The sequence below is a fragment of the Pecten maximus genome, chromosome 16, assembly GCF_902652985.1.
Source record: "Pecten maximus chromosome 16, xPecMax1.1, whole genome shotgun sequence".
Classification (NCBI taxonomy): domain Eukaryota; kingdom Metazoa; phylum Mollusca; class Bivalvia; order Pectinida; family Pectinidae; genus Pecten; species Pecten maximus.
In genome coordinates this window covers 21208211-21280299 of record NC_047030.1, presented here as the reverse complement: position 1 = coordinate 21280299, position 72089 = coordinate 21208211, and the positions used below count along the sequence as shown (strand labels likewise).

General features: G+C 36.1%; 1 long non-coding RNA gene across 1 annotated transcript; it reads right to left on the bottom strand.

The window, feature by feature from the left end:
- Positions 1–38362: 38362 nt before the first annotated feature.
- LOC117345188 lies at positions 38363–59479 on the bottom strand. Its single transcript, XR_004536373.1, has 2 exons — positions 59057–59479; positions 38363–38761 (listed from the first exon to the last, which is right to left on the bottom strand). It is a non-coding gene; the product is annotated as an uncharacterized LOC117345188 (long non-coding RNA).
- Positions 59480–72089: the final 12610 nt, after the last annotated feature.

The window sequence follows — 72089 nt, the reverse complement described above, 5'->3', positions numbered from 1 at the left end:
TCTTATTCAATATTATACAATGAGAACCTCTCACAGGCCACTGACCTGTGAGGTTTGTATAGAAAGTTGTAAGGCTTGGGCAATATGAAAGCGATGGTGGTGATAAAGTCAACCGGCCGGAGGAAATTTGACTTTTTGTGACCTTTGTGTCAATGTCCTTACAATGATCCAATTGAAAGGTTACCTTGTTACTTTGTTTACGTTTTCGAGCGAAACTGGCGCTCACTGTATAAAAATATTTAGAACATTACATGAATGCGGCGGACTAAATATGTATGAAGCTTAACGACTGAAAATGGATAACAAAACTTTGTATGGCATACTAAATTTGGTGCAGTATCTGTCACTATTGAATTATAGAAACATTAAATGAAAAATTACAATGTCTATAAAAAGATTTCTGAATGAGCATACTTTCTTTTAGCTGGCATCGTATAGATTAATATCGGTAATCAATTATGTAATGGCCCTCAAACTAGAAAAACATGATATCTCAAAAATGGTATTGACATTTCGAAAGTTTAAAACATTAACCATAAACATCTTCTTACAGTTTGCCTTCAAATAGATAACATTATGTAAATCAAATCTACCTACAAAGTAATTTAGATTTATATCAAACTATGTATTCAACATCGGGATATTGCTGTCAGCGATTGTCTCTTTATTTTTATCAAACGACTACTATGTTATCAATGTAACGCTAACGCGCTATATAAAATATATCTGTATCTCATTGCGTTCATACCACCGTAAACACAATAAAACACCGTTCAATCCCTATAACAACCTTAACTTGCATTCTGGTTATTGCACATGGCCCACCTTAAAGCATGCTTATTGTTATACTGATATTTTCGTCCCTGAACAACACTCCAAATACAGGAAAGCAATTGCCTTCTAACATAGCCTTAATTGTTTATGGACTATTAAAAATTGTTTTATGACTATGGCTAAATCTCAAATGGTCAAAACCGCCGTCCGTACTTATACACATGATAGTGACTACCCATACGCTAGAAAACCTCGCAATAAGTTGTGTGTTATCAAGAGGTGTTTATAAATCTTTTTGAAGTTCAATATGAAGAAATATTGATTGTGAAATTATTGAAATTTGTGCCTTTTTCGAGTTTCCTTCGTGTCCTTGCCTTCTTGGTACCAGCACTTTAGATCTATAGACAATAAGGGGGTCTGTTATCGCCTATTGATGTTTCCTTGGTCGTAAACATTTAAAGGTGGGGTCAACGCTTATGGAGATTTAACATTAGCGCCAGCCCCCACTTCAATTTCTTTGAGTTTTTGATATAGATGCATCAAAATGAACCATAATCGCATAAATTATTAGTCATCATATCACCGATATTCGTTCTGGACCTCATTACATAACATCAATTTGACGAAGGAGGTACTCTTGCAAAATTGTTAATAATTTTCACAGACTAATGTAGATTTTAAAATTAATAATAACAGTTTACAGTGTATACATTTACTGTTATTTTGATACCAATTATGTCATATTGGCATATTATATATTTTCTATTTTTGCTTTTATTGGGCTTCCAGCAATGTTAATTTCCCATAGGAATCGGCCAAAAAATTGTTTTTGAAGTTAGAGACCACTCACCGATATATTGCTTTGTGACATCAAAGTTGGTTCCCTTGGCTATACATTTAACCAAAAATAATAATTGATGATGTACTTGCCTGATTAACTAACTACACAACTAAATACCTAAACTAATAAAATAAATTGTCTCAAAACAGATAAAAAGATTTTTATTCATTATATGAAATATGAAAGTTTGAACCATAAACTAAATACCAAAATACTGAAACAGTAAGCATATTGCCGATGATATCTGTTTTATGGCATTCTGAGAATGTCAATATGGTCTTCCATATTCAGACCATTCAAACTTATTTAGCGTATTGAGATATTTATCACTTTCCCGAATTCTGCCCAAATATCAATACTTTGCCATTTGTGCACAGAGTTGAGTTTTGGCTTTGATGTGTGTCACACCGATGACTTGTTGAACAATATTGGACATAACAGACAACCCTGTCACACTCCAATCTTTAATATACACATATGCATAATGCATAACAACCTGTAGCATGCATACAAGTAATTCCGAAATGTGTAGGCCGCATACTTAAATGACCATAGTTGCTATTTATAATAAGGACTTTAGATAAGATTTATCACATGACCGATAGTCCCTAAACAAATCTTGCAACATTGCACCTCATATACCCAAACTCATTGTTCTTTTGACGATACGTTTTACAATTTTTTCAAATAAATATCTGCTATGTCCATGATTTGAAATATAAAATTAAAGCGCTTCCATCATAATTACAAAATTTGATCTGACGGAGACTTTAAACACCTAACACAGTGCCTTTCTCACAATGAGAGATAGATGTGTGTGTGTGGGTTGTGAGGTTATCTTTAGAGGAAACATTTAAACCGAGAATTCAGCTCATTAACTTCCTAAGCACAACTGGTTTCTTGATGTTTAAGAAACAGATGGCGATAATAATTATATTGATGATCAAGAGATTGACATGTGTGCGAACTGTTTCAAGAATTATAAGAAACAAAAGTCGTAACCTGAAGTCAAATCTTTGGTGTTGATAATGATGCGTTGGGAGAATCCCATTATTATCCATAGAAGATGTATGTTATGGCTAGTCTTCCCATGCAAAAAGCACACGATGTGTGGATACCTTCAATCAAAACTCGATGATTTTGCCCAAGCGCGCAAAACAACAATTCATCTTTCATCACAAAATGTGGCGTCCTTGGTCCTAATGTATCTGTTCACATTATCTCATAGGGAAATATCATAACGTTGAAATTCGCACTGTTGAAGAAGAATGTTTACTTCTCGGATACTTTCCAGAAAATCATCAATGATCTTTTGGAGATATCGCATACCCCTGCGTGTCCTTGTGGATGTTGCAGATTGTAAAGTCTGGATAGGCTGGACAAGAACATAGTTTCTAGAAATTCGTTCACATTATCCGTCCTCTATTGACACTGGTATTTACACTCCAAGGATTCGCCGATGTAGTTCTGGTTAAAAAAGGAAGACGAACATATCCTGGAAACAGTGATCACTCATTTGAATATCGCTGGCAGCTGGCTACATCAGTGATGATGATGAATACGAGATCTGGATCTATCGAGACTCACTGGACATTGTACGATGTCAGACCACCAACGGCATATGAACAATGCAAAGTATACGGTTTGGATCCAGCATGGCAGCTCCGACACCATTAATCTCATAATGGATCATTTGGATATATTTGATGATTTAATGTTTAAACCAACACAGATCTATCATGTAGCGTTCTTGTCAGAAAATTGATCCAGCCATTTAAAAAGTCCCTCTATACTAATGAAACTAGTATTATAAAGAAAACAAACAAACAAACAAAAAACAGTTCACTTTTTAATATTTCATTGCAAAACGTATTATACCGTATTAATGTTTTTTTTTTAATCTTACAATTATTATGATATACTATTTTTAGCAATTTACTTTATACTGTTTGGAGATTGGAGATTTTCTTAGCACATAATTACGAATGGACTGCAACAGAAAGTTGTTCTAAATAAATAGGGATTAATATTCTGGCATTTTCCCAAAAAAAACATATTTTTTCATTCTTGGTACAATAAGGGCGCTATATTCTTGCGTATGGACATGTTTGAACTTAAATGCCTATCGGTAAACGTAGGAATACAGAGGCTAGCAAAAGCATATATAAGCTATAGTATTTGCTTCTTCGACCATTTTGACACACTACCTTTCCTTTTTATTAACTGCAATTGTGAAATTTGAGAGTATAGGTTCACTTGACTATCTTAGACTATCGGGAATTTCCCATTAGCCTCGTGGAAGGGTGTTTGTTTTGAGAGCGAGAGGTATTTTTCTGCACTTCTTTCTATAACATAACAATGATAAAATTTACTGCAGTGGAAATTTTAGTCAGCTATAATATACTAAAAACAATGCATGGTAAGTTGACTTTTTATAAATATTGTTATAACTCAGCCAGGTCAAGATACTGTCTCATACATATGTACACTATATTAACAAAACAAAAATATAACACCTGTCCTATCACGGTAAAACGTATCACCTGTTGTGCCTGGATGCCCCTGTAATTAGTTTATATATAATAGAAATCTTAAAAAAGAGACCACCATCAACGGAATAGGCTACATATTTGCACATGTATATATTGAAATATTGGTATTTGCATTTCGTATTTTAAACATCACATGTTGATAATTTACATATTTCGTAATAGTATCAGAACATTTATTTTATTGCTTTTTTTCCTCTCAAACTACAACAGGTATTGTAATCGATACTAGAAAAAGATCGTTTGCTGCATATAGCATGTCAAGGGAAGATTTATCTGACATAAGCGCATTTGGAAATATGTTTTTTAGGGTTCAACGTCATTGTAACAACTAGAGTCATATAAGGACTGGTGTCAAGGACAGCCTTCTACGATCATCACGCAGTTGGGTACATATAACCTTATTCTAGGGCCTTCCAATGCCCCCTGAACAGAGGACATTGGAGAAACAACCCACAACCCAGCAGGGCGCCCTCACAGTTAGTCGTCTCTTACGACACGCAGCGAGATACAGTATAGACATTCTTTCCCCGCTCCTACACGGGTAAGGGGTGATGTGAAGCGCATGTAAATGATATTGCTGAATCAAGACTTTGCATATTATGTTACCTTTAATAAGACACAATTTAAAAAAATGCAATCATATGTCATCACAATAAAGGAACTAAAGGGGTTTTACAAGGGTAGCTAAATATAGAGACTATTTGATCATAAGCCATCAAAGAGGAATAACTCAAAAATGAGATATTGACAGGTTACAACGTCACTGACCAAATAATTGATAATCTACAACACAAAGTGTAATGATCAGTAAAGGTAAATTGAACGCATCATATTGCTATGAAAAGAAAAAAAGGCTATCGAAAAATATATTACACTATATTTTACACTATACTTTTTTTTTAAATTCACATGTGAACGATGATTTCATTTCAATACGTACGAAGGATTTGTTATACAAAAAAATATATTGATGTTATCTAGATCGTGTCTAATTATGAAATAAAGGCTATTTATAGCAGGCATTAAAAAGTGATCTACCTACCTAATGATGACAAATGAGAGATATCGAACATATCGCCTTAAGTTAATTAAAGCACAGGACATGACTATATATTTAAGCATTAATTTCCATTTTACAATTTGAAAAATGAGGAGAACAAATGACATCCAGAAAAAAAACCCACTAGTTACTAGTTTTCATTCCACTTAACTAGAAGTAAATAAAATCACATCACGAAACGTGGATTATTACCTTTAGCGGATAATATCTGGGTTCACTTGTTAAACAGATTAGGTTAATCGCAGTTTAACAATTAATTTCTGGTATCAAAACTAACTAGACAGAATTTTAAAATCTCAGGTTTTAGGTAAAGGAGGATTGAGGTTTTCACTAATTAAGAGATTAAGCTAGCCACTTTTTTTGACCACATTGGCACTAGTGTCTCGTGAAATGACGGAGTACAGAAAGGAATGATGCAATTATCAAGACCTAAATGTTGATTGTGTCCCGAGATAGAAAACCCTAGCTAGGCAATGGACTTTACATTATACATACTATAGGTGAATAGCACCTTAAATTAAATATTAATCTAACAATTTATCAAAGTACGTGTTTATAAATAATTTAATGTTTAATGCCGGCGATCTTATAACACATGGTACAACCCTCCTAGCTCGTGTCAAACGGGCCAGTCTGTGCTGTCGTGGTTTTGCCCTTGTGCAAAACATTTTACCTAAGTGCTTTGGATGGCATGCGATGGGCCTCCCGCATGTTGTTTAGCGAGGTAGTCAACAACTACTACAGCCCCCCCCCCCCCCCCCCCCTTCAAAATTACTACGACTGATCTAATAAACACTCATATCACGAAACGTCTGTGGAATGTTTACCATATTTCCGATCAGTGGTACACTAAGCAATAATAATTTAAAACATTAAGCATTAAATTTTGACCCGAAGTCTTACAATAACAATAATTAAATTTAATATCGAAACTCAAGAAATATATTGAATATCGGGCTATTGATTAAATCTTTTATATTGCTATTGTTTCCCCCATTGACTTCCTAAATACACACTTCAGACCCTCACTATCATCACTAATGAGCCTTTGAAGGACGAACCAGCTTGATGATCAAGTTTGATTTGGCTCTACTGTATCTATTATCGTATGTGAGTTCCATATTCGGAAATTCCATTGATAGTGTAATGAGCGAGCGTGATGCTTGATATCTTTTTTTTTCGAACAAGGCAATACGATAGGGTTAAATGTTGGATTATTCACACACAAAAATGAAACAAGACCTTTACTTCAACAGCGCTACTTTTGGTAAATAAATAAGTGCAATTCAGCGTGATTAAGACAGGAAATTAGTAAGCTAACATATAGGTAGTGATGTCAAAATGTGATGCGATAGAAACTAAATTGATTACTACCCGCTGTCTAGTAGTAAATCGTGCATAATTTAAATATCTTTGAAAAGTCTTCTTCTAGACTACATTCTGTCCTGATTGTGAATGCACCATAGAAGGTACAGACTGTTTACTTGTTGAGGATTTATCCGCCTCTCAGACTTTTTCCGGATATTCTGTTAATTTTCTGTTTGAAGGGGGTCACTTTACCAGAAAATTAAGTTCATATACAGTCGAATCTGTATCAAGTGAACACTAAAGGGAAGTTGCAAAACACTTTCTTAATGATGATTGGTCTCTTAATAAAGATGGCCTCTTAGATTTGTATACGGATCATCATAGAGTTTTCATTTACATTAAAAGATACAAACAATAATGAATAAAATTTGTATCTATGAAGGATATTTTAATCATTATTGTATTTGAATGATGGTTTCATATTATAATGTTGTTAGAATATTTAATAGAAAAAAAATATTAAGATCGTGTTTAATCACGATTGTGATATTTATAGAGTGGCCTACCTGCCTGATGATGACGGATGAGGGGCAATATATATCGAACATTTCTAGGTCATCAGTAGAGCGTTAATGAAAGGAAATGACTGAATAATTAAACGATCATCAGGTCAATTTCTTAATTTAAAAATGACAATAGTACACATTTAGTAGCGTTATAAAAATCAGTTCACAACTTGAAGTTATCATCTGAAATTCAAACAAGAACTACCAGATCATCATCACAGAATGAATTCTACATTCCATCTTTTAAAACAAATATGTTTAAAAGGTCTTTTACATATCAGGGTCCTAAGACATGGAATAAATGGCTTTCTTAGGTATAAAACTGTAAAAGTCTTTTATCTTTCAAGAAATGTGCCAAACAGACATTTATGGTGTAGCAATGTAACATGTTTTTATTTGTTTTAGAAATGTAATTTTGCACATGGCTAATATAATACCATTCAATAGCCTCTCGTCTTTTTCAATTGTTGTTTCCTTCTAAGCGTATTGCTTTCAAAACATTCAAAGCTGTGATGTGTTATAGTTTGTAATTTGTTTAATCAGTGTAGAGCGTGGTCAATCGTGCCGATAACTCAGTTGGCGTGGCAAGAGTTGATAAGTTGATCTGACCAACACAGAAGCTGAGCTCTTAACACGATTGATCAGGCTAGACGGAAACTGAAATATTTGTACTTGTACAAGTGAAGGATTTGTACATTTGGATGCCAAACCAGTTGATACATTAGGATACTGAAACATTGATACGATGTGTGATGATTAACAATAATGCAATAATATAACAATACTGCTGTGATATTTGTCCGATGTCACCATATTACTGAACTATTTAATAACAATGTGTATTACATGATTATATACTTAAGTTCACAATCATAATGGTGTTGACCATATGTAAGACAAGTCGCTGACTGAATATGTTATCAAGTTTACATAAAAGTTTACATACGAATGTATAATTAACACCAGTTACTAAAGCTAGTGACAAAGTTTGATGTCACATGATATCAATACACTGTTAAGTCATAAACACAACACCGATGATCATTAATCATAACCAATCACTAGAAAGCTAAATAAGTGATCAGGTCATTTTCTCGTACGTCATATGAAGAACAGAAGTTAGAATTCTAGTCATGATGAAGGGTTCACTATTTCCTCAGCGTGGCCTGAGAAGGAAATCTATGACTGGCAAAGAATTGTACAAAGCATGCCAGTGAACGATGCCTTTAGATATAGATTAAGCTATACCATCGTATATATTAAACATGTCATGACGAGAACCTTCGAACCCAAAGCCTGTAAAGAAATGCGCCAGTGGAACTATTTTAAAGTGCGCCTTGGCCGTATAGCGCCGAACCTAATCACGAAACATGAAGCCGAACAAGTTTGATATTTAATGTTTTTCACAATCGTTTCCGTTGACATTATACATGTATTTACCTTAGCTTAGTTGCGTCATAGCATGTTAAGTTCTTTTGAAGTCCAAAGTTTAAAAATGAATTCATTGAGTTATGGAGCTATTTCACGTTATCACAATTTTGACCTTTTCGTTAAGAGTTTCCTCTCCTTCTAGATAGACACTTAAGGTAATTTGTTTCAATAACGAGCGTTTGATGGACACTATAGTTTTAGCTCTACTTTCTGTAAATCCCATTGGACGATGATAGTCGTATGTTCTATATAATCCTTCACTATACGGATATTCCTTGACTACTAGAGTGATAGTGTATGACGCCCGTGATGTAGGTACTTAACTCTCAATATACAAGTGTACGGATATTTCTTAAATGCTACATGTATTATAATTGTGATCGTGTGTGATACTCAAAATAAAAGTACTTAGGTAGGGTAGACAAGAAGCTCAGGACAACTATTGATCTATTGAATCTCTCGAAATGGAAACACATTTTACATCAACACAATTAATAAAGTTCTTCTTTTTGTAAGTGAATAGATGTTATGGAGAGCGATATCATTGAGAGTAAATATTGGAATAAGATGCCGAGAGACAAAAATGAATAAACAAATCATATCATGGTAATGGGCACCAAGAAAGACAACTCTCCCTATCCAGTAAGCAAATAAACCAAATCTCACATTAACACATGAATAATTTGTATTTGATTGCTTTAAATTCTACTTTCCTTGACCATGTGGGTTTTTTCTTTCCTTTTTTTCCGAGTAACTAAAAGATAATCTTTACGAAAAAAAAAAGATTTAAAAAAAAAACAGGGAAAACAAATTGTTTCCTTTTAAAATAAAGGCAGTTTAAAATGATCAATGCATGAGAGCAACATCAAATATTTCAATATTTTGAACCACTGCATTATCTCATCCCCCTTACCCTCTTCTTTAGTATTTTAACACAATGTTTGAATATCTTATCAACAAATCCTGGTATGCATGGCAAGTTGACGACTTTTTGGGGTTGAAGTAAGTTGATTCAAAAGTTTGGATCTACATAGAATTATCAATGTTTAGTTCCAAAAAAGCGAAAAGAAAATCTATACTACTAAAATTATAAGCGTTCGTTGGATTCGTAGGTGTTGTTTTGTTTTTTCCCTGTAGTGAGGTCAAATTCGCTACCCTCCTGATATTGGACATGAGCGTGAACTTCACGACAATAGTTAGCGGATATGGGGACATCCTGGTTACATAGAATAATATGTAATGTATTTCCGTCCTGAATACAGGAATGTCAGATGACTCTCTTGTCACGGAAAAATACCACGGGGGTGAAATAAGATGTATCCGCCCCATACAAATGTGGTATTGATCCTTAAATTCTATCAATTTGCATGAAATATGGGGAAAATCGTTTTATCTCGACATGAGAAACCATAATTATATGTCATAGTCATAGAAATTAGTTAAAATAATATTATCTGGACACGATTACAACAATGAGATGAACGAAGGATATTAAGTCGATCAAAATTGTTGACTCACAATGTCTCTTAGAAACACATAGCAAGAGGATAATCCTCATAATGATGAATTTATAACCACGTTTGTGTATTTATATGTTTATTTGAGTCATTTGTTAGTTTTAATGTGTAGATGGAGTTCGATGGGAGTTATAAAATGTCGGTGTATAAAAAATACAGACACAAAGGGGTAAAATAACATAAAAGTTGCCAATTAATTTAGAGCGGAGTTGATATATATCATTGCAGAAACTAATTCATGAACACATTGTCCGTCTGTTTACCACACAATTCGTATGAATGCGTGTTTGTGTATGGATATTCCCTGTTAATATCGATCATTGTCCGATACAAGAAAGAAAGAGAAACAATAAATTGGAATAAGAGATTGACTTCAAGGACGACAATAATAGCTGTGAGTGTTGGATGTCGTTTTCCACTGACAAACACCAAGATACGTTTGATGTAGTCCAATAGCCAGTGTGTGCCGCTGTCCTCTTCGCTTCCAACCAAGACTAACCTTACCAAAATCAAGTTCAATACCAGTAGGATTTATTAATTGAATGCAAAAGAAAACAGATATAACAAAATAAAATGTATCCTCTCCTTTGTAGCTTGATCCTGTCTTGTTGCAGTTGCCTCTCCCTCCCTATCAATTCTTATCGCATGATAACTGACATACACTGAACTGGAAACTTTACATGGTATCTCAAAGGATTCATATATATTAGAAAAAGCAATTGTTTTACAATATGATATATTTTGTATAAACATTGACAAATGTGGCAAACATCCTTTTAAATTTGGTTGTAAGGTCCCCCACCAACTTAATTGTGAAGCTTGCTGAAGGTATAAAGAGACTCAGAATTCAGTAGGGATTCTCTATTCATAGTCTAGTATTCTAGTAATTTCAAAATTTATTATTTCTAAGCAAGATATGATTGCATGTGAAATTTGAAATTAAGTCATTGTGATTTAGTATTAAGAAGCCTGGTAGTTATGATCACGTGATGACGTTGAAATCTAAATTTGTAGCTATACACATTTGGTTTTACATGTCATCAAAACATCCATCACGGTAATTGGTTACAGATGTTACCATGCTGTACCAAAAGCCTTGGCATTAGAGGCTTTTATTGTACAAGTTTATGGTATGTACATTTGGATGGCAAAACCAGGATACAAATTAACTACGTAGATTTGCAGTGTATAACTGACACCCAAATCATGATATCATTCAATGCGTATGAATACTTTTATTTACACATAACACAGTTGTTAAATTATAAAATTATCAAAAAAAATCGGTCGTATATAATCTGACCGTAAAGCAGAGAGACTTTATATTCCTTGATTTGCATGCGTTAGCAATGTTTCGGCCTGTCCTGATTAATCAGACCGCGTTCCTGGCATATATTGTCTGAAAATCGAGCTGTTGTAACAGCTACCGACTCTTGCGCAAAATTTATTCCTGGTAACAATTCGGAAAAAATGTAGTTATAAATCAACAGCACGTTGTTTAAACACAAGAGAATAAATAACATGATTTTATTGATAATACATAATGATTAAAAACCTCCCATATTTATTTTATTTCTATTATTCCCTTGCAGGTGTTGTTTACCAATCTGCAGAGTGTTTTGAAAAGTGAATAGTGTGAACTTCTGCTATCGGCATCGGAATAGTTTACTTGAATTGTTTATTCATTTGATAATCTATAGTCATAATGATTTTTTTTATCTTCATTTATATTCATTTAACTCTCTCTCTCTCTCTCTCTCTCTCTCTCTCTCTCTCTCTCTCTCTCTCTCTCTCTCTCTCTCTATCTCTCTCAAATATGTAAATATATGTCATCTTGTAAAAATAAATGTACTATATGTATGTAAAATTATATAGGGAAAGGGCTTAATATAAGTTTGATAACTGGTGCCCAATTCCCATGTATATATTAAGATACAATAAAATATGTTTAAATCAAAAACCAATCTGCACGGGACTTCAGACTGTTCCAGTTGTTTGAGCCCAAATGTTGAAACTTGGAACTATCAGTAATGTGGACTTTGGGAGGGAGGGTTAACCATTACTTGAATTCATTCAAAAATCTTTCTTGAAAAATACTGGAACGTAAATATAAACATAAAACTGACTTGATATGGTATCTATGTTCGAATTTAAATGCCAGAGCTCTGCAGACAACCATATCATATTGGAGCTTTGCATAACATGTTTTCGCGTTTTTTGTCTGCAAAGTTCGCAATGTGATATCTTGAAACCATATCATGATATTTGTTTTGCTCTGTTTTCATAGGTAGACTATATTTGGTGAAAAAAATATCAAAGTGAGTTATTTTCGACTCTTTTTCAAATGATGTTTCATTAAATTTAGTTTAATAATGGATTAAAATTCAATGTCGTTTAGTATATGAGATCATAAATCTATTGAAGCGCAAGATAATTTGCGTAAAACGCGAAATGAACTATTAACGGCTTGAATTTATGATCTCTTGAGATACAAAAATAAAATTTTAACATAGTCGGACAAGAATGAACTGGCGAGTTGACCTTATTGTGACATATTCAAAATATGCTATCCTATTTTGTGCATAGGTATATATCAACCTGATATTTCTGTGAATTGAGAGGTGCGTCTGTTCAAAGCGGTATTTGCAAACTATTCACAAAATGCAAGCGATTCGGGACGATCAAGAGCGAACAATAAAAAGTCTTAACAAAAATGAATATAATTAAGCTTACCGAGCCTGGTCAAATGTAAAATTTATTTCATTCATTAATTTCATACATATACAATACACAATCATAAAATTATAGTTTGAATGGGATTCGGAAACAAATATTTTTAATTTATATTAATTCGTCTCTTTTTTATGACACATTAAGTAGACGGCAACACGTGGAAAAAATAGATAAGTGAGCAATGTAATGCTTTTATGGATGAAAAAGGAAAGTGAGAAAAGAGAAGAGATGGAAAGATTAAAAGAAATAAGAGAGGAATTTTGTCTATTCCATGACATAAGATATACAACCTGCTGTAACAGCAGTGTATCGGAAAAAGAAACAATCATCCTAATCTTTTAGAGCTAATTATAAAGTCTTGAACACTGGAAAAAAAATCAGAAGATTTTCATCATTTGTGAGTTAGTCTTTCTTGTCGACGGAGAGTAGTATTTCAGTTGATAAGGGATGATTTAGAGCACTACGACCATGTAAGGAATATTCTGCGAAAAACGGACAACGTTTTAAAAATGTTCATTGGTCTTATTTCTTCATTTCGTATACAAAGAGGACTATCTGTAAGATTTCTATGAAATAGATAAAATTTAAGCGGACTTAACTTCATCCTCAATATTGCATGATGAATGTGATCCAGTCTACTACCGCTAAAGAAATAAGATTAAACTTTGTGACGTGGTTCATTTGAAGGACTTTTCCAAATTTTATTTTGGCGGATCACTTTTATTGCATCTGACAAAGAAGCCCACAAAGTAATTACAGATGACAAAAAAATATTTCATGTAAAGTCTTGTGCGACAAGGAAGAGGGAGAAAGTTATTACCAACAAAAAAGTATTGTGACAATTGATGCTATTATTACGCCATAGAAGAATTTCTTATAGTTACTGAGGAAGGAGACCGCGAACAGTGTTATGGAAATGGATAAGTATGTTGCTTTTACGCCTTTGCTCTAAGGAAAGTCAGCCCATTTCAAGATAAAGTTGTACTCTACTGTTACGCTTAGTTCCGCCAGTAACTATAAGCACTGCTTCTAATTGTAGATTTCCTAACCTATCAGACTGAGGTTTTGTAAGGTTTTCCCAGAACATGTTTCCCTATTCAGAAATAGGTATGATAAGAATAAAAACACATAATTGAAGGGAAGTATGATTTAAGTGAATTTGAATTTGCATAAAATAGTTTCTGATGAAACCTTATATTGGATCAAGTTACTATGGTCGGTACAACCGCCATTATTAGATAAGAAGTGCCTAAGTAAACAAAATATTGTTCATATATAGAGCAGGATAAAATCGTCAATTTGTCTTTTTGATATTAATAGGCTTTTTGCTTTAGTTGACGATGATTGAAGTTTACCAATCAAGTCGCTGACTATTCATGAATTCTACTAAGGTCGAAATTCAAATCGACTGCACTCATTCTAGGTTAGTCAATCATGACATACAAGGACGTGTCATCTGCAAAAACACACACAGCATATTAGCTCGAATGTCTTTCACAAGGTCATTTATAAATCAGAGAAACAAAAGTGGACCCAGTATCGAACCTTGGGGAATCCAACCGACCTATTAGAAAACTGTCCAATGATAACAAATCTTTTACGATTGTAAAGATAATTGTCGAACAATTTTAGAAGTGAACCTCGAATTCCAAAACATAAAAGCTTACTTAAAAGTCCCTTTTGCAAACGCGATCAAAAGCTTTGCTTATAGCACAGAAGTACATTCGTATTTCTTTACCATTGTCTTAAGAAGGGTAAATACCATTGTCTTAAGAAGGGTAAATACCATTGTCTTAAGAAGGGTAAATACCATTGTCTTAAGAAGGGTAAATACCATTGTCTTAAGAAGGGTAAATACCATTGTCTTAAGAAGGGTAAATACCATTGTCTTAAGAAGGGTAAATACCATTGCTGATAGCAAGAAATTGATTAACGGGTGAGTCGCCATGTCTAAATCCAGATTGTTGGAGATGACATGCAAGCAATTGTGAACACATTGAAAATTAATTGTTCAATTAATTTAATTTTCCAACAGGAATGATAAAGAGATCGTTTGTTAATAGCAATAGCCTTACACTTAGTATATCAAGGACGAAGAAAAATCACATAGTTTGCAGACTGTACACAGTTGTTAAAGGCAGCGGTTCGAACATGATACAGCGATAAAATAACAGGCATTATGTTATGCCAAAGCAAACATTGAATAAATAAGGACAATGTGCAGGAACTGGTATATCAGCAAGAGGTGAAGTCAATGACAGAGTAAGCTACAAGGTATAGAGCTGGATAAAGAAAAAAAAGAACAGAAAATACAACAGAAAAATTGATTGAAAGAAGAAAATCAGAGTTGTTATATGGAATCAGAGCTATATAATATTAGATAAAATAGACAGTAATAGATCGGGTGTATTTCACATTGATGAATCATATGTAACGTTATTGAACCATATATATTTCAGTTGATTTTACATGCAAAATTGTACATAGTAAGATCGAATAGTTCCAACTTACTTAGATCATAAATATCCTGGAGTTTATGGTAGAACGATAAATATTCAAATAAATCATGTACATATAGGTCAATTAGATCATATCAAATCAAATAGGTCAAATACGTATGCATCAATTGGACCATACACTGTTGAATTGAATAATAATACTATATCACACTATCAGGACATCCAGTTGATCCTAGGCTTTTATCAATTTCAGAAGTCAAATCACCTTTTCTCAGAAATATGAATGGTCAAAACATTTTATTATACCTCAGACTTGTATCACAGCTTCTGATTAGTGAAAACCATGTCACGTGATTAAAAACATTCGTTATGTCAACCACAAATTTCCAAATAATTCATTATTTACTTGCTGTCGCTTTCGAAACATCATGTCACCCTCTGAATATCATAATGTCACCCTCTCGTGAGCCCTCCAAAATCGTTATGTCACCCTCTCGTGAGCCCCAACTCGGAACTCTCTTCCGTAACGTCTTCAAAAGTAGTCGAATCAGAGGAGTTCCGAGTATTCTGCTCGATAACAACAATGGCTGCCGGCGGACGCTATCGTCTGCCAACAGTGGAGGAAATGGCGAAATTATTGCAAGAAAAGGATTCTAAAAACACCAAAAGGGTCATCAATGGGGCCGTGGATTCCTTTATACATTTCCTATCTGCAACAGGTAGACCAAAGGATTTTGAAAACTTCGACGTCCATACATTGAACGTTCGACTGGGAGAATTTTATGCCGGGGCCCAGAAAGACGATGGGGTACCTCTTAAACGATCTTCGTTGAACAGTCTAAAATATGGTTTGAAGAAACACATATTGAACAAAATGAGTATAGACATCAGTGGTCAGGTTAGAATCCTATGGCTATAGGTTGATTACAATTGAGCATTTGTTGAATAGTTGATGAATTAATGAAATAAATTTTCTTAAAAACTGTTGATAGTCTAGTAATAAATAAACTTATTGATACCAAAATTGATTCACTTATGTTTTTTTCGGTATAATAAAACAATTACTGCCCTTGTTCCGGGTTGACATGAACAATAATTGTATAATGTCAAATAGACATGCTACTTCAAACTCAAGCGTCAAATATGATTTTGGGGAGTCATAAACATACTCTCAATGTCTACTGGATGCCCTGCACTATATGTTGGATCAAAATACAATTTAAGATCACACAACGATCAATTCTATAACGCACTTTGAATCAGATATATAAGCTAATGTTGGCGTCAACAGAAAATGTTACATGTAAAATCAACTTGATCATACATTGATAAATATAGATAAGGATCAAAGAAGTAATATGAACAGTATAATCCAGATAACACTGGATCCTCACATAAATGTATGGAGCATACGAATTACTTGTAATGATTATATGGGGCAAAGAAGTAATTCAAACAGTGTAAACAATAAGGTTTGTTAAATTTTCGAGGCAATCCGCCCCTTTATCAAAACACAAAAAATCACAAATACAATCACATAATATATATAAGAAGTACTGGAAATACAATATAATACAATAAGAATAATGTTTTAGTAACTGGAGAAACCACAATGAACCCTTCGGCAAACGTGGGCCGAAGGCGGATACTAGCGTGACTGCATCATGTTCAAACACTAGAACGCTATGCGACCAACGGCAGAGATATTTTGAATTCCCCGCACGTGAAAGTATTCCGAAGAGTTCAAAGACGATTCGTCCCTAAACACTGCTAGTGGACGACATTGCATTTATATAAAAAAATGTTGCATTATCGTCTCTACAGTGATTGATTAAATATCGTGTACAAAGTCTGAAAAACTTTAGAAAAATATGTGTTAGATCATAAGAATTATAGAGAGTGGTGTGAAAAAACTGCTACAAATATTTATCAAGACTGAAAATATAAGAAATACGAATGCCGAAGTGTCCCTACAGGACGCTACGGGAAACAGACGATTCGGACCAACTCGGACCAAGATGCTGCATGATGGCGGGAGGCGACTAAATGTGAGTCTCAAAGAGCAACAATGAATAGATGCCCCAAAAAGTACAGCAATTATGAAAAATTTAACAAATTGAATAATTAACTACATGAATTGTCAGATATAATGGTCAGATGGAGAGTATATCCAGAAGACGTCTTTAACGTTCGTTCATACCCCGAGGGTAGCAGGTTTGGAGATTGGTGATCCAGTATCTTTCTCTGGAACGACGTTTAGTTTCATTCCAGGTAGGACAGTGATCAATGGCGACCACCTGCATATCCTTCCAACTGTGACTAGGTAAATTGAAATGCCTTGCCACAGGAAAGTCTGGTCTGTTTTGCTTGATGGAGCAACGGTGATTGTTGATTCTGATGTTGAGCTTTGTGCTGGTTTCTCCAACATACTGCATTTTGCATTTTTTGCAGGAGAGGAGATATACAACATTGGCTGATGTGCATGTCAGTGTTTGTAAAATGTGATAAACACGGTTGTTTATTTCACATACGGATAAATATAGATAGATATACATTGTTTGATCAAAGAGGTCAAGTATTTCATACATTGTTAGATCCAAATATATCATACTTTGTTAAGTCAAATAAAATATGGATTATTAAATTAAACAGGTTATGTTATCATTGAATGAAATATAAATCAGACAATGATTAAAATATGTCATACCTAATGAAACATTGATATAGTTTTGTTATTCAATCAAAAAACGCATCCATTGTTTTATTAAATAGATTGTAAATTGTTGGATCAAAATTGAGAATAGACTTTTTATTAGAAAATGACATACATTTTGAATCACAATAGAAAGACATTATTGGATACAATAGATCATAAATTGTTAAATAAAGTATGTCATAGTGTTAGATCAAATCTTACGTTATCAAATTGAGCAAAAAAGAATATCATACATTATGTCATAGTGTTAGATCAAATCTTACGTTATCAAATTGAGCAAAAAAGAATATCATATATTGTTGTAACAAAATAGAGCATACATTGCAGATCGGACGAATTTATTTGTGGGATGACTGGACATTGTAATACAAAACAAACAGAGGGGTGACAAATGAGGGGGTGACAGTCCGGGAATACCCCCGTTGTCATTCATACCACCGGTGTCATTACACAAATGAGGATAAAGAGGATCACGGATGGAGGTCATCGGGAACGTCTATTACATGACCAAAGGGAACTAAATCGCCGTATACTCTTACTCGATACACATTGAACGATTTGTTCTTGACGATGACTTTACTGTTGGTGGTCAAAGTTTGCTGAATGAGTTTATTTTTCACTAGTCTCCTCGCGAATAAAGCCAGTTAGTTACGATAATTAGTGAGATCTTCATTCATGAATATATTACGGTGTGTATGGTTGTTTCGAAATCCACGAACTGGACTTTAAAGGTTTGTATTTAGTATCAGCAGACTTCAGCCTCATGAGGATTTTGTTCGGTTTACTTTTACCAGGTTTACCAACTAGATGTCAGCGTTCAATATCTTCCGAGGTCAGATCTAAACCACATGCTCAAACAGCATCAAGGGATAGGCTGGTCGTTTTTTTTCATTATCACTTTCGCTGAGACCGGAATATCTTACCAAAGATGTCCGACCATAATGTTCAAGGTCGTCGAGTTTGAGTCGCAACTCAAAATTTGCGGCCTCTAGAGTAGTAAGACGATTCACAATGCGCGAAATATGTTTGTTTACAATATCATTTATATCGTCAGACAAAACATTTCTAACAGCACTAGCTATGTATTGTACATCGTTATCTGAGATACCCTTGTGGCCATAGCCTGGGGAAGGCTGTTAAAGTTATGAAATTTTGGAACCATCTGAGAATTGCCTTTGGATAGGATCTGGGGTTGGATTTGGTAGAACGTATGCCATAGGTGTTGATGTCTGGTCTATGCGTCACATGATCAATGTACCAATACATACAAGTATAAAAAAAAACGTTCGTTGATTAGTATTATTACATTTTGTACCTGTGTAATATCGAATATTATTCATTCTATAAGTGATATTTTCTGATTCGACCAATCAAAACACTGCTTACACACGACAATGGTGAAAATTAGAAACTGACCCAGTATATTTTAAAAATGTAATGAACAGAATGTCTAGTATATACTGTATCTTATGTATCTTAATTTATGATAAAAGTTTGAACGGATCTACATCTCCTAAAGGGCACATAGTAACTTGGGATTAAAATATTATCTGAAATTTGAAGCAACTGAGAATGACAGCCCTAACGGTCACTTACTAATAATTGGAATGTGGAATTCAAGACAATAATTGATTGCTGAAATGCCGACATGGTATTACATTTATCTCTTGACGGCGAGGAAGATTCATTAGTATCTCTGTGTCATTCGCGAGAATAAATATATTACCTTGTACAATATTTGGTTTGATTTCTTCGCGGTAAGCAAATCCCTCTGAGTGGTTAAAATCATTGTGATCTTGAACTTTCTTGAAAATTAATATGACAAAAATTGTATTTTTCGATGAAATTGAACACGGTTACCCTTTCTGGAACAAACACATTTTCAGGGACCATAAATATATGTGTAATCCTGTAATCTACACTTTTAGCCTCCTTTAACAGCACTGATTAGTCCGTGAAGGACTAGCTGTATGATTTCCCTAACATTACTGACGAGTCATAGAAGGGGGAAAAAACAGCTGCATGATGTCCCTGATATCACTGACGAATCCACAAAGGACTAAAAAGCTGTATGACGCCCCTAGAATCACTCACGAATCATACAACGACAAACCAACTTTACGATATCCCAAACATCTTTTACGCGTCAAATAAAGAGCCAAACAGCTTCATGCTGTCCCTAACATCACTGACAAGTCCTAGAAGGACAAAAAAAGCTGTATGATGTACATAGCACCAATGACAAGTCCCTAACATCACTGAAGAGTCCTAGAGGGACGAAGCAGCTATTTGGTGTCCCTTATATCCCTGAGGATTCCTGGAAGGACCAAACAGCTGTATAATGTCACTAACATCCCGGACGATTGATTAATGGACAAACAGCTGTATTATGTCCCTAACATCACTGACGATTCCTGGAAGGACCAAACAGCTTTATGGTGTCCCTAACATCACTGACGAGTCCTGGAAGGAAGGACCAAACAGCTTTATGGTGTCCCTAACATCACTGACCATTCCTGGAAGGACCAAACAGCTTTGTGGTGTCCCTAACATCACTGACGATTCCTGGAAGGACCAAACAGCTTTATGGTGTCCCTAACATCACTGACCATTCCTGGAAGGACCAAACAGCTTTATGGTGTCCCTAACATCACTGACGAGTCCTGGAAGGAAGGACCAAACAGCTTTATGGTGTCCCTAACATCACTGACGAGTCCTGGAAGGAAGGACCAAACAGCTTTATGGTGTCCCTAACATCACTGACGATTCCTGGAAGGACCAAACAGCTTTGTGGTGTCCCTAACATCACTGACGATTCCTGGAAGGACCAAACAGCTTTGTGGTGTCCCTAACATCACTGACGATTCCTTAAATGACAAAGCAGCTGTATGATGTTTATTATATCACTGACGAGTCCTAGAAGGACAAAACAACTGTATAATGTTCCTAACATGACTGACGAGTCCTGGAATGATAACACAGCTGTATAATAACCCTAACATCCCCGACGATTGCTAGAAGGACCAAACAGCTGTATAATGTCCCTAACATCACTGACGAGTCTTAGAGGGACGAAACAGACTACGTTGTATCTAACTCTCAATCTACTTTGAAATATATGTCTTCTGTATAACCATTTGTTTATATTGTGTTTGTATTTTTTATGGAGACAGATTTGTTCACACGTGCTTTCCGCTTTTCTTCAGATACGGGGTTATCGGGTACGATGCTCACTGCTGAATTCTAATACTGTGTACAAAAAATATATATTCATAAGTGAGAGCATTAATATTTCAATAAGGCGTTACCTTACTATTACTGTGCAATCCATATCAATTATCAAAGCTGATGTTACTGTTGCGTGTTCAGCTGGAAACATTTACAACATTTATGTATTTTTGTGTATATCATTCACCGATTTAAACCTTCTTGTACCTGTATTCTATGCTACATTTACTCCTCCTCAGTATATATTTCCAAATAAATTAATTAAATCAACATAACTCATTGGTCATGTTGAGGGTTTTTTTCGGAAAATATTCTCTATTCGAATCGTCGTTTTATATGCTCATATATAAACCATGCCGGCACATAGGCGCGGCCTTTTCTGTTTGCGAGGCGATGGAGAGTTCTATTCTATAAAAAAGCATTTTGATTTGTCGTTAAAATATGAATATGTATGTCAAATCGGCGTTTTCAAGTCAGTACTGCTCGACGAGTAAAACGAAGAGAACACTCCATGTAGGCCGACGATACTAATGTCGTACGTAAACCAAATATGGTAGTATACGGGACTATATTTACATTCTGTGTTACATTTGCTTATATGTCGTTAGTAAACCAAATTGTATTCATGAGACTGTATACTACAATTTACAGTGATTCGGTCAGAGTAGGAATACAGCCCCAGGTGTTGCTGGTCAAAACAATGGCCGCCAGCTACTTTCGGCCTGAAGAGATTTCGAATGCTAGCATTTATAATCCACAACACAAAAAATAAAGCAACTTCACAAGTTATGAGAGTAATATTTTATAATTAAAACAAAATGTGGTCAACAAAAAAATAACTATAAGCGCCGTTATTAATCTAAGAATTATCAAATTGTCAATGTCGTCACACTCACAGGGGCTCGTTCCCGAGTTTTAAGAAATGTAAAACACGACAACATTAAAAGTCCAGTATTTATAGAAAAATTAAATAAAAATATTGTGAAAAATCGGGAGCATCGACATTGTTTCCGTTTGTGTATGTATATTGGATTTTAGATTTGTGGTTATTCATTGATGTTAAAGGCCTACTGTACCTTACAAAATCGAGCCCCTGTGAAGTTGAAAATCGTCTGCTAAGATTCGACTGGTTAGACATGAATCTGTTTCAAACGAAATATCTTTGGAATCGTTTTCACCTACTGTCAAGACGACTTTCATTTAGAATCTAAGGACTGATATTCTTCTGAAAATAATGTAAATCCAGTCGATATAAACTTAAATATTTCCGAGGAATCGAGTCTGTCCTTTGCAATACCCGTTCAAAGCTGCATCACTTCTAAATGTTAACCGTATAGCATTGCGCCGAAAAACGGCTTGGATTTTAAACAATCAGAAATTATGCAATTGTGAATAATTTGACGATATCTACAAACGTATATGAAATAGAAAATAAAGCCAAATTTGTGCAAAACCATTGTATGTGTTTGCTATTAATAACGACATGAGGGACTATATTAATCCTTCTGGAAGTTTCGGCTGTTCCGGTTTTTGAACCTGATGACGTCAGTGATAGGGAAAGCGGCAAATTTAAACGCGTCTTAAGCTACAGTAAATAAAAAAAAATATGAATGTAAATATAAGCATTGAACTGTTACCAAATGGCTGTATACAGTCGATATGAATACAATTTGGGTGACAGATAAATATTTCATACGGGCGACATTCTATTTATCTGTCACCCAAATTGTATTCATATCGACTGTATACTACTATTTGGTAAAAGTTCAATACTTAATTATACTACAATTCAAAAATTAATTATAAGTGTTGATGTCAATTATTTTTTAGTTTCATCGGGGTATGAAACAAATTTTGTTTGCAAACTTCTGTAAGAATCCGCTACGCTACGCGGATTCATACAGTTTGCAAACAAAATTTGTTTCATACCCAGATGAAACTAAAAAAATGACATCAATGCTAAAATAAATTGATTGTAAGTAAAAATTTCAAAAAAAAAAATAAATAAAAAATAAAAAATGACACGAGCGCCATTCCAGATACAAAAGTACTAAGTTCGCGATGTTGTCTGTTTGCGATACAGAGCGAATATTCTTCTGACAAAAACAAAACAAAACCAAACAATGCAATGAATAAATAAACCAACAACAACAACAAACAAACAAAATAAAAACAAAGAAGATGGAAACAGCGATTCCGTGGATAATCTCTAGTCTATCCATGTAAAACGTCCAAAGCCGTATCACGTCTAAATCATATATCAATGCGCAATAAACGGGTTTTAATTTCAAACAATAGGACACTAATGTAATTGTTAACGATTTTGCGACAAATACACATTTTTTGTGTAAAACCAAACACATTTTTTGTCCGTGTCGTTAATGATGACATGAGGGACTATATAATATTTTTTTCTAGAAAAGTCAATTACTATGTAATTTGAACTAACATCAGTGATATGGTAAATTAAAAGGCATTTTTGCTTCAATTACAAAAACCAATTTATCTAGATGTAAATCTATGCATTAAAGTGTTATCAGATTCTAGTATACTGTCGATATGATAATAATTCGGGTAACGGATGACATGGATAATCATTTATTTGTCATCCAAACTGTTTTCATATCGACTATATAGTAGCACCTGGTCACAGTTCTATGTTTAAATGTCCATTAAGAACTTCAATCCATTTATGAAATCAGTTCATAAGTTGGCGTCAAGTTACAAAATATACTGTCATATACTTGGAAACAAGGACGTGTCGTGCTGATCGTAAAATTAATTTAGATGTGTTCAAGGCTCCGCGTGGAAAACGTTACTATGGAGTAAGCTTTTATTGATTAACCATAAATACATTCATAATAGCATGCTACTTTAAACAGTCGAAGGAATATCAAATAAACTCCGACTTGATAATTATTCTTGAGGGAATAGAATATTACCTATATACATAATTATCAATTATGAGGAATAATCATGTTTATCATGAAGGCCAATGACATAAGACTCTCAATATAATTAATAAAGAATCCTCGTTAAAACGCTTTTCTTATGATGATTGAAAATTGCAATATTCAGAAAGAGAAGTCGTAATACCAGAAGGGGATGTCTATATTTGTCATGTCGTACGACAGGTAAGGGATGTATATATATGTCATGTCGTACTACAGGTAGGGATGTCTATATTTGGCATGTCGTACGACAGGTAGGGGATGTCTATATTTGTCATATCATACTAAAGGTAGGGGATGTCTATATATGTCATGTTGTACTACAGGTAGGGGATGTCTATATTTGTCATGTCGTACGACAGGTAAGGGATGTATATATATGTCATGTCGTACTACAGGTAGGGGATGTCTATATTTGTCATGTCGTACTACAGGTAGGGGATGTCTATATTTGTCCTATCATACTAAAGGTAGGGGATGTCTATATATGTCATGTTGTACTACAGGTAGGGGATGTCTATATTTGTCATGTCGTACGACAGGTAAGGGATGTATATATATGTCATGTTGTACTACAGGTAGGGGATGTCTATATTTGTCATGTCGTACTACAGGTAAATGATGTCTATATATGTCATGTAGTACTACAGGTAGATGATGTCTATATATGCCATGTCGTACTACAGGTAGAGGGTGCCTACATTTGTCATGTCTTACTACAGGTAGATGATGTCTATATATGCCATGTCGTACTACAGGTAGAGGGTGCCTACATTTGTCATGTCGTACTACAGGTAGGGGGTGTCTATATTTGTCATGCCGTACTACAGGTAGAGGATGTCTATATATGTCATGCCGTACTACAGGTAGGGGATGTCTATATTTGTCATGTCGTACTACAAGTAGGGGGATGTCTATATGTCATGTCGTACTACAGGTAGGGAAGTATATATATGTCATGTCGTACTACAGGTAGGGGATGTCTATATTTGTCATATCGTACTACAGATATGGAATGTCTATATTTGCCATGTCGTACTACAGGTAGAGGATGTCTATATTTGTCATGTCGTACTACAGGTAGGGGATGTCTATATTTGTCATGTCGTACAACAGGTAGATGATGCCTATATATGTCATGTCGTACTACAGGTAAAGGATGTATATATATGTCATGTCGTACTACAGGTAGGGAAAGTCTATATATATCATGTCGTACTACAGGTAAAGGATGTCTATATATGTCATGTCGTACTACAGGTAGGGAAAGTCTATATATGTCATGTCGTACTACAGGTAGGGGATGTCTATATATGTCATGTCGTACTACAGGTAAGGGATGTATATATATGTCATGTCGTACTACAGGTAGGGGAAGTCTATATATGTCATGTCGTACTACAGGTAAGGGATGTCTATATATGTCATGTCGTACTGCAGGTAGGGGATGTCTATATCTGTCATGTCGTACTACAGGTAGGGGATGTCTTTGTTTGTCATTTCGTACGACAGGTATCGGATGTCTATATATGTCATGTCGTACTACAGGTATGGATGTCTATATTTGTCATGTCGTACTACAGGTAAATGATGTCTATATATGTCATATAGTACTACAAGTAGGGGATGTATATATGTCATGTCATACTACAGGTATGGATGTCTATATTTGTCATGTCTTACTACAGGTAGATGATGTCTATATATGCCATGTCGTACTACAGGTAGAGGGTGCCTACATTTGTCATGTCGTACTACAGGTAGGGGGTGTCTATATTTGTCATGCCGTACTACAGGTAGAGGATGTCTATATATGTCATACCGTACTACAGGTAGGGGATGTCTATATTTGTCATGTCGTACTACAAGTAGGGGGATGTCTATATATGTCATGTCGTACTACAGGTAGAGGATGTCTATATATGTCATGCCGTACTACAGGTAGGGGATGTCTATATTTGTCATGTCGTACTACAGATATGGAATGTCTATATTTGCCATGTCGTACTAAATGTAGAGGATGTCTATATTTGTCATGTCGTACTACAGGTAGGGGATGTCTATATTTGTCATGTCGTACAACAGGTAGATGATGCCTATATATGTCATGTCGTACTACAGGTAAAGGATGTATATATATGTCATGTCGTACTACAGGTAGGGAAAGTCTATATATATGATGTCGTACTACAGGTAAAGGATGTCTATATATGTCATGTCGTACTACAGGTAGGGCAAGTCTATATATGTCATGTCGTACTACAGGTAGGGGATGTCTATATATGTCATGTCGTACTACAGGTAAGGGATGTATATATATGTCATGTCGTACTACAGGTAGGGGAAGTCTATATATGTCATGTCGTACTACAGGTATCGGATGTCTATATATGTCATGTCGTACTACAGGTATGGATGTCTATATTTGTCATGTCGTACTACAGGTAAATGATGTCTATATATGTCATGTAGTACTACAAGTAGGGGATGTATATATGTTATGTCATACTACAGGTATGGATGTCTATATTTGTCATGTCTTACTACAGGTAGATGATGTCTATATATGCCATGTCGTACTACAGGTTGAGGGTGCCTACATTTGTCATGTCGTACTACAGGTAGGGGGTGTCTTTATTTGTCATGCCGTACTACAGGTAGAGGATGTCTATATATGTCATGCCGTACTACAGGTAGGGGATGTCTATATTTGTCATGTCGTACTACAAGTAGGGGGATGTCTATATATGTCATGTCGTACTACAGGTAGGGAAGTATATATATGTCATGTCGTACTACAGGTAGGGGATGTCTATATTTGTCATATCGTACTACAGATATGGAATGTCTATATTTGCCATGTCGTACTACAGGTAGGGGATGTCTATATATGTCATGTCGTACTACAGGTAGGGGATGTCTATATTTGTCATGTCGTACTACAGATATGGAATGTCTATATTTGCCATGTCGTACTACAGGTAGGGGATGTCTATATATGTCATGTCGAACTACAGGTAGGGGATGTCTATATTTGTCATGTCGTACTACAAGTAAGGGATGTCTATATTTGTCATACCGTACTACAAGTAAGGGATGTCTATATATGTCATGTTGTACTACAGATATGGAATGTCTATATTTGTCATGTCGTACTACAGGTAGGGGATGTCTATATATGTCATGTCGTACTACAGGTAGGGGATGTCTATATATGCCATGTCGTACTACAGGTAGAGGGTGTCGACATTTGTCATACCGTACTACAAGTAAGGGATGTCTACATTTGCCATGTCGTACGACAGGTAGGGGATGTCTATATTTGTCATGTCGTACGATAGGTAGGGGATGTCTATATATGTCATGTCGTACTACAAGAAAGGGATGTCTATATTTGTCATACCGTACTACAAGTAAGGGATGTCTATATATGTCATGTTGTACTACAGGTAGATGATGTCTATATTTGTCATGTTGTACTACGTGTAGGGGATGTCTATATTTGTGATATCGTACTACAGGTAGATGATGTCTATATTTGTCATATCGTTCTACAGGTAGGGGATGTCTATATATGTCATGTGATACGACAGGTAGGGGATGTCTATATATGTCATGTCGTACTACAGGTAGGGGATGTCTATATTTGTCATGTCGTACTACAGGTAGGGGATGTCTATATATGTCATGTCGTACTACAGGTAGGGGATGTCTATATTTGTCATGTCGTACTACAGGTAGGGGGTGTCTATATATGTCATGTCGTACTACAAGTAAGGGATGTCTATATTTGTCATACCGTACTACAAGTAAAGGATGTCTATATATGTCATGTTGTACTACCGATATGGAATGTCTATATTTGTCATGTCGTACTACAGGTAAGGGATGTCTATATTTGTCAAGTCGTATGACAGGTAGGGGATGTCTGTATTTGTCATGTACTACAGGTAGAGGATGTCTGTATATGTCATGTCGTACTACAGGTAGGGAATGTCTATATATGTCATGTCGTACTACAGGTAAGGGATATATATATATATGTCATGCCGTACTACAGGTAGGGAATGTCTTTATATGTCATGTCGTACTACAGGTAAGGGATATATATATATATATGTCATACCGTACTACAGGTAGGGGATGTCTATATATGTCATGTCGTACTACAGGTAAGGGATGTCTATATTTGTCATGTCGTACGACAGGTATAGGATGCCTATATATGTCATGTCGTACTACAGGTAGAGGATGTCTATATTTGTCATGTCGTACTACAGGTAGGGGATGTCTATATTTGTCATGTCGTACAACAGGTAGATGATGCCTATATATGTCATGTCGTACTACAGGTAGAGGATGTCTATATATATCATGTCGTACTACAGGTAAGGGATGTCTATATATGCCATGTCGTACAACAGGTAGGGAAAATCTATATATGTCATGTCGTACTACAGGTAGGGGATGTCTATATATGTCATGTCGTACTACAGGTAAGGGCTGTATATATATGTCATGTCGTACTACAGGTAGGGGAAGTCTATATATGTCATGTCGTACAACAGGTAAGGGATGTCTATATATGTCATGTCGTACTGCAGGTAGGGGATGTCTATATCTGTCATGTCGTACTACAGGTAGGGAATGTCTATGTTTGTCATTTCGTACGACAGGTAGCGGATGTCTATGTATGTCATGTCGTACTACAGGTATGGATGTCTATATTTGTCATGTCGTACTACAGGTAAATGATGTCTATATATGTCATGTAGTACTACAAGTAGGGGATGTATATATGTCATGTCATACTACAGGTATGGATGTCTATATTTGTCATGTCTTACTACAGGTAGATGATGTCTATATATGCCATGTCGTACTACAGGTAGAGGGTGCCTACATTTGTCATGTCGTACTACAGGTAGGGGGTGTCTATATTTGTCATGCCGTACTACAGGTAGAGGATGTCTATATATGTCATGCCGTACTACAGGTAGGGGATGTCTATATTTGTCATGTCGTACTACAAGTAGGGGGATGTCTATATATGTCATGTCGTACTACAGGTAGGGAAGTATATATATGTCATGTCGTACTACAAGTAGGGGATGTCTATATTTGTCATATCGTACTACAGGTAGAGGATGTATATATTTGTCAGGTTGTACTACAGGTAGATGATGTCTATATTTGTCATATCGTACTACAGGTAGGGGATGTCTATATTTGTCATGTCGTACTACAGGTAGATGATGTCTATATTTGGCATGTCGTACTACAAGTAGGGGGATGTCTATATATGTCATGTCGTACTACAGGTAGGGAAGTATATATATGTCATGTCGTACTACAGGTAGGGGATGTCTATATTTGTCATATCGTACTACAGATATGGAATGTCTATATTTGCCATGTCGTACTACAGGTAGGGGATGTCTATATATGTCATGTCGTACTACAGGTAGGGGATGTCTATATTTGTCATGTCGTACTACAGATATGGAATGTCTATATTTGCCATGTCGTACTACAGGTAGGGGATGTCTATATATGTCATGTCGAACTACAGGTAGGGGATGTCTATATTTGTCATGTCGTACTACAAGTAAGGGATGTCTATATTTGTCATACCGTACTACAAGTAAGGGATGTCTATATATGTCATGTTGTACTACAGATATGGAATGTCTATATTTGTCATGTCGTACTACAGGTAGGGGATGTATATATATGTCATGTCGTACTACAGGTAGGGGATGTCTATATATGCCATGTCGTACTACAGGTAGAGGGTGTCGACATTTGTCATACCGTACTACAAGTAAGGGATGTCTACATTTGCCATGTCGTACGACAGGTAGGGGATGTCTATATTTGTCATGTCGTACGATAGGTAGGGGATGTCTATATATGTCATGTCGTACTACAAGAAAGGGATGTCTATATTTGTCATACCGTACTACAAGTAAGGGATGTCTATATATGTCATGTTGTACTACAGGTAGATGATGTCTATATTTGTCATGTTGTACTACGGGTAGGGGATGTCTATATTTGTGATATCGTACTACAGGTAGATGATGTCTATATTTGTCATATCGTTCTACAGGTAGGGGATGTCTATATATGTCATGTGATACGACAGGTAGGGGATGTCTATATATGTCATGTCGTACTACAGGTAGGGGATGTCTATATTTGTCATGTCGTACTACAGGTAGGGGGTGTCTATATATGTCATGTCGTACTACAAGTAAGGGATGTCTATATTTGTCATACCGTACTACAAATAAGGGATGTCTATATATGTCATGTTGTACTACCGATATGGAATGTCTATATTTGTCATGTCGTACTACAGGTAAGGGATGTCTATATTTGTCAAGTCGTATGACAGGTAGGGGATGTCTGTATTTGTCATGTACTACAGGTAGAGGATGTCTGTATATGTCATGTCGTACTACAGGTAGGGGATGTCTATATATGTCATGTCGTACTACAGGTAAGGGATATATATATATATGTCATGCCGTACTACAGGTAGGGAATGTCTTTATATGTCATGTCGTACTACAGGTAAGGGATATATATATATATATGTCATACCGTACTACAGGTAGGGGATGTCTATATATGTCATGTCGTACTACAGGTAAGGGATGTCTATATTTGTCATGTCGTACGACAGGTATAGGATGCCTATATATGTCATGTCGTACTACAGGTAGAGGATGTCTATATTTGTCATGTCGTACTACAGGTAGGGGATGTCTATATTTGTCATGTCGTACAACAGGTAGATGATGCCTATATATGTCATGTCGTACTACAGGTAGAGGATGTCTATATATATCATATCGTACTACAGGTAAGGGATGTCTATATATGCCATGTCGTACAACAGGTAGGGAAAATCTATATATGTCATGTCGTACTACAGGTAGGGGATGTCTATATATGTCATGTCGTACTACAGGTAAGGGCTGTATATATATGTCATGTCGTACTACAGGTAGGGGAAGTCTATATATGTCATGTCGTACAACAGGTAAGGGATGTCTATATATGTCATGTCGTACTGCAGGTAGGGGATGTCTATATCTGTCATGTCGTACTACAGGTAGGGAATGTCTATGTTTGTCATTTCGTACGACAGGTAGCGGATGTCTATGTATGTCATGTCGTACTACAGGTATGGATGTCTATATTTGTCATGTCGTACTACAGGTAAATGATGTCTATATATGTCATGTAGTACTACAAGTAGGGGATGTATATATGTCATGTCATACTACAGGTATGGATGTCTATATTTGTCATGTCTTACTACAGGTAGATGATGTCTATATATGCCATGTCGTACTACAGGTAGAGGGTGCCTACATTTGTCATGTCGTACTACAGGTAGGGGGTGTCTATATTTGTCATGCCGTACTACAGGTAGAGGATGTCTATATATGTCATGCCGTACTACAGGTAGGGGATGTCTATATTTGTCATGTCGTACTACAAGTAGGGGGATGTCTATATATGTCATGTCGTACTACAGGTAGGGAAGTATATATATGTCATGTCGTACTACAAGTAGGGGATGTCTATATTTGTCATATCGTACTACAGGTAGAGGATGTATATATTTGTCAGGTTGTACTACAGGTAGATGATGTCTATATTTGTCATATCGTACTACAGGTAGGGGATGTCTATATTTGTCATGTCGTACTACAGGTAGATGATGTCTATATTTGGCATGTCGTACTACAGGAAGATGATGACTATATTTGTCATGTCGTACTACAGGTAGATGTCTATAGTTGGCATGTCGTACTACAGGCAGATGATGTCTATATTTGGCATGTCGTACTACATGTCATTCAACGTGTCTTTAAGTTCGTGGATATTTGATGACATTTGCCTGTTAATTATCTTGTTAGCGTGTTGTTTAACCAGTGAACTGGCTACCAGGTGAATGACCATTGTTCTGTAAAAAAAAAAAATTGATATGCATATAAGTAAAAACGTAGATAATTTTACACGGTATTTGGCACTTTCATCGTAGTTCATTTAGGAACCCCAAAGTCCAAGCGTGTGCTAGTTTATCACATACTTTTATGGTATACGTTTCGTTTCTGTATAGCGATAGAGAATTTAAAACGGTAAAGGCAGTGGGGTATTTGTATTTGAACAAAAGATTTTTCTTTTTTCTTTTTCTTCTAGTTTTTTTGTATTTGAATCTTTTTTTAGATTGACGCCTTCAAGCAAATTTGTAAGTGTTGTATACGGAACATTCATCGACATATGTTGTAGTATCGGTCAGAAACACTCGAGCTATTATCAAATAAAACATTAATACCTAAGGTATTTAAACGTTAGTCAAGCAACAGTGGGGAATGTTTTAACTTAGTAAACATTCTCCCCAGCCCTTAACGATGACAAACTGTTTTCATAAATATTGAAATGAGATATTCGAGCCGCAGGAATATTAAATTTGGATTTTATGTTTTATAATTGCAGAGGAGCAAATATTGTGGGAAGTTATGACGCTCGGTGACCAACAATTTAATTTGATGATGAATACCCTAAATGACTATGCTGTGATAAATTTATTTCCCCCGGCAGAGATAAATGTTAGCCACTTAATTGCTTTCCGGAATTAGAAAGCTATCCTCTATCGCTGCTTAATGTATTACTACAATCTACGCAATGTCGTAAAAGTCCATCGCCTAATGAATGATACGCCTTCCGGAAATTATCGTATCAAATGCCTGTGTTTGATTTACATAAACATAAATACCAATTTGTATATCTCCCTTATACATGTATGTAATACGATAGGGATTTCAGAGATATAATTGTAATGTGGCTATCCTATACCATCGATATGTTTACTCTAATGAGATGTAGCACTCAAATGTATGAAATATAATTCATATGGAGTAATTATACCATATAGCGCATCCTTGTCCACGGTCCCTTGGTAATCAAACCCTTTGTTTTATTAACCCGGACACCACAGCCTCTCCTCTATGACGTGGATACCGGTAGACCTTTGACCCTTTCACGTTGGTGTAGGATCAGCATGTCAAATATGATTTCAACTGCTGTAATTTTTTTTTTTTAGATATACCTTCAAGAAACATCAGTCAATGATTGACCGGTTTCGTTATATAACATATTAAAACATCTGTGACGGGAATAGACGTCTATTGAAGCTCACCAATGCCATAAAATGATGTTACCGCCGAAGCAAATTACAATTTTCTGATTAAATTGAACAAAGTGCAAATTCAAGATGTGTCTGTATCCCGAATTCAACCTAACGCTGGATTCTAAAAATAATGTGAAATTACTTATACATAAAGACTGATATAAATCGTTGATGAGATATCATGCAAAAGACGTTCCCGTGTAAGATTTAGGCTCACCAATACAAGTATGCAGTACACATAAGCTGATGATGTGCTTAATGTCAATAAATTGACAGAATATGAATTGTATCTTTATCTCATAAAGAGCTTAATGAAAGAAAAGACAATTTTCAGCAAAACACTATTCAAATAATTTATCTCTTATAGAGCCATTGTTGAGATGCAAAACTGGCTTCGACCGGCGTACACATTTCAACAAGAGAAACGTTACATTTCGGTATTAACGTTGCCTCGCTTTCGATACGTATCCATGGTATCACGTCACTCTCTGAAATATAGTTTCAATACCGGGCTATTTATGGGAAAGTGTTTTACTGGTCAAGTTGGACACTTAAAAAAAAAACCAAACAAACAAATAAAAAAACAAAAACAATGAAAGTGGGCATGGACATCTGGAGGCAAAAAGTATTTTTGTGTGAAGTTAAATATTTTCCCGATATCATATTACGTGGGCGATGATCCATTTTTATATCAAAAGCACTACTATAAAGATTATTTTTTAAATGGAAGACTGAAAAAGGACAAGAATTTAAAACATTCTGTATTTATTCAAATGATTTGAAAAAAACTAATGGCCATTTCAATGGTATGAGTCGATGACAAACAGATCAATTGTTCTTTGTGATGTGATACAAATTTTTCTGAGGCGCTCTGTAGCTACGGTTTGGCTTTTGACGAGAAAAAGCGTGTTTTGTTGGAAGGGTTCATACACTATGTAGCGAGGGTTTGGTTTCTGACGAGATAGAGAATGTTTTGATGTATGGTTCATGACGCTATGTAGCGAGGGTTTGGCTTTAGACAAGATAGAGTTTGTTTTAATGTAGAGTCCAGACACACTGTAGCGAGGACTTTTGGTTTCTGAAGAGGTAGAAAGAACTTACTATTCGCTGTGCGGGAAGGTTGTGGTGAATTGGACTCTCTTTCGCGAGATATAGAGAGGTTAAGGATTTGTCTAAGTTTCGTGCGAGATATAGAGGGTTTGTCAATGTATTTGACTCACAAACATTTTATCGTTTCGGAGAGCGAAAAGTTCACTTATTACGATAACCCAGTCTGAGTGATACATAATTACATTTATCTTAAAAATCTCAATATCTAGTAATATCAAGCATTGACGTCTTGCATCAGGGACTTTAATATGAGCGTTGTTTTGTGACATGTTAATGTCTCTGAACAAACAATGCACTAGCATGTTTAGTCAATATTCAATTGAGTTTGGGTATTAGATAGCATGAACAGAACACATTTTACGAGATAACAGAAAATGTTAAAGCGGGTGGCCTATTTGTTTTAGCGCGTGGATGGACACATGTTAACTTCAGCACCCAATGACAAATCAAGCTAAAAGTGTAAATCTAGCTTTGGCTACAGTGTGGCGTATGGCATAGTTTTGACAATTGCCGAAGAAAGAATGTTGAGATGAAGGCAGTCAGTGCTTTTGAATTTGTGACCCAGCTCTCCGCGGTGCAGGGTTTGTGTGTTGTGTATATGATATTTATTATGTTTCGCTTCTTATCATTAAATTAACATCTTCTGATTCTGTTGTCCACAATGACGTTTCAAACACATGTCAAATGAACTTGAAAAGAAAATGTACGTATCCACTTGTCTACATTCGAGATAGGGAAATGGAGGGTTGTTCTCATTAGAATTTCGTGACAGGCGAGAACCTATGTCGGTAAAATGTTCTTAAGTTTATTACATAAGGAAATGATCAATGACAATTCGCTTGATTAAACAACATCAATGGATTTCGTTCGCGGTCTGTTGAGCATCACTTTCTCCATATTCACACTTGATCACTCCAATATCCTTCAGTGTGTTAGAGAGAATACATCGTTGAATGAAACCAGACATGAAACAAAAAAAACTGCAGTAAGATGTTGTTAACTGAGAACGATTGTAATGTAAAATATCAAATCACATCTAATTAGCTCCAACTACAAACACTCAATGTATTTTATCGTTTCGTCAATAGCGCATGGAGCAATCGTGAAGTACACACAGACAATGAACTACACCATTGGTAGACTCTATCGGGTAATGTCAAAACCTCTTATGTTTCTTTCTTTAAATCAATGTTTCATTCAATGAATTGAAAAAAATGCATGCAGAATTACGTAATCACTATATAATCCTATTACATCTGATGTCTTTAATTAAATTGACTGTAGTCAAAATGGAGACATGATGCTGGTGAGTCATTAAAATACTTAGAGTTACTTTGGTAACCATTGCATCTACATTGTATATATGTAGATATTACGTGTGTATGTTTGGTCTATTTACCCTGTTTCATTGTATCTGTACTTACGAAGGGGATAAACTATTAAGAAATTTAAGGACATCCTCATTATTCTAACCAGGCCTAATGTGTTGGTATGGGTGTACTAAAACAGCAGCTTATACTGCAACATTCTAGAATTGCCCCCAAGGACATACTCGCCGTAACGTCATTAAATGGCAATTAAGCTTCAAGTGCCGATATGGAGACTCGTCTAACAAAACACTTAACAGTTTCTTTTAAATCGAGCTGTTTGATAAAATCACAAACGTGCCTACACAAGACTTTGACTTCGAAGTTTCTACACACATGTTATGTGAATATACACTTGTTTCGGTTGAATACACCTTTGCTGTTAAGATGCATAATTGCAAATATCGTCATAACAACTATTTGTGATACTTTTTATGCGATTTCCTGAATATCTGAACTGATAGTTCCATGAGAAAATATTTAATATTTCTAATCGTAAAACATTTCCTTTTAATTTTTTATCAGACGCTGATTGATGAAACATCCGCTAACATGTTAATTCATTTAGCTTCGCATTGCAGTCTATGGCAGTGACTAAACATCGTATTTCACTCTCGTGTGAGTGTACTGTGACGTCGTGAAATATCAGCCAATCAGATTTGTTGGACACATGTCCTCCAGGTTGCGCGAGAGTGCATGTCGCTGTTCTGAATATTATGGAATAAGAAAGAAGAGAAGACAAACGCATATAATACTCTATTACCAACAATGCGACGAGGACTTCTGGGACAAGTCGTCCGCTATACCCATACCGTTGGCAGACGAGGCAGAGTATGCATGTCCATATCATGAATCACAAACCATGCATGTCACATCATATTAGGAATTACAAATCATGCAAGTCCATATTAAGAATTACAAATCATGCTTGTCTATATCAAGAATTACAAACCATGCATGTCAATATAAATAATTAGAAACCGTGCATGTCCATATTAAGAATTACAAATCGTGCATGTCCATATAAAGAATTACAAACCATTCATTTCCATATAAAGAATAACAAACCATTCATGTCCGTATTACGAATTACAAACCATGCATGTCCACATCAAATATTACAAATCATCCATGTCCATATTAAGAATTACAAATCATACATGTCCATATTACGAATTACAAACCATGCAGTCCATATAAAGAATTATAAACCATGCAGTCCATATAAAGAATTACAAACCATGCATGCCCATATCAAGAATTATAAACCATGCATGTCCATATCAAGAATTAAGAATACTTATTTAAAATGTGATTTATAAAACAAATGGATACTGAAATAAATGGACAATGGGAGTTACACAAATTAATCGATATACTCCTGTAATAGATTTATTGGTAAAGCGCTCCAACTTTGTTAATATTTTATAATATACCATTCCAAGCTGGCTAAGGCAGTACATCATTATCAACACCGTGTCGAGAACATACCGAGACTCTCCTTCACTCCGCAAGAGAAATCGTTTTGTCCATTCAGATGGTTAATTGGGTTTGATTCATCATAAATCTTATCCATAATGTCATGGGTTATATTATCAACACCAGTAGAAACCTTTTTTCTTGAAAATCAATTATCATTTAAATACTGATGGACATGAGCGAGGACGATTTTGTTTATGGGCTTCAGTGACAACGTGACGTCATTCACTCTCAAAGTAGTTTAGGTGTCGACAGGACAGTTTTACGATGTAGAGGTATTTGTAGTACAAAAGCATGATGTGAACTGTAAGTATTGGTGCTGCGGGTAAGGCTGGTCAATAAAATACTTGATTATATATATAGATAGATATATAAAGGGAAAGATCAACTCGACAACATGTCTTCAGTACTTTCGTCGCATCGTCGATTATTCAGTTTATATATATATGTAATTAGAACCTCCTACAGGAGTTTGTTTTGTATAATACAGACTTTTTTCACGACATTAAAACTAAGATATTATACTGATATCAATATCACGGAAAGTCACGAGAAGATGAACTTATTTATTTCCCCGAAAAGACTAATTATGATCTAATTCTTGATTATCTTCATCTTTAATTGACCTGCTATATGATTGTGATACAGACGCTGGACGAGTTCTGTTGGACTTAAAACGGAAAATGTGTTGCTCCATTGAGAAGCTTAATTCCTGTACATCAAAGAAATGTTGTTATCAAATACACTGCCTCCCAAATCAAGAACATCAAAGAAATTGGTCGTTATCATGATAATCGTCACGTGCGTGTAGTATGTCAATGTAAACATGAGCGTCCCAATATACATGTGTCCCCATAGTTCTCGCATCTTCGCATTGATGGTTTCTGAGAAGTATCAAAATGAAGCATTTTTCACCGATTTAAAAGCAGGAAATATATTTACACAGAATGTAAATTATCAATTGATATATATATATGGAATATCGGGAGAACGCCCGATTCCCTTGTTGGTTTGAAGTGTTATTTCATGCTTGAGACATTCATGATAAATGACTAAAAATCAAGACGTTTTACGGTTTATTGACACCTTCTCATACACAAAGTAAATCATTCAAAATAAAAATTCAGTGATTAAATGGACACACTGTTTAACATGCGTGTAGATAATTTTATAAATTTCAGAAGTGATTTGAATTTGTCCATCTTTTGTCAAATAACCAACGTCAGTTTTGTTTATATTTACAAAATTAATATGTTACATCACTTTTGTGATTTTGTTTCTTCACTTGTGACGTCATCCATAGCACGTGACCACGGACCAATAACAGCGACGCTGTCGTTTCCCTCTCGTCTGAAATGTTTCATCCCCACTTGGAGCCAATCTCTGAAGTAGCAGTGATAATAGGGTGTTCCTGGACATTGGGGGCTGAGGAACTAGGTTAATATCATCGTATAGCACCTACAACAGACAGAAATATGTTCAAAGGATATTTGCATACTGTTTGATCGAATGGAAAATCTATCTCAATAACAATCATTCCGCGCAATAATTAATTCAATATGGGCATTTGATGGAGATGTAGTTCTTCTATAAGAGAACGCAGCTTGTACGCTCATACGGTCTGACCACCTCCCTAGGTCTGACCGCCCACTCATTTGCTGGGGGAGCTATTGGTGGTGATGGTTGGCGTGGTGGTGGTGATGGTTGGCGTGGTGGTGGTCATGGATGGTGTTGAGAAACATGAATCTGCTGGATGTACACTTCATGCATTATAAAATGATTAATTTTGAATCGATTAAGTCAGTACATTGTATTTGTTCTATTGTTATAAGTTTGTGTGTTAAAATTGTAGAATTTGCTGTCCTTATGTTGACATCTCTGTGATCTTTGAACTTTGATGTCGCGTTAGTATATTGATCATCTATGTGTATAAAATGAGCTTTTATGCATTGTTCTCCCGAGAAGTTTGGATCAATCATGGTAGCTTTTGTGTATGCCATTGATATTTTCCTTTTGTTGTGTGAGCGTTTCCGGGTACATTTTAATTAGTATAGATTTCTATATAGAAACAGAGCCAAAAGAGTTTATCATTAAATTCTGATATGTCGTTGCATTGTGATCCAGAACCAGATTGTGATAAGGAAGATATCTAATATCAGAAAGGTCAAAAACCTTTAGGTGGTGAAAATATTTACGTATTAGTCGCCTGCCGGTGAACCGGCTAAAAGCTTAGCGTGCGTTTGTACGTAACACCAAAGCTTGTTAGTGTACGAACTTTAGCGCCTTTATTCTTCGTTATTTTGACCAAACTTCACACAATGATCACGAACCTTAGTATCATAGACAAGTTTGAGTTGAAGGCTCGTTGGGTCAAGGCAAAAATCAGCGTTACTATTTTTAGAAAATCCAGCATTGCGTGATGAAAGAACCGTTAAATCGTATTAATTACCAATATTGATATTTAATCATAATCTAGCTCAATTTTTCTTGTTTTTATTATTTCTCTTAACCATTTCCAAATTTCTGAGAACGGTAAACTTCAGAAATGGGATCAGTGACGTCACAATAGTAGTCAGGTGATGATTGGATGCTATATTCTCACATTACATGAGGACGAAGTGCTGGAAAAATATGGTTTTAGATTTACTCATTCAGTATATGACACTTGCTTTAAATACGGTTTTCAATGTGCCATTCTATAATGGCTTCAGCATACACACAACTTTTTAAAATACTTTTCCTCTCTAATTCACACCAGGTGGCACGTAATTTTCTGAGTCATTGGTGTTTTATAGCCTTACAATAAATCACATAAATGCTATTTGTGTTGTACACATACAAATAAAACAAACCCCCTAAATAATACACATTGCAATCGATTATGATTAAATGTATTTTTTGGGAGTCCGAGGACATTTTTGTTATCACTTGTATGTACTGGTAATGGAACTAACATAACGTGTATATACACTGAATGGTGTGGGATATTTGACCTAATCATAAGTTATGACGTAAAAGTCACTTAAGACGTAGCAGTAACTATCATTATTTCTACATAATGTTACGGAACATCAAATACAACATCTATATATTATTCAACACTGTATTCACTGTCGGATTCTGTGGATTTTTTTATTACTTATGTAGGTGTACTATTTTTTATCTCCAGACCAACTATTTAAATACAGGTCGCACAACGAGTGGTTGTTGCATATGGTAATTCTTTCAATTGAGTCAGTTTTTGTAACTTCTGAAATATATATAAGGAGAGTGTTAGAAATACCATATCAAGCAACTACGAGTTTGTGTGATCAGTTTGTACCATAATAAAATAGGCTATTCCGAGGATAAATTGACCAACGTGATTTTTCCTTAGGACGCAGTTGAGCGTAACGATATTGTCGCTATTTGATATCCAATTCTGACAATTCCAGAAATATGTGGAAACAGTATAATTAATTTATCATAACAACTAATTAGCAAAAACTGTTATCTTCAGAGCAATAAATTAAATAAATCTCTATTAATTGAGTTACCACTATAACAATTGCGAACTACTTTTTTGTGTTAATACCATTTCCGTCACCGCGTAAAGCAATCTTTACGTATCAGCTAACCAAAACGTGTTAAACCACGTGATAAAAAAGGAGTTCCGATCACAATTCACCTTCTCATCCAATCAAAACACACTTAATTCACACCACGTGTGATATAAACTGTTTGTTTGTACAGCAGTTAAAGTGATTAATTGGTGCATTGGGTGTTAATAAGTAACAACTGTTGTGGCAGAAACATATTTCAATTATTTCGGCAGTCTCATGAAGGTGAACGATCAAATTTTTATCCATTAAACAGTCCCATGAAACAAATATGTTTATGCTATCCGAAAATGCCTTGTTAAAATCGTTTTCAAAGCGATAATTTAGATTAAATCAGTGTGTAAAACTAAAATTACATCTCAGAACATAGTACTGTAAATGGGAATTTGAAAAACCAACAATCTGTAAGAAAACGCCAATAAGTTTCTATTAAAGATTTTTCTATAAATTGCTAATGAAGAGGTGCAGAGCGGCCAATAGCAAATTCTAGTTCCATGCCAGAATCATCATTTCATGTTGCAATTTACCTCTCGTGTGGACCACATGTTACTTTTAAAATCCTGGACCATTAAGCTTCTTAGGACTAGTAAGCCAGAGGTCCCGTGTTCGAACCCTAACAGGGACATTGAAATAAATTAAACTGGTCATGATCTCTGTTATGTTCAACGTTGAACAAATGGCATATATTAGATTCTTACTTTGCAAGGTGGCATCACTTTTGCTTCAGTTTATTTACATGAATAATTCCGTATTTTTATCACATAATTAACCCTAGCGCCTTTATCCATTGAATTCGCCCTGGTTATACTTTTTCAAATCACTTGAATAATATATCCCGGATTTTGTTTGCATGCTTTTGTTTAACGTCCTATTAACAACCAGGGTCATTTAAGGACGTGCCTGGTTTTGGAGGTGGAAGAAAGCCGGAGTACCCGGAGAAAACCACCGACCTACGGTCAGTACCAGGCATCTGCCCCACTTGGGTTTCGAACTCGCCAACCAGAGGTGGAGGGCTAGTGATAATGAGTCGGTACACCTTACCCCTCGTCCCTATATATCCTGGAGCGTTTATCATTAGAAAGCGATGTCAGAAATCGATTGTGACGTCATAAGATGGACATTAACGGTACGTCATGAATTGAAAATGGCGAAGCAAAATGGTCCTTTACAAATGTCTGAAGTGTGATCAACATACTTTACATACGTGACCTTGATGCATTTTATTCATTTTATATGAGATTTGATGAAACTCGTCTCGAAGGTTAAATTTTTGCTCGCAAAGGCTTGAAAAAATCTAAAGTTTGTTAAATAAAATCTCATAAAAAAATGAAAACAAATCTAAGATCCTACAAACGCATTGTATCGACATTGTGTTAAATGCTTTATGTGTTAAAATTGATTACTGAACATTTCTCACAACAAAGTTATATGAGTGTGTAGAATGTGAGGCATTTATCAAATCACACATATGGTATCTGAAATGCTAGCGTTAGCCAGATATTCAGCACATGCGTGTAGCTGATGATTTCAATTATAGATACAATAATGTGATTGCAAATTCTTTTGAGCCCAATTCAGACGAAAATCCTCCGAATGTCGGATCCGGATCTCAACTCGTCATAGCTCACAACGCTTGATAAAATTGGATTAGTGATCTATAAGTTAATTGATTCTTAAATTACACTCGGTGACCGACACTTCACCTTAGACCCCTAGGGGAGTGATATTACCAACTTATCGACTATACCTTCACATTTGTCAAAGATCAAATGTACAATATGTAATCAAAATAAGTCTATTGGCTGCCTTGGAAAAAATGATAAAAGTCAAATTCTATTACGTTATCAATTTTGGGCCTGGTAACAATCAACAACACACAAATTAACTAAATGAAGACAACGATTATCATTCATTGTTGATCGGTGTCGATTTAAGGGATGATTTTGAAAATATATTATATGGAGACCAACCAGCCTTCGGCTAAAAAATGGTACTTTGAAATCGTTCAGCAGATCACCTTAAAAGCATATTCCTCCAAAATAATGATTGTTTAAGAAGTTAATTGAATATATTTTTTGATGTGTTGGAGATGTAACAGAAAAAGGGAGTGTACTCGAAATAAACGGCGAAGCGAGAGTACCCAGGATCTTTTGTGCTGTAGCTACATAATACAAACATATATCAATGTTATTTTTTATAGTCTAATTCAATAAGCAATGTGGAATTTGCTAAACATTAATATAAAATATATATATTATATAAAATACGACACTCAACATTCAGAATTTGTACATCGAGCCAGCTCAACATTCATTTGGCTTGACATTCAAACTCTGACTGTTGATTGTCGTATGTCGAATATAATCCAACGTCATACAGCTTATTTATCATGCATATGGTGGAAATCTACCTCAATTTTCTCTTTCAAAATGATACACCGCTGTATAAGCCAGTCAAAAAGCGACGCTACAAATAACAACGTCATTTTTTTCCATAAATGGCTGAAAACATACATTTTAGGTCAAAGAAAATGCTTGTTACAAGCAAGTTTGAATAATAAACGAAGGGCCGCAAAACGGCACAGTTTGTCCTTCTTTTTTCAATAAATGTATACTTTTAAAAATTTCTATGTTTACTGGACAGCGATTTAACAACATGATGTGGAATGCTATGAAATAGATATTCCCTGGACAACTGGAATTGGCAAACCAAGTCTTACTTAGGTATATGAAACATGTAACAGATACGTTCGTTAACGAGATTAGTCGAGCTCTCCCAGCTGCTGTTGTCATTATTTTACAATGGTTGATCCAACGTGATATGCAACTGAAAAATAATCGGTCCACACGACTGTCGGTATACTGATCAGTCTGTCAGAATACTTCGGCAAGGAAAGTATGATTTGATGGCCGTATCACATAGATTAACACGGGTGAACAGTCCCAGGTGTTTAGGAGGGGTTATCAACGTTTTGCAATAGTGACGCAACATTATCGATATGTTGACAGCATTTTATGAAGTCTTTCTCAAGTGCTATATAACGTTTTGTACCCATATCAAACGCATACACGACACCAATGTCTAATTTTGAAGTGCTCTTTATCCTTGTCCGGAAGGATGTTGGATGGATTTGTTCGATACTTATTTGCATATCTTATGGTTCCGGGCCCCTTACACGATTATAGACTGGTACCCTCCTTTGTTATCCCCTTGCGTGCGATACGTTTAGGACAGGAAGCGAGTATCCATCTTGAGTAAGAATTCCTATTCCAAAGTGTGCGCATCTTTATATCACCTGTTATGTAGTAATGGGGATGTTTACAAGTAATAAACGTCAAGAGTGTCAACACTGTTTACCTGTAGTTATTTCAAAAAGCGAAACCTAATATCTTTTTTGTTTGTTAATCGATCAAACTGTATATTTTATCTTGACGCTGAAACCTATTGCTTTTGTGTCTGAAATAAGCACTACGTTCGTCGCTGGATTAAGGAATGAACGCATGAAAAAAAATCAACATGGTTTCCCACTAGCGATTCTTTATGAGCAAAGTGCAGCCCTGTTGCAGAATAGAAAACTAAGGGAGGGAACCAGTTATTAGTTTGAAAACGTAACATTCCCCTTTCTCTAAAAAAAACCCCCACTTACTCTGCTGAAATACCTATTATCATTATCATTCCCTTATTCCACTGGGTCATGTTAATCTTAATAATCGCGCGTTTTATGATATAGATTTACGATTTCGTTGACAAGTATTTTGTTCGGATTGCAACAGTTAGCAAAATGAGTCCATCATTCTCCGATATTGATTCATCAAATGGGAAAGCATACTGTAATTAACATTACTTTTACCATAGTTTGAAATTTCCTTTGTAGTATGTATTTATTTTTGTCGTAATTGTACGTGGTTAATTAAGACTGCGTGTATATGTCATGAACTTTATATGGTACTGTGACATAGACCCATAATACCGGTAATGACGCTTAGCCTGGTGTAACCTTAACTATCCTGGCCATAAACTCACATCTCGTATATTTTTACCATGAATTTCCCGACAGGTTGTCGCCAATCTATTTACAAATTACCCCCTAAAACGGAAGTCAACGGGGAACAAAGCTGTTCTAATATACTTATATATTTGATTTTCTGACGAATAATGCCACTCTCTTTTCCGTTTTAAAGTTGTATATTTGTCATCTGTCTCGACGGTATTACAGTATGTTAGACTGATCATGCATAAATCCAATTAAAGAAAGACTTCCTTTCCTTTGCCATGTTAGTTCAGCAAGCAGAGATTTATTATTTAATTTCGGAAAGGAAGACTCCTTGATGTTTTTATTTATCTTTAACAAATCAACTCCAAGTCTTTGAAAGTACTGTCAGCTTACTGACATTTATTCAACAAAATATTTCATGCGTTTGACTTCGATAAATCAAGATATCATGAATGTTTACAGCTTCTCTTCGTGTCATACAAATAATAACAAAAATACAAAAAATATGCTGAATGAAAGAATACTCTAATGATAAGTAAGAATCAAAATCGTAGTTTTTCATAATTGCAATTAGAATCGGAAAAATCATCCCTTGATTACGGAGAATCTTTAATGTGGTGCTCTGCTCTCTATATGTTAACGGGCCGCGAGAAATATGTAATACACAGATGCACAAATAATTTTCTTTTGTATAATGGCGAACTGGCGATCAACACCAAGCACTGAAAGCCTAAAGTCAATCCGAGGTACCGAATCCTTACGTGAAGTCAAAGAAAATAACTTGGCAAAATAACAAAAATCATCGACGACAAATTTCAACATAGTTTAAACATGAAACGCCACAGTGAAACAGTTCGATGTTTGATAAACACGTTTACATGAACGCAAATGTCTAGAGTTTAGCTTTGTGTTAGTGTGTAATTTAACACACAGGAGTGAAAATGACGGGATTCTATAAGGAGTTTTCCTTTTGTTTCTCTTTAAAGTTCCCTCGATATCTATGTTCATTATTAGTATAACTACACTTAATGAAGTCTAGATTACAAAGTACATATACAGCGGAATATTAGTTGGTGTGGTAAAGGAGTAATGACCAAAAAGAAATAAAGATTGAAGACACTTAATTATCCGCTTATTCGGTAGTGGGAATGAGTGGTTCCATCCTTTCTTAGAACGTTTATGACCAGTCAGATATTAGTTTACATTGCGAGATTATGTATAACGTAATTGTATAATAACAGGATGGGAGGCGTACGCTCGTGCACAGTTAATAGCACTATATACGAAACTAACGTACGTCAGTTGCTTCAACTTGATAGGATTTGGTGTTGTTTTATGTCCGATTAACAGTTATTGAAGGACGGTACTCACAACTGATGCTGAACGATTTTACTGTTAACCGTATTAAATGATAACGAGCGAACCATTTACGGCAACTACAACGCTGAACATCTATCAGAGAGCAGTAGGTAAACCTTTGTTTGTCTGAGGACAGGACACGGGTATCAACACAGCGACACCCACTCACGTGAAAGGCAAATCGTCTGACTGTTTCAGAGCATTGAAGAGATGGTTTTTTTTATTTGGATGTCTATATGTTGACGTATGGACGGTACAGTTATTCAAGCAGGATATTAGTAACTTAGATATTCAGTATGACTAGAGAGTGTGTGGGAATTGATGATGTTATAACGCTACCGTTAAATTCCAGAAATCGTAATTCAGTATGATGTCACTATTGCATTTTCTGTCAATGGTCTCATCGTCCCAGAAAGACTAACTTGATTCTGCGACTTCAGTCATGCTGTGGCGCTACAGTATTTACCTCTCTTACATTAAAAGGTGTTTCTTTTGTGTGGCTTTTGCATAACCTTTTGAATATGCACGTGCTTCTATATATATTCTCTGATCCAGCGTAACCTCTTTTACTGGATACAACATGACGCAAGCTTATCTATAATGATTATATAAATCTCAAAGAGTTAAAATTTAGGGCCAATTACATTATAGATGTCTTGTTGATAAACAAATCATACATTGGAAATTCTAAAACAATATATAGCGCAATGTATGTTCTTTTAGTGGTAATCAATCTCTTCATCAAATGTTGCAAACTGATTAAATCTGTTTTCCTTTAAAAATGACAAACATACACGTTATAGTGTCGTGAAATTTATATACATATATTGCTGGTTTAGAGCGGGAGGGAAATAAACATGTGCTACGCCGTTTCACTGGTGCTCTGGGGCTAGTTATATTCTGTGACGATAAAAAGTGCTGATTATAACAAAGACAAAGCAATGTCATATGACAAAAGCTACTCAGAATCAGACATGTCCTTTGTGTCATCCACTGGGGATATAAGGGATATGAAGATCATGGACGAGCTTCATATTTATCATGGGACAAGCGATATTATTTATTCATAGCATAATTAATGCCATTGTACGGTCTGCATCAACGGGAGGCCTGGAGCAAAGTGAAATTCTCTAAGTGAAGAATGATTCCATTTGTCATCCACGTATGTGTTGGCAGTAGTATATCATACTGGTAACAGCATTGAGAGAGTACTTAATGGTATATATGATAGTATGTAAATGCCATAAGTTGTTTTAGAAATAATGTGTTTTTTAAACTCCTAAGGCGTGTTTTCTAATAATATACAATATTTATTTCCAAAGTTATACATATCAATATAATACATCTCGGACTTATATTACTTCGTATCTTAGATGAACCTCGTCATACTCATCACGAATGTTTTAGTAAAGAGGATGACAATGTGAGATGAAAGTATCATATCGCCTGTCCCAATGTCGCTGGGGAATAGTTATGTTATCGATCGTAAAAACATCATTTATGCAGTAATAACCGTGCTCGAAAGCAGGGAGATCTCCAAGGATTGTCAAATTTCAAAACCTAATCCTCAGATTACCCAAATTGGATTTTTGCGGGAAAGTGACTTAACGCGATTTATTTCGTATAAAGTAATTTTCTACACAGAGTGGGTGTAAATGACACTATTTGGCTGTGAACAGTTTAAAAATCCAGAAATAAATGAAGGAGGAAGCATAGCAACAGATATCGTAAATATCTGGCTGTTTGATAACAAATTTTCATATAACGTTTTGATAAATTACGATTTGATAAACATTGAAAGTCTTGATCTGGTACACAAAGTGAAGAATATGTCAACACTGAAAATGTCCATAGTTTATTTAGGGCCTATTAAATGTTTTTTTTTAAATGTACCGTTGGAAGGATTTTGTCCTAGGTATATACTTTTAAGAGGACGTTAAAAATAAATTCAGGTAGTTTACTCGGTGTAAATGTTTTAACAAAGGACACGTTTTAATGAGCAATGGTAAAGGTAAATCCAAGGTTTTTTTCTTTTCTTGAACTTTTAGATTATACCGTACTACTGCCAGAGTAGACAATAACAGGACTTTTCGCCAAGCCCTTTTTGGTCATAGATAGATCCATGCTGTTTCGATCGATTAATATCCATGCTCTTCTCAGCCAATGCTGAATTCGATGTGTAAACGATAGGCATGTTTTTTTTCTAACGCGGATGTTCCCAATGGTTTTCGATGATAAATGTTCGCTAGACTACTGCGACATGGTTTGATGTCATGAAATGTCAAATGGGAAACGTTCTTGAACTCGTTTGTAGCTAGCAATGTGGATGACTTTGTAAAATTGGGCTTTTGCACAGGATTTTTATGTCGATTATATGATATCATTTCTCTTATATTACTTTGCTCCACACTTTTACATATTAACCGTTAAATCGATAATCAAAATGTATCTGTATTTAATTGGTTACATTGTTAATTTAAACATGAGGAAAGAGAACTACAATTCAACTGATCTTGAAGAATTTAGATAACGCCCAATAGGAATTAGAATTTTTAGTGATTTAGATTTAGGACAGTGAGCATAATAAATAGAAGTATCGTCAAAAAAGTAATGAAGCAATCCAGACATTTTAAACATTAAGCAGGGCAAATTTCTTGACATTCTCTTGCAAACGGGACACGATTACAATGGATGATTACTATGTGTTTGCCTGATTCCCCTTTGAACACCCAGGGTCATTTTGAGGCGTGATCTCCATTTAGTAGTTAGTGACTACCTCAATGAACAACATACCGGACGGAGCATCCAGATTAATAAGGGTAAAATGTCTTGTCCAGTGACACAATCATGACAGCACAGACCAGTCCGATTCTCATCTTTCCTCGAAATGTGATTACTGATTTTGAATGACCCCAGATACCACCGAATGATAAACATATTTGAAAGGACAAAGGTACTTTATGATGATGGTCCAGAACATACCGCAGCCTCCCAAAACACACATACGCACTCACCACACGCATGCATGTCGCACGCACGGAAGGCCGTCCTTAAATGACCTTAGCTGTTAGTAGGACGTTAAACAAAATAAACCAAACCAAACCAAACCAAACCAGAAATTACTCTCATGTAAATCTTCTTATAGTACAAATGTACTTTACACTTTATCGTAGTAACAGTTGTGCTATAGTACCCATGATAGTACGGAATAATGGTTAACTAATCTATAGCAGCATTAGGTTCAATTATCTCATTCTCATTAAATCTAGTTTTCTGGTTAGTATACACAAAAGGCAAATATCCACAGGAATCCTTTATGACGGGTCTTAATGTCATCAGGTTTCAGCAGTTTTTGAACTGTTAATTTGATTAAAGATCGTAAGAGCAGCTCAGCGAATTATACACTCGTTTCTGCAGATTATCCAACATTAGTAGCCCCTAATGCTTGCATGTAATGACATATAACCAGGTCATTTTTATAGCTATTCTCAAATGTTGCGTAAAAAGAAAACATCAAAGAAACCGCCCTCGATTCGATTCTAATTTTATTAAGGTTTAACAATAGTACATGATTCCCACCTCGTATGATTCATAAGAGCCGACTTTATTACAGACATTATTCTTTTCAATTCGAAGCATTTTATCTCATCCTCTTGTATCCTTTAGCACTGCGTCACTTTTGTTGAATCTTCCCCTCTGTAAAGTAGGTTATGAGTTATGTCCCTTGATAGAGGCGGTAGGGTACTTGTTTAGAATAGTACTTGCTAGTCTACATACAACCCAGTCAATATAGCTAGTTAGCTATAGGGATGGATTGGCCCGTTGTCAGTATAATGTGATCAAGTCAGTTGTCATGCATCCATACTAGGTGTGGCATTTCAGTGACATGACACTATCAAAGCGTCTGTCTAAGACACACAAGGAATAGTCGGTGCAGCTTTGAGGAATATATTTCCCCTCGAATGAGTTTTCGGACTGAAATATCTTAATGAAATGAGTTCTACCCAGTTTTCATCTTTATTTTGATAGTATGACGATGAGAGTGATTACACGTGTTAGATCAGTAATCACGGTCATACAAAACGTGACAATACATGACGATGATGAAAATAATTACCGATGAGAGTTAACACTGTTTCTACAAATTTTCCAGAATAAAATCCCAAGGATTCCATATTGAGACAATCATTTAGAAAGACGAGGTTGTTGAGCACGCCCTTGTGTATCGTTAGATTTGTAGGAGCTCCTATCTGTCGATCGACGAGAACGACAAATTACACCATGTCTCATTTGGAACATACTTGATTGGTTACAGTCGTATGAACACACTGTTCTAAGCATGGACTTCAGTGATAATGCTTAAATGTAGCAAAACAATACCTTTTTGAATCATCCGGTTATATGCATATGCTACAGTTGTATCCTTCTAATCAATTCACACCAGGTTCGTTTAAAATGTGGTAAGCCTTATATTCATGCTTATTTTTCGTTTTCCGGAAAATATTTTGATTCATTTTTTTTTTTATTATTATTGCCCTTTATTTATTTTTTACCTAATTTGTCTAGCCTAACAATTCAGAACTTTTTTTTTTATCTCAGTTGTCCTTCAAATCGCCGTCGTTAATACCATAGTCAAGTACATCGCCCTGTGACTGTTAGAATTTTACAACATACCGCCATGAACCGACACTGAAATGCCACTTCCTCATACATACGTTCAATTTAAAGCTTATCACGTTTCAAAAATGTAAATTGAACTGAACGTGATAGGCATTAAAGTTTAATCATGATATGTAGTTATGATTTAGTTCTGTTTTGTCAGAGTAGCGTATTGAATTGATGTGGTGTTTTGTTTTCTCTTTTATTGTGTTGCTAAGATACGGGTGAGTACTTTCCCGAACGTCTGAATGAGGAAGTAGCAAACTTTGTCGCTTAATCAAGAAATAATATACCTGAATCATGACTGTATGCCGTAAAATTCTAACATCCTTAAGGCGATGTACTAGGCTATCGTTATTACGACGGCGATTTGGAAGACATTTGTAAAGGAATTGACACTTGCTGACATATAACAACTTCAACTTAAACACGTTTTGAAACTAGACGTACAATCATTATTTTATTTGATGTCTTTTTTGGAGAATATTCGTGATATCAATTAAATACTTTTTGCGATAATATTCTGTTGTCTGAAATTGATTTTCTTCTATTTGTGATTTGTATCACATTTTTCACAGATATGGTTTGTAGTATGATACACGACAGTTAGTGTTTTGTTAATATGGAGTAACATAGACACGGATGCGCTCTATTCTCGGCGGTATTGTGTTTGATCACATGCTCACGTTAACAGCCGACTGCGAGGTAGACACACTGCTATGTCTAGTCTGATACATTGTCGAGATGAGACTATTTGCTTTTAATTTGATTGGCCGATCAGAGACTGCCATTGCCCTGTAAATGTTACATTGTAATTTTGATTTTGTACATTGCTCTTTAATGCATAACTAAAGCGTGCATTACCGTAAATAATTAATCATAGAATTATACCGTGAATGATTTTCGAAATTTCATCATTTCAGATTTGAATGTTTCAGAAGATAAAACTTCCAAAAAATTACTTTTACAGACAATTACGATAAGCAGATGTACTGAGTACAGCACTGTAAATTACAATTGTAAGTGCGGTCACGACTCAAAAGTTTCGTGATTCTCACTCGGATTAATTAATTTTCAGCCTGATCATGGTACATTTGTGCAATCAATAGCTACAATCAGTTTCTAATTTGTCGGGTACAGTCACGATAATAGACATATATATATATATATATACTAATGTCTGATGTTAACACGTTGTCCGTAAAATATATTTAAGTTAAAATCTATAGAGGCATCACCTAGATGTACATGGTGTCTGCGTGTAGGGGCCTGCTTTCTCGTTGCAAGTTTTGATTCTATAAGCAATCAAGCTTCTCTCAAAAATAATTGTTTATTTATGCAATTGCAAACGTCTCTCACTCGGTTGTAGAAGTTAAATTAAATTAAATTAAATTAAATTAAGTTAAATTAGTAAAACAAGTCAACCCTATGAGTATATTTAACAGGTGACCCATTCAAATTCACCTACGATTCGTGATCGTTCAACAACAACTGATGGACACCACGTTATGTGTCATTATAGGTCGAGAATATAGGTTTCTGACAAAGGAAACATCTAACACTCAATATATAGTCTTTCCAACTTAAGTATTCATCAATTTTAATTCCTGGAGGTTAGGCATTATGTAGAGTTAAAATGAAATTGCCGTTCAGTTCAGGTTTACTATGTTGTGTCCTTAGATTCCGAGATTAGCCTATAAAGTGCCCCATCCACTTTTCTGTAGGCTTATATTTATAAGATTTTCTATCTATTCTACAGTATTACTTTCTCCATCTTGGGAGAAAACCCAGTGGACTATAAACAGTAAAGTGAGTAGTGTGCCTCCACAAAGATCGAACCCGCGACTCTCGGCTTACTGGTCTACCGCTCTACCGACTGAACTAAAGAGAAATTTCCCCTAGCGCGAAGCTTGAATGCGATCGTATCAGTATGTACACTATTTACAATTAAAACCTGCCACACTACACCCCCCACCCCTCTTTCAAATGCGTTCGTTAAAAAACACAACCCAGGTTCTATCTCCGACGAGGCCTCTCATTCTCCTATAGCTTGGAGTTGAAGTGGTCGACTACCCCAAATATAACAGCAAAAAACGTAGTTTGCCTCCATCGTGGATCCGACCAGCGACTCTCGGCCTACTAGTCTGCCGACTGAACTTAAGGAAAGTCCTTCTAGCGCAAAGGTAGATAGAGAACATATCATCATGTATACCATTTACAAATAAAGCCTGCCGCACTAAGAAATGTGTTGTCAGAAAGGTAAGTAGAAAAAAAAGCTGTGAATTAGTATCTTTCTTACGATATGAAGCACATCGATAGATATTTTAGTATGTATATGTGACCTGTCACCTGACTTGAACAGATCGAAATGGTAAGACTGAAACGTTTAACGTTTAAAACGTTATTGTTTGTATGTCTACGGATATTGAATCACCAGCCAGCCATCAGACATTAGTTGACGTCATTACAAAAACCGGAAGTCACGTATGGCACGTAAAACGCCAGTAAACGACACCAGGGTGACGTTAGCTTTAACAACAAACCTGGGAAAGATAAAAAAAAAAAAACACAAAAAAAAACAGGAACGAAGACATAAAACGATAGTATATCGTATCACCTAAACGGAGATCATTCGGTTTGAAAAGTTACAAAGAAATAAAAGGGCTCGAAGGAGCAGTAAATGGGATAGTACAAATAAACTGAGAAGTAGCAACGAAACTTTCAACATCAATATATCGTTTTAACTTCACTTTAAAGAGTATGGTTCCCCCGATGTATACCCAGGGATGGTTATCGTAGAAGGCGTAAGAGTATTGTATCCCCCAACAGAATCCTTTGTTTTCTGCAACTTCTAATCCAGTCTCTTCAGAGTGATTGGAGGGATTGATGTTCTCCTAGCCCCCTCTTAACAGTCATCTTGCCTCTCTTTTGTATGATGTTCCTCATGTGTTTTGGTTTCTGCGTGGTGTACGGATATATACGTCTCGTGATATGACCTTGGTTGTTTGTTTCTTCTTATCACCTGTCCTCATGACCCAGGTTGTTGGTGTCTCATTGACACCCTTCCTGGTACACTTTTAATTGTTTTTTCTCCTTGATACCCGCCCTCATATGATCCTAGCTGTTAGTTTGCCCTTGACATCTGTCCTCACAATGACCCGGTTGTTGGTGTCTCCTTGACAACCTTCCCAGTACGCTCCAGGCAGTTGTTTTCTCCTTGATATCCCCTCCTCATAGGAATCTAGCTGTTGGTTTATCATTGACATCCGTCTTCATATGACCCGGGTTGTTGGCTTTTCGATGACATCAGTCCTCATGTGACCTTGGTTCTGCTTCTTCTTGACATCATTCCTCATATGACCCCGGTTATTGGTGTCTCCTAGACACCCCTACAGGTACGCTCCAGGCAGTTGTTTTCTCCTTGACATCCGTCCTCATGTGACCCTGGTTTTGCTTCTCCTTGACACCAGATCTCAAATAAAGTCGAGGACGTTCAACCCCCACTCACAACCTTAAACCATTATTAGTCGGGTTTGGTTACTTTCCTAACAATACCTTAACAAAATATGTGAAAATTACTTTTAGGAGGTTTGGTTATAATGTGATGGGGATGAATGCTACGTTACCTTGGCAAATACGGCATTTCAGTGTGATGACACCAGTACAGGATCCGCAAGTGGCCCGCAAATGACCCTATCGTTACAAACACTAAAACTAAACCTGTCAATACGTTGTTAAATACAGCGGACATAATCCAAATACAACAATGCAAAACTACGTTCACTAGCTGGGAATACCTTAGGTGTTGTATTACCTTCAAAACAAGAGTAAATCAACTTCAAATGTACACAAAAACATAATTTAACGACAAAGTCGTAATGTCATACCCATTTCAATTTATCAAATTCCAACTAGGCGTCATCCGTACTTATGCATTAAATTATCAATCATATGAAAAGCACTGCGACCGGTAAGACAAGTGTAAGGAAAACAACAGCAGGAAGGGTTAATATATACGATGTCATATAGGACAGGATTCATGAACGAGCTAATAGTTTTGAGTTAAAGGTCAGGTGGGGTGATGCGCGTTCTATTTGTCTTGGTGTACAGAACGCCCTCAAAGCAAAGGAGACTACCGTTTATAGGTTAATTATGACCCAGAACTGGAATTTATTTGCAACCATTTCAATGACAGTCAAGAGAAGCATTGACGTAGGTAACAATATAGATAACAATGAAGAACACTTGCACCCAAGAACATTACTTCAGCCATTACACCAAGCAAACTTTCTTAAGGAGTTACTGAATGAAGAGTCAATAGAAATAGTCCAAACGTTGAGGTTATTTCTGATTGCAGCAATTAAGATTTTTTAACAACTGTGCGAGAGTCAACTTCAACATCGAAACAACTCACATGAATTAGCTGAATCCCCTCACTGCAAATGGAGGTAACAGGTTCGGGGAAATTTATTTTCCCGTTTGTTTGTTTGTATCATCTTTCTGGGAATTCTAAACGTATTTTTCAAATTTTCAAAAACATATGGATACGACGGAGGCCTTACTGCGACAAAGACGTTTCTATGGAGCCTCAGTGACGTGCTAACAACTTCCACGGAGTCCTAATGCGCTTTCATAGGGTGCTCACTACGTGTTAAAAGTGGTCACTGCACGTCCATGGGGAAAACACTTTGTAATCGGCGTGACCAAGACACTTGTTTGTAGTGTGTAAAAAACAAAGTTTATATAAGCACCAGTTGCTGTTTTGCTCGATGCAAGTCTACATTACACATAATGACAACACCCTGTAAACGCCCTGTCAACGCTATTGGGCGTAGTTGAAGCCCCATTGGAACGCAATGATCGTCATTGCAACTCTTTGTAGTCGCTGTGACGCAGTAAAAAGTAATAACACGTGTTCAGATATAAAATATATGCCGCACGTGCAAATTTATCTATATACGACATGTCTACGTGGATATATTTACCACATGTTCACAGGTTAATCTTTACTTTACATGAATATATGAATATATATTACATGTGTATGGGAATACTAGTAACTAACATGTATAAACATACATTACACGTGCATAGGTTTATAAACCGCAAGTGTACATTTTATATTTTGCGTTTATTGTTTATAAACTATGTGGTTACATTTCGTTTGGCAATTTTAAACCTCTTCACTCTTCATGACGAGATCTCAGATGAATCTTGGCGTCCATCATTGAATGATGTTTAGAATTTAAGAGGTCTAAGGAGGAATCAATTTTGATTCAAGTTTGAGAAAAAAATCTTCAAGATCTCCAGAGATAGTGAAAACACATTTAAACTGGTAAATCCGGAACGGCTACTTTTATTTTTTTTACTTGGCACAAAATTGGAATCTACATATGAATTGCTTAGAAAAATGTTTGAGAAAATCCCCAGGAACATGCCATACTTCATCTATCACAATCAGAGATGGGAGTCCTTGGTTTCCCGATCAGACAACACATGGAACCAAGGCGAAATATTCCTCCAATACCTTTTTTTTAAAGAAAAGGTGATATGAAGGATTGTGTATGGACGGGCGGACCACGGACCGTGGATTAAAGGCGATTTGAATTACCCCTTATCGGAGTAGTGTCACCATAACAACCAAGACCGCACCCCATGTTTCTTTTTCTGATGAGTCTAAAAACAACATATAGTATCGACACTCATTCGAGACCGTTATTCTAACAATGTCAACCTTTTGATTGTGTGTTTTTGTTTCGTTTTTATATTGTATTACGGCTTATCGACAGTCAGTCATTTGAAACCAAACAACGCTTAAAAATACAAGCAATAATACTCTTAACTAGACAGAAATAAAAATAAATCTGACCAATTCATCTATACATATCAGTTGAATATTTAAATAATGGTTGTAAACGAATCGGTAAAGGGCAATTACATGTAGATAAATATTAGTGACAGGGGAACTGTGTCAAACAAACTCTTCATAGAAATAACGCTATAAAATCTATCACGAATTTGTTTAAAACCCGCACACTCTACCATGATATGTGAAATGTTACAAACCAATCATAAGCGTTACAATAGGTTTGATCCTCATTTTCAATTCGTTTTAATATGTTTCATAAGAACTGGTTTAAAGTCGGAGTAAGGCAGTTTAAATTATTTCGGTTTTAGTGTACGTGCTGCCTTAGCAGCTTTTGACATGAGTGGACAAAATACAAAAAGCTATAATAGGCAAGAGACTCCTTGCGAGTACAACGGAAAATGGATAGTAGAATAGGACCTGGTGTTCCAAAAGAAATAGCGCCTTCAGTTTCAATGACGACACCGGTCATGCAAATCTAGGTAACATCCGGTAAGTCTCGTTTCCAAATTGAAATTTTTTAAATGGCCGCTTGTCTGTCATTTCGATTTGTTTATTTTCAAAATCGAACATGCACATCTAGGGCTCGGTGGAAAAATGCCTATGCAATTAGAAAACATATTCTCGATGAAATGTCTGAGAAATAGAAATAACAAAATGTCTACCGTGTTGGGCTTCGATTAGTCACAAAATTAAAAAGACCCAACTCTATATCATGGGAGCCAGCTCAGTACATAGCGATAACAAGGATTGTTTTACGAATGGGAAGACCACAGGCAAGGTAGATTTGGAACATCCCAACACCTGATAATGGCGGACTAAGATATGGTTCATTGCTGTTAACTGCTATACAAAAAGAAAACGTAATTTCAATTTCCAAAGTGGGAAAATGTAAATTTCATATTAAGGATGTTTGTTCTTGAATTGTATTTTGTTATAATGTCAATGCATTGTGTATTTATGCTATTTACCAACATTGTATAGTATACATACAATATCTTTATAGTCATGTCACAGTAATGATAGAGCTGTATTATTGCCTATATTCTTCCAATGTCCTAAAATTATTGACAGAAACTTAGATTGTATATTATAGGGACAATGAAACCAAATATTCTATTATCAATAAAACATCCAGGATTTACATACGAACAATATGATTTTACAGGAACTCATTTTGTACTGAAAGTTATTTCAAGGTTGTTGTCAGGTAAATGTCAGGTATTTAAGAGTAATTTTCATATCTCACAAAAACCAGAGAGTTCTAAAACATTATTGAATGTTTTCTTGTATCTCTAAAAGAAGAAACCTAAACTAATACAAAATAGAAATCGGGGAACTCACAGTAGAAATCGGGGAACACACAAAGTAGAAATCGGGAACACACAAAGTAGAAATGGGGGAACACACAAAGTAGAAATCGGGGAACACACAAAGTAGAAATCGGGGAACACACAAAGTAGAAATCGGGGAATACACAAAGTAGAAATCCGGGAACACACAAAGTAGAAACCAGGGAACACACAAAGTAGAAATCGGGGAACACACAAAGTAGGAAATCGGGGGGGGAAACACCAAAGTAGAGAAATCGCGGGGAAATCAACACAATAGTAGAAATCGGGGAACACACAAAGTAGAAATCAGGTGGAACACACAAAGTAGAAATCGGGGAACACACAAAGTAGAAATCGGGGAACACACAAAGTAGAAATCGGGGAACACACAAAGTAGAAATCGGGAATACACAAAGTAGAAATCCGGGAACACACAAAGTAGAAATCGGGGAACACACAAAGTAGAAATCGGGGAACACACAAAGTAGAAATCGGAGAAACACACAAAGTAGAAATCGGGGAATACACAAAGTAGAAATCGGGGAACACACAAAGTAGAAATCGGGGAACACACAAAGTAAATCGGGGAACACACAAAGTAGAAATCGGGGAACACACAAAGTAGAAATCGGGGAACACACAAAGTAGAAATCGGGGAACACAAAGTAGAAATCGGGGAATACACAAAGAACATGGCAGCATATCGTAATGCTTGAAAACAGAATATGTTGCAATGGACAGTTAATTCAATTTAACTATATACATGTGCGTAGATCCTGACTGTTCTCTGTGTATATATCATTAGCATATTCCTAACAAACTACAGGAACGTTTTCCCATACTGAGCGGAAACCCTTCTCATAAAAATCGAATAATTCCCAACAGTCGATATGACTGCAGCTTCAGTTTATCATTAAGATATATTATAAGAACCCGACTTACCTCGTCTGTCAGAGCTGAAAGTTGTCCATCCTCCAAGGGTCTGGCACTGGTCCGTCGCGTATATAAACATGTCAATATGCAAGTTAGTGTTAAAACTGTTAACAGATGCATATTAAAGATAACAAACAATATCTTGACAATAACGCGGTAGAAAGTTTAAATCTCACTATTTCAATAAAATGTTTCGTTCTTTCAATACATGACTAAATTTTGTACAAATGCCTTTGAAAATAAGTTGTGTATTATTAGTCCAGATAATAAAAGGAATAGTCTGTTTAGTTTGCTCTGAGTGGAACCGTTAACGAAGCGATTGTAAAGTATGACTATATATATAGAACAACCAATGAGCGTGGTGATAGCTATTAACCGCTCCACTTGTTTCATTACGACTGCCCTATCATTGATCACGTCACAAAACGCGATGAGTTATCAGATAAGGTAAACAGCTCTCCTGGGAAAATATATTATCGGTGCGTCAGTATGCAGGCGTCAGGCACCACACACATTTACGTCTCATACACGTGTTCTGGGTACCCACCCACGACTTGTATACTTGAGTTGGTTATTTGGGTTGATGTTCTGTTCGAATTAGACACGTGTTGCTGTCTTGATGAAGTCAAATTTGGGAGTATCGTAGGATACAGCTGTTTCGAAAATCGCAATTGTAAACAATCGCCGAGACAACATCTTACCTGTGTATACATGTATGTAATATATAGCCAGTCATTCTTCATTGAGATTGCACGGTTCTCACTTTTTTCTCTTTTTTTTTTATACCTAGTACATATCAATACAATTATAGAAAATTCAAAAAATATACAGTAATGTTATCAATCATGATATTAACTTTCGTGTTTTGGGCATATATCATCTATCGAAACGATTGGTACCTTTGACAAGTAAAAATACGGGGTTATCTTGGGTATATTAGTTACGGCAGTTTGTCTAAGATAACTGTTGCGTCTGCATGGCGACTGAAAGTACAATTTAGTAATTTTTATCAATTTTTAGTATGTACTTTGTTTATCATCGCTAACCATGAACCACGCTGTTGTCATGTGATTTGTTAAGCTATTTGTAAATTTCAACATATCATGTGAAAAATCCATTTTCCAGGGGAACTAAATTAGCTCATTTGTATTTAAAGCTTAAGAAATGCTCCTAGAGACGCTATATGAATAAGAATATGATAAAACTAATGTAAGGACAAAATTGCTAAACCTCTGAGTTTGAAGTAAAAGATGCATATTTATCAAAAATACAAAAAAAAAAAAACAAAAAAAAACTCCACAGTTTAACTGTTCGTCTTAAATTATCCTCTTTTTTTTTTTTTTTTTTACAATTATCACATATCGTAATACTATGATAAAGGAGCATTCGTTTTGATTCAAATGCCTCCCTTTATGCTATTTGCATTTCAAGGTCATAACAAAATAAGTTTTCATCAAGTGAAACTTGAACTAAATCGATCATGTACGGTACAGGATATTTGGCCGGTTTAGAGAGGGTTCAGTTTGGAGAAATGGTCAATTTCGACCGGGCAAGATCCGGAAATAATACTGACAGAATGTCGTTTTGTATCCGGCCTGTCGCCACACCTCTTTGCTTATGGGGTATTATGGAGCGAAGAATGAGGGCAAAGGCATAACATGTGCATGATGGGTCCTGCAGAAACGTGATAAGCAAATGTGTAAACTACTAACTAGTAATACCAACACTTTATGTAAAAACCTTTATGATATGTTATTTTCAAAAAATTAATTTGTTTAGACTATTATGAGATCTTCAATGGCTATATTGTTTTATATACATGTAGTTTACTTTCTCATAATGATATGGGTGGATGTTATGTTTCTGTGTTTAAACAATAAGCTAATTTAAGGTCGAGACGTCGTGATTGAAGAATAAGATTGTGCAGTCGCCGTTCCCACTGAAACAACGAGAATAAAAAACCGCTTCGTGTGTTCACAGCCAAATGTCTGTTATGACAATAATCGGAATAGTTTTGTGATTATACAATACCATCGATGCTATGTTTTTTTCCGTTTGCCAGTAGTTTTCATATTTACCGAATTCTTAAAGCTTTGAATACTCCCTTATGGTATATAATTTGTTTTTTTATCAAACAACACCAAGGAAAACTGACATTTTAACGGAACCACAATTCGCACTCAAAGTCGATTAAACGCGAGCATAATATAAAGAAAATTTTGATTTTCACTGAGACTTTTAGAAACATAAAAAGAAAATAAGACCGGAAGCCAAAGAAGAGAAAACGTATATCATAACCTAGTGCATTATGTTGATAGGGTCCTCCCAGACCTTTTGCTGTCATACAAGTAAAAGTATCTCACATGATTATACTTTGAAGGTCGAATGCAATGCACATGGTAACATGGTTGGTCATAAGTAAGAATGAATTAATACTTTACAAATTTTTATGAAATGGCAAATATTTATATTACTGCTTTCACTTTAAGGATGTTGTGTTCTAAGAATGGAGAGAGATGCATTGATTGTGACGGTGATTACTTGGTGAACATATTGAACGAAATATTCTCGCTCATTGAGGAAGGCGATGAAGCGATTGTGATAATTGACTATCAATCTTACATAAACTAATGATGGCGATAGAATAATTGTGGGGATCGATTGTGAGTCACATAAACAATGAACATGATTATCAAGTAATTGTTAAAGATTGATAAATCATCACAATTACTTCATCTTTATCCCCACAGCTTAAACTCTGTATAACATTGTGTTCCTAGATCGATAACAACCTTACAGCATATATGTGATGTTTAAGCAGCACAATCGGCAATAACAGTCAATATCAATCCCCTCTAATGTATAAACACGTGGAACCGGCATTCACATGCAGACACATATTCACGTCATACGAATGTAAATAGAAACCGAAATGGCGATCCAGTTTGGTAGGAAAGTTGTTCAATATATAATATCAGTTTCTGCAACCGGACAAAATGGATGCGCGCATGTGCGTGTCACTAATTTGATGATAGAGTTGATATCGTATGACTTTTCTGTCGTATTAGATTCATGGCACGAGTTTTAAATTCTGTTTTTAAAAGCATCTGGCGGGCACTAACTGAAAATAAATTGAAACGAGTATCATTGATTTAATCAAAAATGGAACGAATGACAGATTACTTTTATCATGACAATTAAACCATCGATTTCTGGCCAGTTATGTGTGTTTGTGACGTTCATAACCAGCTGATCTTTGCAAAAAGTGGGTTAACAAGCTTGAAATATTTCTGTACAATAGCACAGGCACATCTTTTCTTGCTCAGGAGCGACAGATATATTGGAAGGGGCTGTGATAATTTCGTGTGAGTCTCCATGTGATAGCTCTTAACTGATGCCTACTTATAGTCCTACGTCACCAAAGTTTACTACAGAAGACATCTAACACCAAACCTCGGCAACATTTTACTTACAACTGTTAAACCATTCGTCATACTCTGAAAACACCGAACATTAACCAGACAGTAGGAGCTACCAGTTTAATAGACATCGTCACTAACTGTATTTGCCATGAGTATTGATAAAAGGAATGTGCTTTTACATCTTGGAAAAAATGTCTGTGGTGAATAACTGTTGCTATGGAATGTTCCTCCCCCAACAGGTAGTTAACTAGCATCAAACCCGCGGCAAAAGACTGTTTGTTTCCGGTATTTTGAGTTTTCTTATCTGAAAGATATTTTGTATTGAGGTTATGGACTTTGTATTGAGGTTATGGACTTTGTATTGAGGTTATGTACTTTGTTTTGAGTTTATGGACTTTGTTATGAGTTTATTGATCTACGCCGGCCACACTCGTACAAAATGGTTTTACTATATTATCTTTCTGTGCACTATGAGTGATCTCTTAAGAGGTTTCGTTTGAGGTTGATCGCATAATTTTATGTTAACCTCATAGGGTACACATTTCTCTCGCAAAAACATCACCTGATTTAATTGATATGTAACTAGATAATGTTTATTGGATGATTCCCCTTTCCATTGAATATAAAGTGAAAAATGCGATAAGTGTATCTTGAAAATTGAAAGGCACTATGGGTACGAAGATAATAACTTCAATCTCATGTTAATTACTATTATGACACTGAAAACAAAACACTGTAAGGAATATTTTAGATTAATTGATTCAATTTGACATACATTTTTACGTGAATATCGTAGATTACATGATTTTAGATTATGATAATTTTAAATCGTAGTGAACTCCAACATTTACGTTTTAAGTCTTTTCAGTGGACATTGAACATTCCGAAATTGATCTGCTACCCACGTTAAGATGTTTGGTATCTTATTCTTTCCGTTGAAATGTTTGGTATCTTTTTGCTACACATCCTCATAAGACTTGGATTTAATAAAATCAAAAATAAAATTTAATGATTCGTTAATATCTGCAGTTATCTTTTGATATATTGAGATATTACACGGACACTACCTAGATTTTTTATGATGGGTGTCGTCGATGAAGCAGAAGGCACATTTATATTCCCTGATCTCCCTGCAGGTAGGGCGTAAGGATTGTACCTGCTGCACCCATTTGCGATTCTTTCCTTTCAGAACAACTTTCTTCTTCCTAGTGTCCCCCTTGACAATGCCTCACCTTTGGCCTTCAGATGATCGTTCGCCCGTTTCGGTTGTATCCCTGCATGGTCGAGACATACCAGAGTCTTAAAGATGGTAGTTGCTGATCCTGCTTACCGCTTAGCATTTTGGGAGTGGGACGACTGGTTTGCCAGTATGATTCAGTGAGGTAGCACTATATATCGGCAAAAGTTCCGAACTACCACAAGAAGACTTAACATAAACATACCGCAGCCTCCCAAAACACGCATACGCACTCAACACACGCATGTCACATGTACGGGAGGCCGTCCTAAAATGACCTTAGCTGTTGATAGGACGTTAAACAAATAAAAACTTCTTTTTTTTCGTTTTTTTTTTGGGGGGGGGGGGGGGGGGGGGTGGTTCCCTTCAGATATTTATGGACAGGTGCGCACCTCAAATTTTGGTGCTTTAATGATTGGACGCAGTTACCAAAAACTCAATACTCGAAAACACGTAATTTGTTATGCATTGTGTTAGGTTCAGATAATAAATCGTAAATATTTCATTATAAAATGTCATGAACTGAGATCGAAGACACATCTGTGGCAAAACATCACGTTTCTTCCAACGTGATTTATTCTACCAATTCTTTGTTTTTGTTCGATCTGCATTCTTGTTTGAGGTATATTTGAGGACATGCACATATTTCAAATACGTGGAGTTGTTTGTGTTTCTTTACCAAACGAATACACGTCAGTTCACGAGTCTCTAGCTGATAATGACGGGGTCAATGAGTATATGTGGTCCGTAATTGAATTACTTTACATGGCAAGTCAATACAATGCGACATGTTTGAAGGATAATCGGGAAAGGGATGGAGGCTTCGTTTTAGATAATCTAATTATGTAGTACATGATATTTAAGAGAAAAAAATGATTAGATTACTGCAGTCACATTTACGTTGATGAGCGTAAAGATCATGCCTTGGAGTTGTATTGAATAATTCTTCTGGAGTTTGTTTTTTGTTTTTTATTTCTTCTTTCTTTTTCTAAATGTTTTAACATATCTGTCGATTTTTATAAACAGAATATTTGAAACGTTTTATAAGACCAATTTTAATGTCTTCCGATTGATGACATTATTACATGAAAATAAGACATTGTGGTGAAGTAATGCTTTCTTTCACTAATGATATTTTCACTCATAAAACCATAATTATACAAGCACGTGCTTTAATTAAACTACAATGGCTTGTGTTATGTTTTTTTTCGCTTCAATTACAAAAGTACACTGGATGACTGAGGCTATGCGAAGTGCAACAGTGACTCAAACGCGACAGTGCGACACGGCGAAATCAACCACCATAAATTAACAGCGTTTTTGTTATACACGCAATTCTGGTTTATTTATCTCCAGGTTTTAATTGGCGTCAGTGGTGGAAGTGAAACAAGGAAAGACAACCCTTCTATCAACTGAGGTGATCAAGAAAGATATAAAAAAAAAATTTAGTCTACTTAAGCGTTTCTATACTCGCCCTTAGTACGTCCCCTTTATATTTGTCCATAAATCACTGGAGTCAGACTGGCTCACAATATCAGATTGACAGGAATCCTTATTATATTATCATGTGTTTTGTCCTAAATGCCATAAAGTGTCATTTATTACCATGCCTCTAATGTTATGATAACCCGCTCTGTTTTGTATGCTACTAAGATACCTTTAAGCCAAAGGGTACCAGCCTATGATTTATTATCGTGAGACTAGATTTAATTCAGAGATATTTTTTTCAGCATTTGTTCCTGGTTTAGAGTTACTGCCACCGACAAGGTGCCACTCTTATTTTGATACTAATATAATCCCTGATTACATTTATTGTAAAGTTCAGACATACTTCAATACTGGTAGGGTTTTGCTCTGACATTTATTTTGTCTCATCAACAACTTGGATGCCAATGCTGCCCTGCAGGTAGGGCGTAAGAATTGTACCTGCTGCCCCCATTGCATGATCGTAAAAGGCGACTAAATTTGGGATCTTATCTTATCTCTCTTCTTTCTAACCAACTTTCTTCTTCCTAATGTCTCCCTTGACAATGCCTCACTTTTGGCCTTTAGTTAAGCGTTCGCCCCTGTGAGGAAGGCTTTGGATTCTGTCCCCTGGCCGAGACATACCAGAGTCTTTAAAAATGGTAGTTGCTGCTCCTGCTTAGCGCTCAGCATATTAGGAGTGGGACTACTGGTTCGCCCGTTGTCAGTATAATGTGACCGGGCGGGGTGTGCTGCTGGGTGTCTTCGGCAGTATGCTTCAGTCAGGTAGCACTATAAATCGGCAAAAGTTCCGGCCTTCCACAAGGAGACTTAACACGAAGAACACCAAAAGTCTATCGGAGAAGAAAGATTACTCTGGTTTTGTTTACAAATATAAACGTTTTGATTTGAAATCATAATTCATAGTAGATGATATAAACTATAGTCTGAATATCTTTCATGGGAAAATATGGATGTATAAAGGAAGGCAAAAATGTAGATATATGGAATGCAATGAAGAATTTATATCAGGCAAAAGGAGGTCCATTTATATACATGTATATACAATGAGGTAATTACTACACATGCGCACTTTATATTAAGCAGTTACAGGTATTGCAAATATATACCATTCATGTATGCATTATTCTTTGTTGTTCCAAACTTACAATTCAATTATAATTCTATTGAAAGTCTCACTAAGATAAATCAACAAACCATGTTTGTTTTTGTTCTTTGAATGTCAACTACGTAGGAACTGTTAGTAATGGTCCCATTGTCTAGATATTCCTATGTCATGTATAATCACTTGTGCAGTCTAGAGCCTGTCCGTCCACATCTTGTCTCATTCTAGAACCTGACTGTCACATCATGTCTCAGTCTAGAGCCTGCCTGTCACACCTTGTCTCAGCCTAGAGTCTGCCTGTCCACATTTTGTCTCGGCCTTGAGCCTGCCTGTCACATCATGTCTCAGTCTAGAGTCTGGCTGTCACACCCTGTCTCAGTCTAGAACCTGTCCGTCACACCTTGTCTCGGTCTAGAGCCTGCCTGTCACATCTTATCTCAGACGAGAGCCCACCTGTCACACCACCTGTCTAGTCTAGAACCTGCCTTCAACATCTTGTCTCAGACTAGAGCCCGCCTGTCACAACTTGTCTCAGTCTAGAGCCCGCCTGTCACATCTTGTCTCGGCCTTGAGCCCGCCTGTCACATCATGTCTCAGTCTAGAGCCTGCCTGTCACATCTTGTTTCAGTCTAGAGTCTGCCTGTCAGATCTTGTCTCAGGCTAGAGTCTGCCTATCACACCTTGTCTCGGCCTAGAGCCTGCCTGTCACATCTGTCTCATCTAAGAACCTCCTGCACAATGATCTCGGCTAGAGCCTGCATTTAATCTTGTCTCGGCTAGAGCCTGCCCTTCACATCTTTCTCGGCTAAGGTTTCGGTTATTTTTGCTTAACGTCCCTATTAACACAGCTAGGTCATTTAGGACGCCTCCCTTGCGTGCGACATGCTTCGTTGGTGAGTGCGTATTTGTGTTTTGGGAAGGCTGCGGTATGTCGTGTTAATCTCCTTGTGATAGGCCCGAAACTAGGTGTGCGATTTATAGTGCACACCTCACTGAGCATACGCCAAGACAACCCTAGCACACCAAAAACCCCTGTCCATTCCTACTGACAACGGGCGAACCAGTCGTCCCACTTCAAATATGCTGAGCCTGCCTGTCGCACCTTGTCTAGGCCTAGAGTCTGCCTGTCACATCTTGTCTCGGCATTGAACCTGCCTGTCACACCTTGTCTCTTTGGTTTGGTTTATTTTGATTAGCGTCCTATTAACAGCTAAGGTCATTTAAGGACGGCCTCCCGTGCGTGCGACATGCATGCGTGTGGTGAGTACGTATGTGTATTTTGGGAGGCTGCGGTATGTTCGTGTTGAGTCTTCTTGTGATAGGCCGGAACTTTTGCCGATTTATAGTGCTACCTCACTGAAGCATACTGCCGAAGACACCCAGCAGCACACCCCACCCGGTCACATTATACTGACAACGGGCGAACCAGTCGTCCCACTCCAAATATGCTGAGCGCTAAGCAGGAGTAGCAACTACCATTTTTAAAAACTCTGGTATGTCTCGGCTAGGAGACAGAACCCAGAGCCTTCCTCACAGCGGCGAACGCTCAACTAAAGGCCAAAAGTGAGGCATTGTCAAGGGAGACATTAGGAAGAAGAAAGCTGTTAAGAAAGAAGAGAAAAGATAAGATCCTAAGTTTAGTCGCCTCTTACGAACATGCAATGGGGGCAGCAGGTACAATTCTTACGCCCTACCTGCAGGGCAACACCTTTTCTCAGTCTAGAACCTGTCCGTCCACATCATGTCTCAGACTAGAACCTGCCTTTCACATGTTGTCTCGGCCTTGAGCCTGCCTGTCACATCTTGTTTCAGTCTAGAGCCCGCCTGTCACATCTTGTTTCAGTCTAGAGCCTGCCTGTCACATCTTGTTTCAGTCTAGAGCCTGCCTGTCACATCTTGTTTCAGTCTAGAGCCTGCCTGTCACATCTTGTCTCAGACTAGAACCTGTCTGTCACATCTTGTCTCAGACTAGAGCCCTGCCTGTCACATCTTGTCTCGGCCTAGAGCCTGCCTGTCACATCTTGTCTCAGGCCTAGAGCCCTGCCTGTCACATCTTGTCTCAGTCTAGAACCTGCCTGTCACACCTTGTCTCAGTCTAGAGTCCGTCTGTCACATCTTATCTCAGTCCGTTTTCTTTACCTTACATTCGTAGTTACGAGCGACGTGGTACTTATATCAATACAATCACACTAAGATGGTAAAATGGCTTTCAAGTCTTAGTATAAGGTAAAAAAAAAGGGTAATTTGCTGAATAGACGGAATATCGCAAACAACTGAATGGTATGTGTGATGTGTCGATGACTACACTCAGCCCACTTCATAAGACAAATGGCCAGTGAAGGCGTAGTCAACGAGAATAATTTCACTTTACCAATTAATTAAAATCCATATGGTCATTCTCACTACGTCACATGAACATCTAACAACATCCCATAAAGGGTCACGTTCTGATGACCTTTGAGATGTGTGTATTTCATTTTCAGGGCGAATTGTTAAATTGTCGATGTCATCGAAGCAAAACATTTCGTCACAGCATGCATCTGAAGCTAACCATTTCGGCACAGCATTTATATAGCTATATGCTTTGTGGGACGAAATGACTTGAAAGAAACTGACATATTATACAAGCTCTGCACTCTAAGTCATTCTTATTCGGACATACAAAATTCACAAGATTCTGGAAGTAGTAATTTGATTGGCTAATCCGAAAGGTCACCCTGATGTGACCCCTTATGGGATGTTGTTTGATGTTCATGTAACGTAGTGAGAATGGCCATCTATATTTTGATTAGATTGCCACTTTACGCAGTATCACTGATTGGCATTATTGACGAGTAATTATGCGTATGTTTATTTTGCTTAGTAAATAGATAAAATATATGTAGTATGTCAATATAACGTTGATGTACATACATCTAAAGGAGAGAACGGATGGATTATTCATAAATGAATGTTTTGATTTATCTGTGTGTTTTGGGGTTTATTCGGTAATTATATAGATTTATACAAGATACAAGAAACTTCATTTCACGACGCATACATATACGGAACATTAGCTCATGTGAGCTAATATTGCGACAAACATATTAAGTATGATAACAAAATTAGACACAACAAATACTACATTATGATATATCACTGGTAAATAAACAGAATGATAAAGTTCCTCATAAATTACATGATTTAGAATAAACACTAAAACATATCACAAGTATCATTTCAGACTAGAGTTTATACAGTATCAGAGCATTAAAATGAAATAATATCATTTTCCCAAATAAAAGCCATTACCACGTACACCGAGGTTCGTCAAGTCTTTTAGGCTTCACTGTACACTGCGCACGTGGGTTAATGCTGCTACCCATTATATTTAGTATAGTTCCTGTATTGGTTTTGTTGAATTAGGGTTCACTTACTATGTAACGTCTATGCGTTCATCATCATGCAGAACACTTCTGGTTTTTTCCAGAAGACTGATATAGGCATTGCGCCTGTTGTCTTATTCTTTTGACAATACTTTGTATTTATTTATATTTGTATTGTTAATAGAATATTTCTGAAATGAAATGAAATCATGCAGAACACTTCTGGTTTTTTTTCCGGATTTGATAAAATTAATGAATAACGCCTATCAGTACAATTGATTAACGTTATCACTGAGACCGACAAGTGTATATGTAGATTAATAATTATTAATCAGTTACTTTCTGTGATGAACTATTAATTAAAAGGGATTCATTAAGATTATGCATGGCCGATCTCAAGCAGCGCTGTGCCAGGAATTATGTAAAGAGGTGGGGTTGTGTAGGTATGAACATGTCAGGTGTTTGGCATAAACTCGCCATTTCCCAAGGGAGTGGAGAAAGATAGTTGCTGGTTGCTAAAGGTTCAATAACCAAAGGTAATAATTTGAACCGCTTTAAGACGGGTATCTTGCTTTGATATAGCGTAATATAAAACTACAAATTATCATTATTATTAATAATTATGATAATTATTCTTTGACAAATGAGAATAGCCCCCTAGTAATTTTCTAAGGATGATACATTTTGAAGAGTGGAAATTTACCTGAGGTGATCAGCCATCCCATAATGTGTGTTTTGTTGGCTTCGACTAGAAAACGATGCTAGCAAAGGTAAACAAGTCTGAACAAAATAATAGTATTTACTTTTTAGAAATATATAGCTTTCTTTGCAAAGGGACAGCCTATGAAAATATTCTATTGCAAATCGCAATTGTTTTTAAGATTACCAAACATTATTGACAGAGAAACGGTATCAAATAAAGTTTCCGATGACTTGACGTTATCAAATCGGCGACATATTTGTTTTTAAATCGCACACTCTATTGTAATAGGAATGATAAATGAAACATACCCTGCCATTGCCGGGCTTCGAACTAGCGACCACTCGCTCTCAAGGCAAATATCCTACCGCTATACTGGAGGTAAATTCCCGCTGGTTTTAGTTGACAAAAGTTCCGGCCTATCACAAGGAGACTTAACACGAACATACCGCAGCCTCTCAAAACACGCATACGCACTCACCACACGCATGCATGTCACACGCACGGGAGCCCGTCCTTAAATGACCTTAGCTGTTAATAGGACGTTAAACAAAATAAACCAAACCAAACTAGTTGGTAATGCGACCTTATATTCTCTACTACAGTATTAGATTTTTACGAAACATGTGATAGTGGATAGTTTATCGCAAGCTTGACGATAGGTCTGGTGAGCAGACATGAGTTAAAGTGATGTTAACCCTGTACAAACTCAGGGGAGACAACCGTCCCCAACAATTACTCTTCTCGATGTTAACTATAAGCGACATCAAGGATATCTTAAGTCTCATTAATTAGGGCTTTTCACTTTGTGGTGAAAAGACCTATTGTTTCTGTTATGTTTCTTCTTATTATTATTCTTCTTCTGCATTTCATTTTGTAGAAACTGTAACGCCAAACTGGTTAAAGTTATTCAGATTTCTTTTTCAGCCTTTATTATAGAATGATTTGAAGGGGTGCAGGAAATAAAAATTAAGTAGGTCGAAAAATCCAAAATGGCCGCCATGTATATTCATGTAGGATTAATCTGGGGCCAACTTTTACATAATTACGGCTTTGAGGTTAGAGGTCAAACAAAAAAGCTCGCAGGAGGTCAAAGTTATGCTATTTTTAGAAATTTTTCATTTTTTACTATTTTTTAAAACTTCTTCTACAGATCAATAGAGTATGTCATTCCGATGATAATGATACCTTCGGTGTCTTAATAGCACTTCCGGTTAATGTAGTACGCCATTTTAAAAATTTCCCTATATATTCTTAATTAAAAATCGTTTTTCATTTTAAACTTCTTCTCAAATTCCACCAGTGCGACTCAGCACAAACTTTGACAAAATGACAAGGAGATAGTACCGACCAAGTCTTGTTATGTGGTCAGTCCGAAATCCAATATGGCCACCATGACGTCATGTATTGGAAAGTTTAAAATGACCATAACTAAAAAACATATTTTTTTTTCAAAAAACCGGAAATGCTTTCAAGTCTTAGTATAAGGTAAAAAAATGGGTAATTTGCTGAATAGACGGAATATCGCAAACAACTGAAAGGTATGTGTGATGTGTCGATGACTACACTCAGCCCACTTCATAAGACAAATGGCCAGTGAAGGCGTAGTCAACGAGAATAATTTCACTTTACCAATTAATTAAAATCCATATGGTCATTCTCACTACGTCACATGAACATCTAACAACATCCCATAAAGGGTCACGTTCTGATGACCTTTGAGATGTG